We start from the raw sequence: 72,089 nt of genomic DNA, 5'->3' as shown, positions 1-72,089 counted from the left end.
GCAAGTTCCGTTTAGAGCTTGGCCTCTAGGAAAAATCTCGCAGCACCTCAGCATCACCCTATTTTACCTTATTCCACTGCTTAAATCAGTCCACTGAAACTGTAATTGTCCTCTGCCCCTTTGCATTGTTCCTCACAGTCTTTAACTCCAGAGAATTCACTAAGGGAAGGGAAGTTGACCCAGAACTCCGCAAAGTTGGTCTCTCATAAGATAAGTGCCAAGCAGTCAAGCTTTTATTACATTTTGAGTTCAGTCCCGGGTTCCTCTGCTAGTCCTCACAGATAAGTTTGTTTAGCCAGCTGTTGCCCTGATTTTCTTTTCAGCTCAAGCATTCAAAAGTTGCATAATGGCCACTCCATCAGCTCTGAACATCACTCCCATAAATCCACCAAGCAAAGAACTTGAGTCAATGGCCTTGGCTGATACAGACTATCTTATTCAAGACCTAGTTGGAAACAAAAATCATTTGCAGACCTACTGCCAGCTGAGAAACAGTTTCATAAACAAATCTGACATGTATGGCATATGGGAGTCCAATCTGCCACATTATTTCCTCCCTTCTGTCAATATTTTTCCTGAGATTATTCACCTGTGTGCTGCAAATTATGAGCCAAGTCAGAGGGCTGTTAAGTCTCCATCTGGGAGCATACTTTTTCATATCACACCTGACTCCATCAACCAGATGTTGAATTTCAAGCAGACTCAGATACTATTGCCCTTCTCCATGAATAACTTGCTGGAAGAAGCCTCCTGGCTCCCTGGCCCCAAGATTGAAAAAATTGCTAAGACATTTATGAGGGCAGATTGCCAACCTAAGGAGCCACCTCCATTCCTATACGACCATTTCAATGAGGTGGGCAAGTTACTTATAGACATGATATCTTATGTGTTGGGTTTCACAACAAGTGAACATGTGGATGAGACAGTGCTGGTTCTGTTGTCTTCATTTAGCCAGGGACAACCTCCTGTTGTCAAGTATAATTATGCTAAGTTCATAGCAAATAAAATCCATGACCAGCTCATTAAGCTAGATAGGCAGGGAGTTTTCAAATATTCCTCATACATCTATCATTTTGTCATGTATTACCAATCTGAATGCTTCCAATGCCCCATCAAGAAATTGGATTCAAAGGGAGAAAGAAGATCTGTTGTCTTCTGGTCACCAGTATTCCATCAAGTCCAGCATTCTCCTTACTCATACTGTGAGTTCATTGACCAGTTTGTTTATCCAGTCTCCTGCCTCTTAATGAAAGCTCCCCCTCCCAGAATAACTTATGAGATGCAGAAGATATTGCAACTATCTAAGAACTACAAATTAGGTGATTGGTACTTATACCAGGATCACACTGTCATCAGAATCTATGGTTGTGAGCTTTGTCCTTACATGCTCCCAAGATATGTACCAATGAGGCTGTTTGCTTTGGAATACTACAGGCAGCTTATCAATTCAGATTTGACTCATTTTCACAACACCAAAAAGAAAGCTCAACTAAAATTTAGAGACAACATAGGCCCCTTCATCATGAACAAGAAGGAAGGTTGGCAAGATGCTGACCTGATACTCAAGGATCAACTTAAGTTGAAAAGAAGTTTCTGGTGGGTCCCTTATGACCCGCTGGGCTTTATCAATGCCAGAAGAGTCAAATATAGATTGACACCCTATGAACACTGCAAAATCCCACACATTGAAAAATATGCTAATCAAGATGCATGGGCACAAGGCACTTTAGTTGAAGAATTCACTCAGGAGGAAATTTTGGAGCAAACTGCTAAAGATCTTGAAAAGACTCTTGACTTGGATTCTGCTGACCATGTAACTTTCAAACTGCCATACCAAGTTGAAGAGGGCACATCTACAGCTGCAGCTTCACAAGATGCCCAAGGAGCATCTATATTAGCAACAGGTACAGCCAAAGGAAAAGAGCCAATGGAGACAGAAAAACCAATGGTCACTGAACAACCTGTCACTTCAATGGAACAAACTCAAGAGAAAGCCCCCCCTCAACAAATAGAGGCACTACAAGTGCCACATCTGCAAACTCCTATCAATGAAGAAAGAGGCAGAAAATGAGACCGAGAAGACTCCATACCTGCTAGTGGGTCTACATAGCAGCCTGAATCTAAAAGGCAAAGAGTTGACTCCCCAATTGAGGAGGAATTCAGTGAAGAGGTTATGGAAAGCCCGAGAAGGGAAGCAAGCCAGCATACACCTACAAGCTCTTTTCAGCAAGAGCAAGACAGGCAGCACGACATGGAGGTGTCTTCCTCCACACAACGAGGCAAAAGACCAGCTAGCATCAAGGCTAGTTTCAAAGAAATCAAAGCTCAAAATGAGCTACTTAGAGTGCAACTATATGACCAATTTCTTAAGGCAACACCTGCCAAGCAGGAAAGATTGATGGCAGCATTTGACATCAAACAAGAAAAAATGGTTCTCAGCCACTTCAAGCCCAAGGTTCAGCAGCCTCAGTCAGCTGCAGACTTTGTCAAGACAAGGCTAGAGGTCCTAGCCAAGGACATTCACCCCATGGATCAAATAGAGCTACATAAGCAGACAGCGGAAATGCTCTATGCCACCCTTGCAGAGAAGGCCACACTGGCTCATGAGTTGAATGAATCATTGAAGAATCCGAACACTCAACTGGATTTAGAAAGAATGTCCTCCACAACCAAAGACAATAGAATTAAAACATTGGAGGACATTATTGTGGACTTAGGACATAATCCTAGGGATCCTAAGGGTGTGAGGGCCCTTATGATGACATTGCTGCATTGAAAAAGAGATTGAGGTTGCTTCCTACTGAGCACCCACAAACAGGAGAACTACAGAAAGAGAAAGAAGCTGAGGATACATTGGATTTGATGATGAAATTGAACCAGAGAGTAATTGATCTGGAAGGGGAGTTGGAGAGAGCACTGCAAGGAAAGCAGGGAGAGTCGACCCCCCAGCTACCTCAAACAGTTCCAACTGTTGTTGCTACTCCACCTGCACAAACAGCGACCCCTCTAGTTATTCCAGCTACTACAACATCGACAGAAGCTACAAGAGCAACAGATCCTGACTCTAGCATGAGCATGGATGAATTGACAAAAGCTGTCAAAGAGCTAGAGCTTCAAGCGACAGAGATAAAAGAGGCCAAAGAAAAGTTGACCAATCTGGAAGGGAAATATGATAAGTCCAAGATGACAGTGGCTGAGCAGACAAGGGAAATTAAGGCCCTGAAGGACAAAGTTAAAACCTTGGAGAAAGAGCTGGCTTTGGACAAGACCCTGGCTGAAATAAAGAAGATTCTGTGGGCCAAGATTAATCAGTCAATCACCAGCCAATGGAGGTCAATTCAAGCAATGTATGAACAGGTAGAACTAATTGGCCTTGCTCAGTTTGAAATTCAGAGAGCCAAAGCAACATTGGGAAATATGCCTGAGCAGGCCAACAGAATGATCAATTTCTTAAATCATCAGACTAAGGAAGAGCTGGCAGCACTGCATATCATGAACATAACAGATGCTATATTGACAGTAAAGAGGGTGCTCACATTGAGAAGCTTTGTGCAAACTCTGGAAGCAAGATGTCGGGAAATACAAAGGGATGTGGATAATTTTGAAATAAAGCTTGCAACACTACAGACTAAAGGATTGCCCAGCCTACTGACCAGCGCTGGAAAGTTATTGACACGTGACCAATATGCAACCAGGATCAACAATTTTGTCACAAATCAGCTTACTGCTGCATCAAGTTCTACAGCAGACATAGTGCCGCCTTCAGGACAGACTCTTTATGACAGGCTGGAAAGCTTGTTTTACATGGAACATGAAATTAATCACCTGTTTGAGATGCCGCCTAACTATTACAAGTATACAGAGGCCGATGAGACACTTGTCAAAATACAAAAGCATCAGTTACCTCCCGAGGATTGGTGGCAGGCAATGCTGGCCATTTTGCCCAGGTAATTTCAGTTTTCACCCCTTTTTGTCTATTTCAAAATCGCGGTCAGCTATAGGTTAGCAAAAGCAGGCACGCAGGCACCGGACAGGGCAGTTAAGGAGCACGCAGAACGGGTTGGAGCAGTCACAAAGCAAAGAGCTGGGGCGACAAAGATAGGTGCGAAGATTTTTGAAAGCGCAGTCCTGCCGACTTGAATGAACTCAAAGCTCAACATTCGCTGTCAGAAAAGGGCAGTTGTTACATTTGTCTTTATTTCAGCATTTACTTTCTCATCAACCGCTCCCTAGGAGTTGGTAAAGAAGTTATAAGCTATTAACTCGCCATCCAAATATTTTTGTATCTAATTTTTGTATATATGCCACCCTCTGCATTGTTAAAGGGGTTGGTCGGCAAATGTACTCCAAGAGAGACTCGCACTGCATATCTGATATTTTCTATAATCAAAGACTACTTCAAGTTTGAAGAATGGATTGTTTGATGTGTTTCTGAAGAATTGAATGTGGAATTCTAGTACTGCAACATGAATCAATAAGTGTTCCTTGCCTCTGTTATTTCACTTTCATTTATGTTCAAGTCACAGAACGAAGGATTGGTTTAGAATTTGCTTAGCTGCACTCTATGCTCGGTTTCTGTGGATTTTTGATGTTTTCTTCTTGATTTAGGCATAAATATGAATTCTATTATGGCTCATGTTTGACCTATTTCACATATGGATGACTGTTATCTAGGAATTCTTAGTTGCTCCTAGATAGGGCTCATTTATTTTCCTCCTACTAACCTGATAGAGGGATTCTGTTGCCCCTCATCCCTTAGCATTTATTCCATCCATTAAGCTTAAATGTTGCTTCATGAGCAGCTACCTTGCTCCTCATTTTTCTTGTGACCAAGAAAGCACACCAGCAGTCTTGCTCTATGACTCCATGCCCAATGGTTTGAAACTTACCACACTATGCATTGCCTCTCTACTTGGAAGGCATCCTCCTTCCCCCCAAACACAAACAAAACCCCTTGGACCCAATAACTAGCCTAAAATCATCGTCAACAAGCTAAATCACAAAGAGAGAGCCCTCTCTGACTGCATGTAGGCTAGAACCTGCAGTCCAAAGATTGGTTTGTGGTTACCTTGGCTGTATCCTTTCAAGAGCTTAAGGACAACCCGAGTGATAACATATGTTGAAACATCTAAAGTCGATATATAACCTTATAGTTCCATTATTTTTCTTCATTAAGAACACTAGGGCACGAGACACTTGGGAAAATGTACCCCTTCTTCAAGAGTTCTTCTAGCTATATGTGTAACTCTTTAAGCTCTTTTTTGCTCATCCCATAAGGAGAGTAGCTCCAGGCATCAAGTCAATATAGAAATTAATATCTCTTTTTGGTGGAAATCTATTGGAGAAGCATTTTGAGTATAAGCTTTGAAGCACCACATAGGAAGGTCAACTGAGGGTCAACACATAGGAAGGTGGAAAAGAAGGAGAGTTGTTAGGCATAGTTTATAAGGTTTTTCCCATGGTAATATTTACCTACCATAGTAAAATAAGGTTTTTTATTAGTTTGCACCAAAAATGTAAAAATATAAATAGGTTAAGGCTACAAAGGGAAAATATCACTTGAGTGCGTATTTTTTTGATATGTGATCTCACACTGCAATATTGAATTATTAGGATGTTGAGCCATGATAGTAGAGGATGTAATGAAGAATTCAAATGTATTATAAAAGGATCCGGTTTCAGATATGTTTTGTGTTTGTGCATTATGTGACAGAGTGTCTACTTTCTATGTTATGATTTTATTGAATGTTTGTTAAGGATGGGATTACTATGCAGAATAAGTGAATACCTCAATTTACTTTTACACATAATAGAATTAATGATATGTTAGTGATAGTGTAGGACCCATGTATCCTTCATCACTATACAAATTTCTAGGTTCTTGCAATCCCTCATAGATGCCTCAGGTGAGACTTCACCTACTCGCAAGTGTTTCTTAAAGGATCAGTGTTTGAGGGGTTTTTTGGATAATTTATTTTTAACCTGGGTCTACGCTCTATGTTTCAACAAATGGTTCCATTTTCAGGACTGAGATCTGCGACTGAAGGGAATTTGGAGGCCTACTAAGGAAGAAATACATTAGTGGGTATAGACGAAGGAACACAAATTTGTGTTTGAATAGACCCGAAACCAATGAATCAGTCCCAAGCAATGGATACAAAGGTATACATTTACTTATTTTTATGAAATTTTCTTTGTTGATTTCCCAATTGTTTCGACCAAGTGGTTGCAAAGACTATAAGAGGAAATTAGAAATTGGCACCTTGTGGTACCACACAATTGGGCTCCTATATTAATCCAAAGGGTAAATTATGTAAGAAATAGGGTCTCGCACATTTTAGACTTCTAATTGAATAGTGTATTGGAAGATTATGTTGTCGAGTTTGCTATAAAGGGCACTTAGTCATATAGCTCAGTTGAAAGGGAATTTTCTAGAGGACCACGAGGAAAATAATTGAGATCATTGTTTTCTTGGATAAAGATGTTGTTGTGTGATAAAGGTGTTATGTCATTGGAATTTGACACCATGTGACTAAATTTTTTTACATGCAATGCAAAGCCTGGGGATAACCAATGGATGGACGGAGGGAATAAAGGCAAGGGAATATTAAAGTGAACAAATATTGGATGAAATAAGGATGTTGAGACACGAGAGAGATACAAGTGTAGAAGATAAGAGCATGCACATCGACATAGGAGGAGAGCGTGACAAGAGAAGCTCGCTGAGCGCTGCACAAAGGAGTAAGGTTTTATTGTAGAAGTGAGGTAAGGGAGAGATCTTCATCAAAGCTTGTGACATACAGAAGGGAAATAATAAAAATCATAGAAGGAATAAGAAGGAAGCACAATAGTGCATATTGGGAGGTTAGAGATTGAGAAGAAGGAATCCATGCAGATCACCTACTTGATGGAGTATCACACATAGAAAATAATGAAGAATTGTGCAATGAAAGAGAAAAGAATAATGAAGGAAACCATTAACTTATCTTAGGACAGGGAGGACCAGTGTATCAAAGTGACCCTTCTCAACTCGTGCCTTGTGTCAAACCCATGACCTTGTGTGCATGCCCAAGCCAAGAGGTATGATCAATTAACAATTTTTTGTAGATAATTTTAGTTATTGAAGTAGATAGTTGTATAGATAGTCAAGGAAGTGGAAGTAGTAAAAAAAAAGGAGTACATATGCCATGAGGTGTATCACAAGGTAATATTATGCAAAACGCAATTGTGGGCATTGATACTACTTTGTGAATGCATGTCTTTCATGGCACTAGGATAGGGAATCTCGTACAACATCATTTTGATTGTCAAGAAGTATTGAATTCAAACATGTCTAGGATGAACCTATAAAGGTTTCATAGTTGGAGACCACATTCAAATACTACATGCTTATGTGGTATATGAACTATAACGCTATTACACCAGGAGGACAAGCTAGATCATTATGAGAAATTAGGTAGGCATTGTTAAGAGAGTTCCAAAAAAAAAAATCAAAATCCCAATGTATCATAGAGATCAAAGAGATTAAATAGAATGTCAATGAATCAATATGGGACTTTGACCATAGATTTAAGATTTTACTTGATTGACTGAAATTTTAAATTATGGATGTAGAGCATAAGGAATAGTTTATTCCATGATTTTTTCCTCATATACATATTTTGTCAACTCAGTAGAAGTTTTCTTTGCAATTGAGACCTTAGAAATTGCCATGAAATTGGAAACATCTCGCGTAGGAAGAAAAAATAACACAAGGATAATATAAGTTTAGTCGCAACTTCCAACCTTAAAAATACAACTATAGGATCTAGCAAAAGGTAAGGAGAAGCATGAAGGATTTTGGTGCACTATATGTAGGAAATAGGGACATCATAGGAATGAATGCCCAACCTGTTAGGGTTCTATAATATAGTGATCAAATTATGTTTTTCTATCTATTTATCCTGACGGATGTTTTATATTATTTTTTATTTTAGTTGTTTTTATCTTTTTGAAAGAAAAATAAAAAAAATAGAAAATAAGAAATAAGAAAAGAAAGAAAGAAAGAAAATAGGAAAAGAGTAAAAAAAGAGGACAAAAGAAAAATATATGAAAAAATGAAAAAATTAATGTCCCAAATAAAGTGCGCTAATTTAAATGCTACAATAAATCATTTTATCGATTTTAATCCTTTTACTAGTGGAGGATTATTATTTGATTTGTAAATAAATCCACGATTTGATGTTTTGTCCTTTTCGAATAAAGTGTTTTCATGAATGGATGGATAGGATTGTTCCCACTCGGATCAAGGACAGGGTACAAGTTCAGGACCCCCCCGCACTTTCGGAAGTTAACATGGGGGGGTCCGAAAAGTGGCTTTTTGGAAACCATCGAACCCTATGTGGCAGCCCCATGATGAGTTACAACTTACTGCCTATCCCCCCCTCTCCCACTTCAATCACATTCCTCCACTTTTCATTCTCTCCTCCTTTCCCACCATATAACCATTTAAACCATTCATTTTCCCCACCAACAATCATATGACTGTTTAATGATTAATTCTTCCCGCCAACATTCAAATTCACTAATGAGATGTGCCAAAAACGGTTACCTTCCCATTTAACCATTCACCTTCCCATTTTAAAAGCTATGCATCACCCTGTATATATTCCTTTCGCTGTTTCATTTCTTACCAGTGCAGGTTCAATCGTGAATCTTCTTACCTGTAGCTCTAACTCTTTATGGTACATATAGAAAACATGTATAAAGAGTTAGAGCTACAGGTAAGAAGATTCAACAAAAAATTCAATCTATTGTAAGAGAAAGGGCTTCCACCTTTGAGAGCTTCTAATGGAAAATTGATTCCATTAGAAACTTACCAGGACCAGTTATGCAGCATAGCTACAGATAGATCTAAATTTTCCAAAGTAAGAGGGATAATAAGTGGACAAGATTTCATTGAAGGTTTACAATATGACTTGTTTATCCAACATGAAATTCATCACCTATTTCTTAATAAACCAACTTTTGAAACATATACATAGGTGGATGAAATATTTAGAGACATGGTAGACTTTTCTATTTTGAGTGAAGATAGATGGGATAAATCACTGGAGCTCATCGAGTAAATCAAGAAGAATTCTAGTGACTAGTGATAGAAAAAGGGAAACATAATCCTAAATATCAGGAGCAGTAAATAGAAGAGAAAAAATATAGTTGCGGTCATCAACAACAATCCTTGAAGTGTGTGCAGAACATCCAAATTAGTCCATAATTGCTTCTATTTTCGAAATATCTACATCATTTTAGTAGATATTATTTTTGTAATATTTTTTTTTAAGTCCGAATATTTTTGAGACAGACTCTATAAATATTTTTTAAAATAAAGTAGAAAGGGTTTACTGTGGATAAAAGAGAAGATCCTTATTTGATTGTAAGTCGTGGAATTTTATTTGAAGTAATCAATTTAGAAATACAAAGATAATATTGTTTCAGGATTCTTGTGTAAGATAAATGGTGATGTTTCTCTCTTTGTAAAATTGTATTTCCTTGAAGTTTTCACATGAATGCTCTTTCTTGAGTGTTTCCAAGGAAATTATGAGTAGAATTTACTCACAGTACTTTGCTCTTTCTTGTTAATCAATTTAAATGTTTTCTTTCTGAAATTAAATATAAAATGAATCTCTATATTATTTATATTTAATTGATCCTCACTCTTATTCATATCGTCCATACCACAAATATTTTGTAAGATCCAAGAGTTTTCGTACCTCAGACTGTTTCAACTACTCTGTTGATTTGTGATTGATCACTGAACATTTCTCATGACTCCATTCCCAATGAAATTTTCCTTTACCCTGCAACCACAACTTTAAAAAACTTACTGTTGATCTTCGTATCTAGCCTAAAACATAAGATAGTAATTGAGAATTCACACAAAGAGAGCCCTCTCTGAAGCTGGAACAAATAGATCCCAACTTTAAAGTGGTCTGTGGTTACCTCTGCAGTTTCCTTTTATGCCTAGGAAAACTACAGAGTTCTAACATTTTGGTGACCATACTGGGGAACTTATAAAGCTAAATATTCCTTGGTAAATATTGATTTCAAAGGCTTAAATCTATTTCCCGTGGTTGACAGTGAGGTAGAAAACATTAGGCTGATTTTTTCACCCAAAAGTTGCGTTTAAATCTATTGTGACAAGTTTGTTTGGAAATCTGGCTTCTAGAAAGATCCACACAAAATCACATCTAGATCCTAATACTCAAGTTGTAAGTGATCTTGTTTGAAGAAGGGCATGCAAGTAATATTTCTATCCATAGATCTCAAACAATTCTTGAGAGTCTTATAATAGTTGAGGACATTGAATTTGATCTGTATTTTGAACATAGTCCTTTTAGATCTAAATTTGAAAACATTGTTAAAATAGTCCTTGATGAATCTATTAATACCATTCATACCTGCACAAAAAATTGGTAGTTCAATATCTGACAGAGATATTTTACAGCAGTTCCACAAACTTGAGGATTTAGTTCATCATTTTCATAAGGTTGCAGAAGAATCATCCACATTTCAGCAGTCTGCTACTACATCTTGTGTTCCTTCAATTACTATCCCTTTGATACCTTCTCATTTCTCTGCTTCCGTTGCTTTTGTTGCTTATACCCCTCCCTTTACAACAACTTAGAAAATTGTAGTTTCCTCACCTCTGCCACCTTCATCATCAAGAACTACAACAAGTACAACCAACTCTCAGACCATAATCATGGCAACTTAATATGCCCCACTGGTTTTGCAGGTGCCTTTGAATGCCATGCCACAAAACTATGGAAAACACATACCTCAATTTGATGGTACTAAAACAATTACAACACAACAACACACAGATAAAATGAATGATTTTACAAACCTTAAAGAGGTAGATGATGAGGATGTGAAATTAAGGATTTTTTGGTTTGTTATCTAGATGGATTTGATGCTGACATGGACTAAAAATTAAGAGAAAGAAGTCTAGCTACTTTAGAAGACATGCAAAAGATTGCAGTAAATGTAGAAGCAAACTTACTAGCCAAAAAAATAAGTTAAAGTCTGAGAAGAGGGTAACTATCAAGGAGGATACTTCAACATCATCAGATGTTAAGTTAGATACTTTGGTTAAAACCATGGAGAAAATGACTTTGACAAATAGGACTGTTGCAAGAGAGCCTCAAGGAGGTCCTCAAATCAGAAATCCAAACTTTAGAAGACAACAGATCCAAATCAAACAAAGATACCAAATAAATCCAGTAGATCAACAACAAATCAGACCTCCTTTACAACAAAATTATGTAGAAGAAGAACAAGAAGCAACAAAAGAGCAAGAAGAGGATCAAATTAATATTTTTGGGGAGGGAGAAGTAGGCAACATTTTCTTGACAAAGGAGGAACAAGATTTGTTCTTGCAATCACAACAAGAAGTCATGCCTACAGAGTCTGAAGACTATAAGAAGGGTTATCAGAATTCCATTATGGAGGTTCACAAGCAATATAATTTGAGAAATAAGAAAATTGCAACAAATCCTTCCAAGAAGATCTAGACTGATACACCTTATACAAGTCAAACAAAGGTTGATCCTCCCAAGGAAGCTCCTCAAAAGCAAGATACAACTGTTAAGGAGGTAGAAAAATATCAATCATCTTTTAATCTCGAGAATGAAATATCAAAAATTAAAATTTCTGTCCCATTAGTTGAATTGATGAATAATGGTGCTTATAAAGGTTAAATTTTGAAGGCATTCAAGGTTGAGGAAGTATCAAACACAATGAATTTAAATGATGATCATCCAAAGTTACTTTTTGGTTTAGAGTTTGAAGGATAAAGTTCTCAGGAAGTTAATGTGCCACCATTCTATATTATCCTTAATATTCATGTTTGATTTTTCATAATGCCATGTTAGACTCGGGTGCTTCACACAACTTAATGCCTAGGGTGATCATGGACAAGTTGGGGTTGGATATAACTAGACCATACAAAGATTTGTTTTCTTTTGACTCCAGTAAAGTGAAGTGTCTTGGTTTGATAAAGGATTTATGTGTCACCCTTACACAAATTCTAGCTAAGAGTGTGGTCATGGATGTGGCTCTAGCTGACATCCCACCAAAGTATGGTATGTTGTTATCTAGGTCTTGGGGTGTGAAATTGAAGGGTTCACTAGAAATGGACATGTAATATGCCACTATCCCAATATTTGGACAACCAAGGAAGTTGTATAGGGAAAATCTCATGAAGTACATGGTAAGAAGTCAAGATAAACCAAATAATTATCCTGTTTATTCTGTGCATTCAACATGGATTCATTTATACTGTATAATGTTATGTGTTTGGAGGAAGAGGTTCAAAACATGGATAGACAATTAGAAAAAAGAAGAAGGTGTCATGTTGGAGACTAAAAAAGAAAATGATGATGAAGAAGAAGGCTTATGGAATATGTATTTTGATGGGGCAGTTAGCAAGGAAGGAGATTGGGCTGGTGTATGGATCTTAGACTCAAAATTGGGAAGATCAAAAACTTATTCCTATAAACTTTCCTTTGAATGTACCAAAAATGTTGCCAAACATGAGGCTTTTATTTTTGGGCTACAAATTTTAAAAAGGTCAAAAGCTAAAAATATATTAGGGCATGGAGATCTAGAATTAATAATTAAGAATATTAAAGGTGAGTATTCAACCAACGCCCTAGATTGATGGCATATAGAAATGCTATCCTAGTTTTCTTGCAATTTTTTCTGGAATATCATCTGTCTATGTTTCCCAGAGATCAAAATGTGTTCGCTGATGCTTTGGCCACCTCAACCAGTACATGTAAGATACCTTTCATTCGAATAAGAAATATGAAATTGAGGTAAAACATAGGCTTTATATCTTAGACAATGTGAGATATTGGCAAGTTTTTTACAGTGACAAACATCTAGATAATTTTCTGCAATTGAAGGAAGAATTTGTTAATTTGCATATTGATAGGGGTAGTAAGGTTGACTATGATACATATAAAATTGACTTCAATCAAATTAGACAAAACAATGATGAGTATGAATTAGATCTTGAAGTTTTGCAGCTGAAAGACAATGTGATTTCGAGAGGTTTATTTCCATTAGAGGAATTGTTTGATTTTAATGATATATCACATAAGCCTAAGATTCAACCTACTGGGTCTGATGTGGAAGACTGTAATATTGGGACTGAAGATAAGCCAAAAATTGTAAAGATTTCTAAGTCTCTACCTTTGGGAGAGAAGCAGAAATACATTGATCTGTTGAGGGAGTATTCTGATGTTTTTGCATGGGGATACGAGGATTTGAAGGCCTATGAAAAAGGTATTATTCAACATATCATCCCTGTCAAAGAAGATCAGAAACCTTTCAAGTAGAAGCTAAGGAGAGTGAACCTTGTTTTTCTACCCTTAATTGAGAAAGAGGTAAAAAATATTTTTGATGCAAAGATTATTGTACCTTTGAGATTTTCTAAGTGGTTGTCAAATCTAGTACCACTAAGGAAGAATATTGGGAAGATAAGGTTATGTGTAGAATTTCAGAACATCAATAAGGTTTCTCTCAAAGATAGTTACCCCTTGCCAAAGATGGATCATATATTGCAGTGGGTAGTTGGTTCTAGTAGAATTTCATTGCTTGATGGCTTCTCTGGATGCAACCATATTTTAGTGCATCTGAATGATCAAGACAAAACATCTTTCACAACACCATGGGGAACATTCATGTATGTGAAAATTCCTTTCGGAGTTATGAATGCAGGGGAAATTTTTCAGACGGAAATGGATATTACTTTTGCAAATGAAAAATACATGTTTATTGTGATATATCTCGATGAAATTATTGTGTTTTCTAAAACTGATGAAGATCATTTGTATCATTTGAAAATTGTCTTTGAGAAGTGCAAGAAATTTGGTATCTCTTTGAATCCAAAAAAGTCTCTTTTTGGAATGGAAGAAGGTAAGCTGCTAGGTCACATAATTTCAAAGGATGGCATAAGAATTGACCCAAACAGAATTGAGGCAATCATGAAAATTGATCCCCCAAGGAACAAAAAGGAAGTGCAGTCTTTCATTGGTAGGATAAATTTTTTGAGGTGGTTTATTCCAAACCTTGCTGAAATCATAAGAGCCATGACAAACATGTTGAGAAAGGATAGTGAAATTAAGTGGAATGCTGAAGAAAAAAATTCATTTAGTGAGGTAAAGTCAGCCTTAACTCATGCTCCTATTTTGGCCAGTCCTGATTACACAAAGGATTTCATTATCTTTTCCTTTGCCTCAGAGCATACTATTGCAGTAGTGTTGATGCTAAAAAACCAAGAGGGTGAGGAGCAACCTATATCTTTTTTCAGTAGATGATTAAGGGATATTACTTTGAAGTATAATATAATGGAGAAGCAAGCCTTTTACTTAGTGAAAGCCTTGAAAGACTTCAGAATGTACATTTTAGATTCTCACATTATTGCTTTTGTTCCTAGTACTGTGTTCAAGGACATCCTTACTCAAAATGATCCAGAAGGAAAGAGAGATAAGTAGATAGCTATCATTTTGGAATATGACATTGAGATTAGTCCAACTAATCTTATAAAATGTCAAGGGCTAGTTAAGATGATGACTGAGTCAAATTTATATATATTAGACATAAATTTCATTACATCTCAAGACAACGAAGAGGAAATTGTCAAATAGGTATCATAAAGGTTCAATGATTCTCCCTAGTATTAAGATATTATTTATGTTCTGCAACATTTTCAAGATCCACCCGGCATGATGAAGACTAAGGAAAGGTTCCTAAAATTGAAAGTTGTTAGATTATGTATTATAAATTAGTCTTTGTATTGGAAGGATGCAGGAGGCATATTGCTGAATTGTTTATTAGAAGGTGAAGCAAATCAAGTGATGGAAGAATTTCATAAGGGTGACTGTGGAGGCCATCTCTTTTAGAAGACTACAAAAAATAATATCCTGAGAGATGGATTTTATTGGCATTTATTGTTCAGTGATATTCATAAAAGAGTGTCTACTTATCATGAATGCCAAATTTTCGAAGGTAAGAAAAAGATGCTACCTTTACCCCTGAAACCCATTTTGGTGGAGGTGCCATTTCAGAAGTGGGGATTGGATTTTAATTGGGAGATTCATCCAAGTTCATCAACTCAACACAAATGGATTATAACAACAACAAACTATTTTACCATATGGATAAAATCAGTTCCAACTAGGAAAGCCACAGATTCAGTCATTATCCAATTTTTAGAAGGTAACATTATGTCTAGGTTTGGATGTCCTCATAACATCATTATTGATAATGTTGCTACATTTAGATCCAAAAATCTCATTGATTTCTGCAATAAATATCATATAGTGCTTGGAAATTCTACTACCTATTATCCATAAGGAAATGGCTTGGCAGAGTATTCTAACAAGAGTTTAGTCAATATCATTAAAAATTTATTGCAAGAGAATAAAAAGTCTTGGCATAAGAAGTTGATAAATGCACTATGGGCTGATAAGGTAAGTACCAAGAAGTCAATTGGAATGTCTCCATTTTAGTTGGTTTATGGAGTTGATGTTGTTTTTCCTACTTCCTTAGGGCTTCCAGTGTTGAAATTGTTACAAGAAGCAAAGGTTGAAAAAAATGATATGCATAGGAGAATCAATCAAATGGTACAATTCCAGCAGACTAGAAAAGAGGTTTATAATAATAATCAACTAATCCAAGACAAGATCAAGAAGATTCATGATAGGAGGGTAAAAGAGGAATATTTTCAGATTGATGGTCTTATGTTTAAATGTGATGAAGAGAATGAAGAAAATGGGAAACATGGAAAATTTGATGGTCTATGGAAGGGGCCTTACAAAATTGCAACCTTTCATGGAAACAATGCCTTTTTGTTTAAGGACTTGACAGGGGAATTGCTTGCTAGAGGGCCTATTAATGGTAGGCTAATCAAACATTACTTCAATTAGATCTAGTTGGTATTAGAAATAGTCATTGTAAATATCATTTTCTATTTTTAGAATTGCAAGTGTGGGTGGCTACCATTAGAGATTGAAGCCCGAAGTGAAGGCCCTGAGTCTCTTATGAGTTGTTGCTATTTTTAATAAATTTTTAGTCAATCAAAGTTAGTCTCAATTCATTAAGAGTCAAATAAGCTCCCAATGGATAAGGCTACTAGTCTATGATGTTCTTGGCACCTCACAGGGAGGATGCCATCCCCATTGGAGCCACTGTTAGGGTCTTATAATATAGTGATCAAAGTATGTTTGTATAGCTATTTATCCCGAGGGATGTTGTAACTTATTTTGTACTTTAGTTATTTTTATCTTTTTGAAAGAAGAATAAAAAAAATAGAAAAGAAAGAAAGAAAGAAAATACGAAAAGAATAAAAAAAAGAGAACAAAAGAAAAATATATGAAAAAATTTAAAATAGATGTCCCAAATAAAGCACGCTATTTTAAATGCCACACTAAACCATTTTATCGATTTTAACCCTTTTATTAGTTAAGGATTATTGTTTGATTTGTAAATAAATCCATGATTTGATGTTTTATCCTATTCGAATAAAGTGTTTTCATGAATGGATGGAAAGGGTTGTCCCCGCTTGGAATAACGATGGGGAACAAGTTCGGGACCCCTCCCTGCACTTTCAGAAGTTAACCAGGGGGGGGTATGAAAATTGAATTTTTGAAACCACCGAAACATACATGGTAGCTCCACAATGAGTTCGGGTTCCCCATCCCTGAAACAAATTACCACCTACTGTCCCCTTCGAAAATAACTCCCATTCTTGCTTCCACTCCAATCACATTCCTCCAATTGTCATTCTCTCTTTTTCTCCCGCCATATAACCGTTTAAACAATTTAATTTCCCCACCAATAGTCATATGATCGTTTAATGTTTAATGCTTCCCGCCAAGGTCTAAATTCCCTAATGAGATGTGCCAAAAATAGTTATCGTCCTGTTTAACCATTGACCTTCCCATTTTAAAATCTACGCATCATCCTGCATACATTCCTTTCATTGTTTCATTTCTTACCAGTGCAGGTTCACTCCAAATTTTTTCAAGAATGCCATCATCCTCCTACACTAGTGATTGGTTGCAAATCTAGGAATCTGATTCCCTAGCTTCTAATTTGCAGTCAGAAATGTCGTCCCATAAAGGCAAATCAAAGTTGGTTGTAGAAAGCCCTACATTGCCCCCTATTGTAAACCTTGATGAACTTCCCCTGGTTGACACACAATATAAGATATCAGAGACCCAGTGTGAGTTCGATCTGTATGAACTCCACAACTGGGAAAACCAAAAGTTCTTAGATGTCAGCGATGAATTGAGCATTTAGGAACCATTTTTACCTCAATTCATTTTCCCCCAAACTCATTTTTTTTCGAGAATTTGTTACATGGTGTCATCTCAGATATCTCAATAGCCAGAGGGTTGTAATTGCCCAAATATATGAAACTCTTTTTGCAATTACACCTGAAGCTATCTTTCAAGCACTCCAGATTGATCCTCAAAATCCCTTGTATCATTTTTCCACTGAATCACTCATGGAGATATATCAGAAACTCATTTTCCCTCAACGAGCCTGTATTTTTTAGTTCTTTTTGCCTAAGAATTCTGAGTTACCTAGAAGTAACGCCCCACATTCGGCTTATATCTTTCCTGAAATTTCAAGGCAAGTTATTTCTATGGTCACTTTCTTATTAGGTTATCCTATAGATCAATGGATAGATGAAGTAACTTGCCTTGACATTTCAGATTTTTGTCAGTGTTCTCTATTTGTCAAAAGCCCTTAATCATTTTCAATTACAGTCAGTTTCTGTCAGATGTTATTCATGATTAATTTTTGAAGTTTTCAACTAAAGTTGCATTCAAACACTAGTTGGTTCTTGTATATTTGTTGTTATTTCATCAAGTAGACGATTCAAGTTTCAATTAAAAAAGTGGGATGCACAGGGAATACCACTATCAATCATTCACTGGACTTCCTTGGTGAGGAAGAATGCAACAGAACACTCCTTCAGTATTTTTGTAGATCAGTTCTTGCATGTGTCCTTATGTCTTCTTAGCAGTGATCTTATACCAAGGATTTCAATAAAAATCAAGAGAGTTTTACATCTTACCGAGAAAGCCAAGGTTGGAGACTGGTATCTTTACCAAAACTATACAGAAATTATGATATATGGATGTGAAATCCCTCCTTATAGGTTTCCAGTTTTTGTGCCAATAACAATATTTTCCTTCGAATAAATGAGGCAAATCATGATTATGGATGACTTACATTTTGTATCAAGAAAGCAGAATTAACAATTTAAGGTGAAGGCAAATATTGGCCCTTTCATCGTCAATACCATAGCAACAGCTAAGGAGGCAGATGTTTTACTAAAGAAAATGAAATTCAAATTGAGTTTGACATGTTATTATTATCATTTAGGGATAATTTCAAAATTAAGAGTGGAGCAGAGGACCACACCTTATGTACATACACCTAGAACAGAAATAGAGCAATATGAAAATCAGGAGGAGTGGAAAGAGAATACACTACAGGAAGATGAAGAATATATTATGTGTCAGACATCCCTACAAAATCCTATATCAAAAGAAAAATAAACTAAAAGGTCAAGGGAAATTATGTCTCTTACAGACTCAGAATCTAAAGCTGCAGATATTCTAGTTTTCAAGAGAAGAAAGAAAACAAAAACTCGGGAGGAATCCTTAGAACAAAAAGGCTCACAAGAGAAAACTATAGTTGTTCTAACAGGTTTTCCCACTACTTATTTTGCACATATTGAATAAACAACGTAGTCTCTTGAGGCTTTTTCTTCTCAGATTGCAACACAACAAAATATTTTTGCCAGGTACAAAGAGATTAAGAGGAAAAATGAAGCATTGAAGGTCACAACTTATTTAGACTTTTGGAAGTAGACTTCTACTACCCAGAAAAGAAATTTGTCTGCACTATACACAGGGAAGGGCCAGTTCCAATTATTTCTTGGAACGTACAGTTCCAATCCCTAAAAGCACAGAAGATTACAAAACATATGTATTTTCTTTTGAAAATAAGAATATTAATGCAATTGATCAGATTGACTTGCATAAACAGGTTGGTGAGATGATATATTCAACATTAACAAGTTCAGCCATGGAAGCCTCTAAACTGCAAGCCTCTCTGAACAATATTCATTCACAGCTGAAGATGGAAAGAATGTCATCCTTGGCCAAAGACACTAGAATTAAAGCTCTTGAAGATTTGGTGATTAAGCTAGGATATGATCCTAGTGACATTAAAGCAGTTGAGGAAATGATAAAAAAAATGCTGATATTCAAGCCTTGAGAAAGTAGCTCAAGCTTCCAACTACAGAGCACCCACATGCCAAATAAATTACTTAGCTGGAAGTAGAGAAAGAAAATTTGTTCAAGTTGATAGTTGAGCAAAATGTTCAAATTCAGAAGATGGAGATAGATATGGAGATACTTTTGAAAGAAAAGGAACAGTTAGAAGCCATAGGTACATCAACACAACAAACATCAGAAACAACCTCAATAGAAAGAATGGAGTCAACCACTACAGATATCTCTTAAAAATAACTGAAATCTCTCTGAGATTTATCATTTACCAACCAAGAAAATGAAAGATTTATTTAGCAACATTGAAACTAATGGAAGGGAATAAAATTAAAGATGACAATGCATATTTAGCAGAAGTGCATAAAAAATTCAAGATTACTCAACAACTTGAAAATTATTAAGATCAATCATTATTAGTACAAATATTGGCAGAAGCTAAGCAAAACATATGGTATAGTATTAATGCCAATATCATAGAGCTATGGTCATCCTTTCAAATTATATTTGAGAAAGAAGAGTTGGTACAGAATGTCAAGGCAACAATTGAACAAACAAAAGTTGAGATCAAACACAAGCCAACAGAAGCACATAGAATAATCAAGGTGTTGAACTCAAAAACCAAGGATGACCTCAAAGAATTACAAATTCAGGATAGAACATACATAGTCATGGAGGTGAAAAGAGTTATAACAAACAAAAATATTATGGTACAACTAGAAAACAAGTGTAAAGAGTTAGAGCGACATGTAAGAAGATTCAACAAAAAATTCAATCTATTGTAGGAGAAAGGGATTCCACCTTTGAGAGCTTCTAATGGAAAATTGATTCCATTAGAAACTTACTAGGACCAGTTATACAACATAGCTACAGATAGATCTAAATTTTCCAACATAAGAGGGATAATAAGTGGACAGGATTTGATTGAAGGTTTACAATATGACTTTCTTATCCAAAATTAAATTCATCACCTATTTCTTAATAAACCAGCTTTTGAAACATATACAAAGGTGGATGAAAGATTTAGAAACATGGTAAACTTTCCTATTCCGAGTGAAGACAGATGGGATAAACTACTAGATCTCATCAAGAAAATCAAGCAGAATTCTAGTGACCAGTGATAGGAAAAGGGAAACAAAATCCTAAATATTAGGAGCAGTCAACATAACAGAAAAATTATAGCTACGGTCATCAAAAACAATTCTCTAAGTGTGTGCAGAACATCTAAATCAATCCAGAATTTCTACTATTTAGTTATATTTTTGAAATATCTACATCATTTTACTAGATATTATTTTTGTAATATTTTTTTTAAGTTCGAATATTTTTTAGACACTCTATAAATGTTTTGTAAAAGGAAGAAGAAAGGGTTGATTGTGGAGAAAAGAGAAGATCCTTATTTGATTGTAAACTGCGGAATTTTATTTGAGGTAATCAATTCAGAAATATAGAGGTAGTATTGTTTCAGGATTCTTGTGTCAGATAAATGGTGATGTTTCTCTCTTTTTAAAATTGTCTTTCCTTCACGTTTTCACATGAGTTCTCTTTCTTGATTGTTTACAAGGAGATTATGAGTAGAATTTACTCACAGTACTATACTATGTCTTTTTTCCCCAAGGAAAAATCATAATCTTTCATTATGAGGAAAAATTACATGTAGTAGATGCTTGTTGGCATATGCAGTATCTGAAGATCATATAGACCTTTGTACAATAATAGTTGTAACAAAATTATGGCCTTGCCATTTCCAGTATCAGAATGAAGAACTTTGTCTCTTTAACAACAAAAATAAATATATACATATTGTTTGAGGCTATGCATTTACTCAAAAAATAAACTAAAATACTTAGGGCCTTTCCACCCTATAGTATTCCTGGTCTATATATGGCCTGTGATGATACTGATAGATCTCTGAATCCTATTGTTCAACGATTATCCACAAGCCTCGGGGAAGTAGCGAGCCCTCCTTGGAAAGCTTGTCAGCATCTTCATTGTGTTCCCTGTATATATGTTGACAAGAGACCATATTAAAACCTGTTTTGAGATTGTATACTTTGTCCAAAATATTTTGAAGAGATATAGCATGACAATGATTTTTTGTATTGAACCAATTGATGATGATTTGTGAGTCTCCAAAAATCTGTATGGAAGTGCAATTATGTGCAAGTGCAAAGTGAAGCAAATGTCTGAGAGTGATAAGCTCAGCATAGTTATTTGTTCCTTCCCCAAGTCCTAATTGGACTTTGTAGAAATGCTGATCCGAGAGGTATAAACAGAAACCCCCTCTGCTGCCATGGGGTTGTGCAGCCCCGTCAAAGAAGGCCCACAGCCGTGATTTGTCAATGCGACCAGGTCCCGAAATTTTGCGAGTGTGTGTCAGATCCTCTTCAGGGATATCATGGAAGACTGCCACTGCCTTGGCAATGAGCAGAGGCCAGCAGACGACCTCATTCTTAAAGATAAGGCGATTCTGAGCGAGCCATAAGGTCCAACATATAATTAGGGGTAAACATTGTGCTTTTTGTCTCTGTAATCCATTTATTCCAAGCTTGAAGAATTGAAGAACCCTGCCATGCATTGATCATTGAGAGTTGATGTGTAACAGCTTGCCAGAATTGAGTGGCAGATGGATAGAGCAAGAACAGGTGCTCATTTGTTTCAGTTGATTATTTGCATAGAATACACCAGCTCGGCCCGTATATGGATCTGTGCATAAGAGCTTCTCCTGTGGGAGTTTTGTTACTTAAAACACTCCACATAAAGAGACGGGCCCGTGGAGGAGCTTTCAATCTCCATAGTTGCTGCCACCATTTGATAGTATGCATAGGCTTACGGGTCTGAAGAAGATGGATATAACCCAGTTTGGGAATGTATTTCCTGTGGTCAGCTGGTGTCCAAACTAATACATCAGGGTCCTGATTGAGGGTTATATGTGCTTTGGACAGAGCCCCAAGATATAATTCCCATGTGTGCTGCCAATGTACAGGAATGTTTAGCTCTTGAGCTGATCGCCAACACTGACTAAATATGGAGTTGTGCTCATGATCGGCAATCTGAGCGATTGTCAAGATGTTCTTGTGTTTAAGATGTTGTAATAGGTCCGGGGGCAGGAGATATCTGTTACCCCCCCATCCAAGGATCGATACCCAAGTGCACAGATGAACCATTGTTGATGCACCATGCCAATCCAGCTCTAATGAAAGGCATTGTTTGTAATATTGCTTTCCATACAATGGAAATTCCCCCATGAGGCCAGTCTTGTGAATGGACCCAGTCCAGAGTCTGCTGCGGCCAAATGTATTTATGGTATGTCACAGTCGTCCAAAGGTTTTTTGTAGTGAGAAGAGACCAGCTCATCTTGGCTGCAAGAGCTTGGGAAAAATAAGGCAGATCTTTTAACCCCCACCCCCCCATTTCTTTGGCAGGGCAATGTGCTTCCAACTTACCCAAGCAAATGTTTTACCTTCCTTATGGCCATTCCATAGATATCAGTAGCATATCTGTTGTATACGACTGAGAATTCCCCAAGGGATCCAGGCAAGAGACATCCAATATACCAGGGTGGCTTCCAGAACAGATTTAATCAGGACAAGTCTCCCTGCTCTTGAAAGTAATCTATGGTTCCAAATTTTCAACCTCTTCTCAAGTTTTATCACTAACCAGATCTAGTCAGCAATCTGATAGCTGTGGGGTTTTATCCGGAAACCCAAGTATTTGAGCCCATCCAAGAGGTTGTGTGGTTGGTAATGAAAGTACAGTTAGGTTGCTCTGACCTCCTGTGGGGTAGTATGGGTTAGAGTAATCGTAGATTTTGTCTAATTAGTAGCCATACCTGTAGATTTTTCAAATAGGGTTAGAATCTCATGGAAGGAGGCTGAGTCCCTGATGCTACCATCCAGGAATATCAAGACATCATCAACAAAGAGTAGGTGTGTGAGGTGGCAGAGCTCGTTCATTCTTAGGCCTTTGAGTCTGCCCTCCCTTTTTGCAGAGGCAATGAGCCTACTGAGACCTTCCATCACTAAAAGGAACAGAAGAGGAGACAAAGGACACCCCTGCCTCAGCCCTCGTTCAGCATGAAAGAATTGGGATGCTGAGCCATTAATCAGAATGCTGAAGGAGGCTATGTTTATGCAGCAGATAATCTAGTTTGTGAATGCCAAAGGGAATCCTAAGTGGATTAGGATCATCTTGATGAAGAGCCAGCTTACTCGGTCAAAAGCCTTGGCGAGATCAATCTTGAGAATTATGCTTTTCAGATTCTTAGATTTTATAGAATGAATGGCTTCCTGGGCTGTGCCTATGGCTTCATGGATCTGCCTGTTATGGAGGAAAGCAAATTGCTCAGGGGAGATATGGTGGGATAGTATGGGACGAAGCCGGTTTGCTATGATCTTAGCGATGATTTTGTATAAGGTATTGCAGAGTGAGATGGGATAGAAATCATTGAAGGATGCAGGCGAGTCCGATTTTAGGATGAGAGCAATGAAGGTGGTGTTGATGGCCTCATACATTCTTCCAAATGTCCTGCACTCTTCAACAACATTGAGAAGGTCATTCCCGATGAGGTCAAAAAATGCTAAGTAAAATTCAATAGGCCATCCTTCTGGCCCAAGGTTTTTATCCTTCTGAAACCATTTTAGTGCCCCTTCAAGTTCGTCTTTGGTGATTGGTGAAGTGATCTCATCAGCTGTATCTTGATTAAAAAATATGGGGAAATGCCCTACTACTTGGATGATCTCAACAAGGTTTGAGACATGAGGTTCCTTAAAAAGCTGCTGGAAGTGTGATATGCCCAGTTGTGAGAGCTGGTGGAAGGTTTTTGCTATACCTCCATCAGGGATGGGCAGTTGCCAAATAGTATTGGAGGCTTTCCTTCCCTTGGAAAAATTATGGAAGTACCTAGTGTTCTCATCCCTAGCTTTGAGCTAGATAGCACGGCTCTTGAGTCTCCAAGTTTCCTCACGTTCCTTCAAGATTTTTGCTCTTTTATTTTCCAGATCAATCAGGTTTGATTTGGCTTCAGCACATATGAAACCCCTGTTGTTGTCATCATTAAGGTCTGCCAAGGCTGATTCCACAGAGGAGAGGATATGGATATCCTTCTGTTGTTTTTCCTTTGCCCACTTGATAGTGAGCTTCTTGAGCTAAAGAAGATTTTGACAAAATCCCTCAGCCCATGTATGATACTGTGAGGGTGGGTTTTGTGTCCAGTGGTTGGTGACCAGCTCGATGAAGGAGGGATCCTGAAGCCAGATAGAGTTGAACTTGAATGGGGCCTTTGGTTTGCTTGGCGGACCAGATACTTCCAGGTAGATAGGTGAGTGGTCAGATATGCCTCCTGACCCAACCCACTGCCTATAATGAGATAAACGTTGCATCAATTGATTCTTAATGACAAAGCGATCCAGTCTTCTGGTGAGGGCGGCCTCCCCAACCCTTCTATTCCTCCATGTAGGTAGTGGCCTATTCATAGGAACATCTGTAAGATGGGCCTGTTCAAGGAGATTTTCCATGGTATCAGAGAGTGGATCAATCTGAGCCGATGATCCCCAGGACTCATTGTATCCAATAGAAAAGTTGAGGTCCCCTCCCAAGATGAAGTTGTCAGCAGTGGACAGGGAGAGATTGAGGAGGTGGTTCCAGAAGGCCTCCCACCCTTGGCACGGCCCATAAACATTCATGACACGGAATTCCATTCCCAATTCCACAGAGAAAAAATCAATACCGATGTACCCCTTCCCTCCCTAGGTCGATTTGGGGTTTACAGAATGGGGATTGTATCCCAAGGCCAGACCACCAGATCAACCCATAGCATCCAGGGCAATGAACTCCCACCCTGGGCAAATATTCTGCAGAACCTCTGTAGTATGTTGTGCTTCCCCTAGGGTTTCTTGTAGAAGGATTAAATCGATCGGTTCAGTAGTAAATAGTCTGCGGAGGGCTAGTTTTTTGGGAGAACTGGCCAAACCCCTGTAGTTAAAGGAGAGGCATTTCATGGGGGAACCATATCAAGGGTTTTCTTTGCTCTAAGAACCCGGTCTAAAGAGGATTGTCTTCCCGAGATCACCTCAGCCCCTGCGCGAAGAATAGCATGCGAGAGGTATGATTTGCGCCCTCGAAGGGGTTTAATGGAAGATGTAGGGAGAGTCAGGCCAAGGCCTGTGTTCAATAGATGTGAGTCCCCAATGGGAGTTTGCAATCGAAGATTATATGGATGAGGGGGTGCCGAGGGAGAAGGAGGTAGAGAGGGGGGTTTATTCGGGAGGGTAATGGGGGAGGTGGTGGAATCAACTAATTGGTTGGGGAGAAGTGAGCAAGTGATGGAGGCAGGGGAGATGGAACAATACGAATTCGATACCATATGCATATGCTGTGCAGAAGATGTAAATACAGAAGATAGAATAGGGGAAGAGGGAAGAGGAATACCCTCTGAACGAGCCACTTCAGCAACTGCCCTGGCTCAAGTCAGAGGAGGGGATGGAGGACCCGAAGGTGTTCCTGAGTCGTGCTGAACTGGCCTGGATGGGGTCGCCTTCTAGGGTGGATCTGGAGTGGCCACAGGGTGCTTCTTGATGATGACAGGGGTTCCTTTTTTGATGCCAGCTTCTTATCCTACTATTGCTTCTTGTGATTTCGCGACCAGAGGGAATTCCTTGTACAAATGCCCAACCATGTGACACCTTCGGCATCTAAATGGCACACCCTCATAGTCCAAGATCTGAACCCTAGTGAAATTTCACCATTGTAGAGTTATCCTTTCTTCCAATCCCTCCCGAGTGTCCAGATGCACTAGAATGTGGGCTAGTGTTCGGTTTTTGGATTGGACGATGGATTTGTCATAGTCCAGAAAAGTGCCTAGGGTATTCCCTATCTTGACGAACACCTCTTCTGACCAGTACTGTAGAGGTAATCCTGGCAACCTCACCTAGAGAGGCCCTGCTCCAATCTGCTCTCTTTCTGGATAAAAAAGAGGGCTCCATCTTTTGAGCAAAACCGGCGCCATCTCTATGTGCCAAAATCGGGCCAGAGCCAGGTTTGTGTATTCTTCGAGGGCAAAGTGTAGCGCGAACCACCCACGAGGTAGTGTTTGAACCTCCGGAAGCTGAAGAAAGATCTGTCCCCAAATCTCTTTCACCCATTTCCCTAATCGATCCACTGTGTAGGTTCTGCCGCGAACCCTACCCACCAATACTTTGCTTGCTCTATTGACGACATCCCCCATGGTGAGACCTTCGCCAAACTTAATGGTGAAATCCTTTCTGGATGCCTTGATGCACTTAGATTTCTTCTTCCCAGTCCGCAGCACAGTGGGATGGTCCTGTAAAGGGTCCGAGGGATTTTTTGATGCTGAGGGAGGCTTCACCGACCTAACTCGTATAACTGGGGTATCAAAACAGCCTGATGGGTGAGCGGGGTCCTATGCTTTTCCGCCAGATCTGGGGTGTTGAGATGTTAGATGAGGTTTTGCAGCCACTTCCGATGCAGGGCCTGGGCGTGAGAGTGGGTTTTGGGAGAAGCATAGGTCTGCGGGAGGTATGGGATCAAAAAGTGGAGATGCACAGATAGTTAGCAGGTTGAGGGTGCTAGGAGACAAGGGTGGACAGTCGAGAGCTGGCGAGTCGATGGAGAGGGAATCGATGCAGAGGGTGGAGTCCTTATGCCCAGGAAGGGAGACAACCGACACCGGTATTGAGCTGGATGGAGAAGATGTTACAAGAGCCGTTTTAGGGTTAGGGTTGGAGAAAATGACCTGTTTCGAGAAGGGATCCGGTGAGTAGTCCACAACATCAAGCTCCATGCCCTCCATGCTAACCGTTGTTATCAACAGATGGGTAGGTTGTGCAGGCGAGGAACAGCGAGCTATAGGCTGAAGGGAGAGAACTATTATGGGAGATGTCTGTAGTTAACCATGGTCGGTAATGTGGCTAGGGTAAATGCAGGCTGGGCAGCATCGCTCCATCCTCATCTTTTGTACTATACTATGTCTTGTTAAGCAATCTAAATGTTTTCTTTCTAAACTTAAATATAAAATTCATCTCTATATGCTTTATATTTAATTGATCCTCACACTTATTCATCTCATCCATACCACAAATATTTTGTAAGATCCAAGACTTTTCCTACCTCGCCCTATTTCAATTATTATGTTTATTTGTGATTGATTCTCATGACTCCATGCCTAATGGAATTTTTCTTCACCCTACAACCACAACTTTAAAAAACCTATCTTTGATCTTCATAACTAGCCTAAAATGTAAGACAATAATTGAGAATTCACACAGAGAGAGCCCTCTCTGAAGTTGGAAGGGCTAGATCCCAGCTTTAAACTGGTTTGTGGTTACCTCTGCAGTTTTCTTTTTAGCCTAGGAAAAATACAGAGTGCTAACACAACCATTACATAATACATGGCTACAAGTGCTACAAATCCATTGGATTAAGGCCAAGGGATATGGTGTGAAGTGTGTATAGTATGGGGACATATACCAACAACTTGTTCTATTATGAAAAAGTAGCAAAATGTAGTTAAAACTCTATTCTATGACTTTTGCAAGTCAGTAGGACATGACATACATACACGTCATGCACTGGATTTGATTATAGAGCATGCCACTAATGCATATACGGTATAATAAGTTGAGGGAATTGAAGCCAGAATGCTGATCTATAACTTTCCTAGATCATATAATCAAGGTAGAGGACTGTTATGAAACCAGCTCAAGAAAAGATAGAAAAGATAGATCAATGCCTTAGAATTTAGCCTCTTCGAGGGGGCAACCTCCTTTACATTACATAAATGAACAATTCTTGGATGATTCAAATGACAAAACCTCCTTTCTATATATAGGAGTCTAAGGAGTCACAATATAACCTAGCCGATCTAACAATAATAATATAAAGCCACAAAAATAACACTAAAGGGATTCTATGGGGCACAGTAATAACAATATGGGGATAATAGGGGCACAACAATATTAATAAGGGATGCAACTACAATATTAATGGGGTAATCACTAGTATTATAGGGACCCAACATGCCCCTCTCCTTCAAAAAAGTGTTGTCCTCAACGCTTGAGTAGTTCTGGATGCTTCTGTATAAAATTCTCATCCTCCCATGTGGAATCTTCAACAGATAAGTTCTTCCACTTGATAAGATACTCCGAAATTGATCGATTTTGTAGCTGTCGAGTTCTTGTTTTTGTGACTACTTCCGATTCCAATATAATTTTTCCTTCCTCGTCAAGTTCTGGCAATATTTTTTGAACTGGGAGCTTGTCACCTATAACCTTCTTTAAACATGAAACATGGAAAACTGGGTGCAATCGAGAAGTTGCAGGAAGCTCTAATTTGTATGCCATAGTACTAATCTTTTGCAACACCTTGTACGGACCATAATACTTTGGTGATAATTTATTATCCTTCTTAGCTTGCTTGAGGGACATTTGCTTATATGGTTGTAGCCGTAGGAATACCCAATCACCTACATCAAAACTTCTTTCGCTGCGATGTTGATCTGCCTATTGTTTCATTCTATTCTGTGCCAACACGAGGTTATCCTTTAAGAGTTGGAGGACTTGTTGTTGATGTTCAATGTGATGTTCCACTGCTTGAACCTTAGAATTTTCTCTTAAATATGATGTGATGGATGGTGGCTGATATCCATAAAGTGCCATAAATGGGGTCATTTTTGTTGCTGTATGGAAGGAAGTGTTATACCACCATTCAGCCAGAGGCAACCATTTGACCCATTATGTCTATTTATCAGATACAAAACAACGAAGATATCCTTCCAAACATTTGTTTACTATCTCAGTTTGCCCCTCAGATTGAGGATGATAAGATGAGCTATGAGCTAACTGAGTACCAAGACAAGAAAATAATTCTGTCCAAAAATTTCCAGTGAAAATGGGATTTCTGTCACTTACAATAATCTTTGGGTTTCCATGTAGCTTTTGAATTGTTTTCATAAATGCAATAGATATTGTAGTGGCTTTAAATGGATGTGATAATGCACAACAGTGTGCATACTTGGTAAGTCTGTCAACTACCACCATGATGACACTCTTTCCCTCAGACTTGGGTAAACCTGTGATAAAATCCATTGAAACCTCCTCCCAACGTTGGCTTGGAATGGATAAAGGTTGTAATAGACCCGGGGTCTTAATTGTTTCAACTTTATTTTGTTGGCCAACCAAACATTTTGCCACAAACTTTTGAATATCCGATTTAAGGCCATCCCAAAAAAATTCCTTCTTAACCCTGTGGTAAGTTTTTAAAAATCCTGAGTGCCCTCCTAAGGGAGAAGTACGCAATTCCATAAGAATCTTTTGTTTTAGTTGGGAATTCTTACAGAGGTATAAGCGATCTTTGTACCATAAAGAATCATTTTGCCACCTAAATGTATCAAACGTACTGGAATATTGTTGTAACTTTCGAATAAGTGCCGACACTTCTTCGTCATTCTTCCATTCCTCCCTTGCTTCGTTTATCCAATCTGGTTGGATAATAGAAATGGCGCACAACAATGCTTCCACGTCCTCATCCTTTCTTGAGAGTGCATCTGCCACCACATTTTTCTTCCCTTTTTTGTAGATGATTTCAAAGTCATAACCCAACATCTTTGTGACCCACTTTTGTTGCTCTTCAAAGGATAATCTTTGTTCTAAAAAGTATTTAAGGCTATCATGATCTATTTTTACCTTGAAGTGTCTTCCCATTAGGTAGGGTCACAATTTCTTAAGTGCATGGAGTATTGCCAACATTTCCTTCTCATAAATAGCTTTGTGTAAAAACTTTCCCTTGATTGGACGACTTTCAAAAGCAATGGGTCTTTCATCTTGCATTAAAACAACACCAATTCCATTTCCTGAACCATCACATTCCACAATAAAGGTTTTTGTGAAGTCTGGTGTAGCTAAGACCAGTGCTTGGCACATTGCCTCTTTAATATGTTCGAAGGCCTTTGTTGCTTCTGGAGTCCATGAAAATGCATCTTTCTTCGATAATGTTGTTAGAGGTGCTACTATTCTCCCATAATTCTTAACAAACTTGCGATAATACCCTGTCAACCCGAGAAATCCTCGCAGATGCTTTATGGATGTGGGGATTTTCCATTCCTTAATGGCTTTAATTTTGCTAGGGTCTACCTTAACTCCTTCATGAGATACAATATGACCCAGATATTCCACCTCTTGTACTCCAAAGAAACATTTGGATATTTTTGCATATAATTGTTTCTCCTCCAATAGTTGTAGCACCCTGTCAACATGTTCAACATGATCCTTCCAAGACTTGTTGTAGATTAGTATATCATCAAGAAATACTAACACAAATTTTCTAAGGAATGGTTTGAAAATGGAATTCATCAAACCTTGAAATGTTGAAGGTGCATTGGTAAGGCCAAAAGGCATGACCAAAAATTCATAATAACCCTCATGAGTTCTAAATGATGTTTTTGAAATGTCTTCAGTCTTCATTCTGATTTGATGATATCCTGAACGAAGATCCAACTTGGTGAAGTAAATTGATCCATGCAATTCATCCAGTAATTTATCAATGACAGGAATCAGAAACTTATCTTTAATAGTGAGCTTGTTGATCTCCCTATAATCAGGACACATGCATTATGATCCATCCTTCTTGTGCACTAATACTACTGGAGCATAGAAAGAACTTTGACTCGGTTGAATTATACCAGCCTCTAGCATTTCTGCAGCGATACGTTCAATTTCACTCTTTTGGGCATAGGGATATCTGTACGGCCTGATGTTTGGAGGAACACTTCGTGGAATCAGATGAATAGCATGATCATGATCACGAATAGGTGGGAGACCTTTGGGAGTCTCAAATACCTTGGAATGATTGTTCAAGAATTTTTGGAGATCTAGAGAAATAGATGATTCCAATGTGGAAACATCTAGCGAACATAATTGTGCAATTACACCCCTTTGTTCCTTTCTTAGAAGCTTTGTCATATTGTTAGAGCTGATTACCTTTCTTGGTTTCCCTGCAATACCCCTTAATTCAATTTCCTTTCCTTCCACATAAAATTTCATGAAAAGTTTTTAAAAATTAAAAGTTATTGCACCCAAGGATTGTAGCCATTGGACTCCTAGTACAACATCAACACCTCCCATTGGAATGGAAAGCATTGGGCTAGTCAATACATATTCTCCCATCGATAGCTTGATATTATGGCACTTTCTAGAGCAATTTATTATTCCTCCATTTGCAACCATCACTTGACACTCTGGTGTTGGATATAAGAAGCAATTCCATTCTTTTTCTATCTTACAATCAATAAAATTGTGGGTACTTCCTGAATCAATCAACATTATTACCTTTTTCTTCTTGATTTGTCCTTCTATCTTGATGGTTTGAGGAGTGGTAATTCCAGCCAATGCATTAAAAGATATGGTCAGATTCATTTCTTATTTATCTAGGCTTTTTTCTTGGAGTATATCCTCTTCTTTTGACCTTTCTTGTTCCTTTTCTTCTTCCTCTTCACAATTTATGTAGAATAATTTTGTTCTCAGCACACTTATGACCTTTAGTGTATTTGCTATCACAACTGTAACAAAGCCCTTTTGCTCTTTTTTCTTCCAATTGTTGTGGTGTCAACCTTATAGGTTGTGGAAGACTAGGAGCAACAACACTTCCATCTTTATAGTTGTGAGTAGTATGCTTCCTGGTTGCCATAATTTTGCTTTCTATTTTTCTTGCTAACCTGAATGCCTTCTCTAATGAATCAGGTTCCCAAAGGAAAACATCATGTTGGATATTATCCTTTAAAGACCCTATGAACACATCAATCCTATGCTCCTCTGGAATATCTTTTACCCTTATGTTCAATTTTTGGAACTCCTCAATGTGCTCCATTATTGAACACTTTTGTTTGAGACTTATCAATTGGCTAAAAAAAGTGTTGCTTTTTGTATCCTCATAATGTGCTGTCAATTCGTCTGTAAAAATTGCCCAAGTGATAATTTGTTTACGAGAGTAAAGCCATTGATACCATACAAACTGATTTGGTTCCAAATATAAAGTTGCAATACGTACCTTTTGTGTGTTTTTCACATTATTGAGATCGAAAAGTTGCTCCGTCTGTAATATCCATGTTGCGGGATCCTTGTCATCAAACTTCCTCATATCGATTTTTGGAATATGGTGGGTCTTTGATCCCACATTCGAGTCTATGAAATCATGATTAACATTTCTTTTTTTCGCATCATGAGTTTCCTTTACAACCTTTTCACCATTAGTAAGTATTTCTTGTAGAAGATTTGTCAAATCTGTCTTCAAATCTGCCATATTTGTCTTCAAATATTTCATGTCTGTCTTAAAATCTATCTTCAAATTGTCCATTTTAGCTTCCATGCCCTTTATCTTAGATTCCACGCCATTTATCTTAGCTTCTGTTAGCTTTTGTGAGCGTGACATTTGTTGCACTTGTTCTTGTAATTTTGATATATCATGTAGCATTTATTCCTCTTCTTCATGAGTCATGCTAGGGATTTCAGGTTTCTTACTAGGTGTTTGCATTTTCTTTCCTCGGGGCATCCGTTACCGATAATAATGCTCTACTATGCCCTTTGAATTCCTTCAAAATAAATTTTCAAACCAATCTTAAGCAAAAATTTAAAAGAATCTACACACCTTTTTTCACTTTGTAGGAGCTTGATATTGCCTCTGATGTATCTCTGTACTTTCAGATCATCCAGTTCTAAAATTGCAACCTGTATTAGCCCTCTGTGTCCTCTTTCCAATGCCACCAATCTGATCCAAATTGGATTCTCCAAGGAAGAGTTATGCAAAATCTCCCACAGTGACCTGATTATAGACTAGTTCAGTAGAGCGAACTTGTATGACGTGCCACGAGTCACTGTTTCGACCTTTGGCTTTGAAAAATATATACAAGAAACTATAGTCCGTCCTCTTTCTGTACCTTCTTACAAAATTTCAATCAGATGCTCAGAGAGAAAGTTATGACGATTTTCCCCAGGTCACCTGTTTGGAATGAAATTCAGGAGTCTGCAAGAAGACCAACTTCCTCAGATCATATCTCCGCAAATATAGCGCAAACAGCTCTGAAATTTGGACCCGGGATTCAATGCGATTTATTCTCAAATGGGTTTTTTTTTTTAGCTTCTGAAATGTCGCAGAAAAAAAGTTATAGCGAAAATTCCACGATGACCTGTTTGGGGCAGTGAAATCCTAGAATCGAAAGCTCTGATACCAAATGTTATGAAACTAGCTCAAGAAAAGATAGAAAAGATAGATCAATGCCTTAGAATTCAGCCTCTTCGAGGGGGCAACCTCCTTTATATTACATAAATGAAAAATTCTTGGATGATTCAAATGACAAAACCTCCTTTCTATATCTAGGAGTTTAAGGAGTCACAATATAACCCAGCCGACCTAACAATAATAATATAAAGCCACAAAAATAACAATAAAGGGATTCTATGGGGCACAGTAATAACAATATGGGGATAATAGGGGCACAACAATATTAATAAGGGATGCAACTACAATATTAATGGGGTAATCACTAGTATTATAGGGACCCAACAAGGACAAGGGATGTAGGGAAGAGGACAAGGATTTCAAAGTTGAGGTAGATGGGGTTTGGAAGAGGTAGGGGCACAATGTGAACATACTATAAACAATTGGATCATTTTGTAGAATATTTCCCTCAACTTATTGTGAAATTGCAAGAAAATAGAGGTGAAAATATTTAGGTGATAGTTGTTGAAAGCGCACAAATTGTCTACATGTGGGAGTAGTTATGCATGGAGGAACGAGGATGGGAGTAAATGCAACCCAATAAGGGAGCTAATCACACTAATGGGTATGAAAATGTGCCGAACTAATGCCAATATTTGATCCAATAAAAGAAAAGGATACCTATAAGGAAGCCATAAGGGAAATGGTTGCAGTAGAATGGGGTCCATCAAGTTGAACATCAAAAAAAGGACTCTGCACCTAGACAAGCTACTGAATAGGTAAGTTCAATTAGAAATTTATTCAAGGCTTGTCTAAAATTAATAAATGATGAAGTAACCCTCAATGAGCTACGTATACTGATTTACTAATGAGGGCAAGACTGGGAATTTACCACCATGTAGACCCCCTGACACATAGTTAAGCTGGTTATACGAAAGAAAAGGAAAAATAGAGAATTCAATCTTAACTTGCAGACTGGAGACTATGATATGGACAACATTATTTTGGATCTTGGGTATTAAGTAAATATTCTTCCTAAACAGACCTGGGAAATGATGGGGAGGCCGAAGTTGACCTGGTCAACTATCTAGCTAAGATTGACAAACTAATACATGATTTTCCCTATTGATAGACTAACAAGGGTAGAGGTCAACATTGATGGAGTAAGAAGTATTTTTGATTTCAAATTCATAGAGGTTGTGGATGATACCAACCCATACCCTGTGTTGCTAGGAATTAACATGGCTTTTGACAGTGAGGTCATAATCAACTTGAAGGAGAGACACATGATTTTTGAGTCAGGGGATTTGAAGGTTACTACACTATTAGATCTAAAAGAGGGAGATCAACATGTGGAACATGTAAGGGAAGGATTCAACACATAAGATATTGAAAACCTCTATAATATAACTGTGCATCAAGATGACTATGTTAATCCAACTGTTGATGGTGTATTAATGTTGTGAAGTATTTATTCCTGCTAATCAAATTCAAATGAAGCACTTGAAAATTGGTAATAGAGGTTACATGAGGTATCATACAAGAATATGCTCTCACATTACCCAAGCAGTATGTTGGATTGGAGTATAGGTATGTGATCCCCCAAAATTTTATGAAATGATAGATGTGTGCTCCTTTGTGAAAGAATTTAAGTAAAGCTACTTGAATAGATTAGATTGCAAGCCATATATGTAGCCTTGAAAGTGAATCCTACATGATGGTGGGCTATTCATAAGGACAAAATGGAGAAATGGTAGAAATGTAGTCATTTTTTGTAGATCATATTTGGACCGAACGTTGGAAATGTTGAGCCAAAGTATATAAGATTGCATACAATGGGTATAATGGTTCATACATACATTGCATACCATCCCTAGAAACTGGTGTATAGAGCTAGAAGTGTGTATAGGAACAATATATTGGGGAATAGATGACTCAAAACTTCAATGTGGATTTTAGCTTTGAATTGGAAGATCCTTTAGTGAATATAACTTTTCAAAGTATGAAATAAAATATTTTTACACCAGAAGGCCAAACTGTGGAAAAGACAATGCCCTTGTGTTTTGCACACAAACACTCTTAGACTATTAAATAATTCATGGAATGCCACAAAATAATGTGAAGAAGAGGTTGACCCAAGTAATTTACAAATATTGGAGATAGAAGGAGAGTGCACAGTAGAAGGTCCAAAACTAGAATCTGCAGATTATGTCATACCTGTTAAAACACACAAAGTGAACATTGGGATTGAAGTGAATCCTATGTTTTCCACTATCAAAGATTATTGGGATGAAGAAACAATAGGGAAATTTGTTGATTTACCAAATGAATATTAGGACCTATTCCCAACCACTTTTTCAAATATTAAAGGTATAATTGGGGAGTTAGGAGAAATGAATATCCCTTTGAAACCATATACAAAGCCAATTAAACAAAGAACTTATAGGTTGAATCTAGTCTATAAGTAGAAAGTGAAGAAATAATTAGATATAATATTGCAAGCTAGGATTATCGAACCAATAGAAGAATCTGAATGGATAAGTCCAATAAGTGTGCAGGATAAGAAGACAAGGGAAATCATGATCTATGTGGACTTAAGGAATACGAACGATGCATGTGTAGATGACCCATTCCCTACCCCATTTATAGATGAAGTGTTGGAGAATGGAGGAGGACAAGAGGCCTACTCAATTACAAATGGACTTCCAGGATATCATCAGATCAATATCACACCAAAGGATGGACACAAGGCTACCTTTACGATAGAACATGGATTGTTTTAGTATATTGTCATGCCTTTTTGTCTAAAAAATGCACCTGAAATGTTTTTCTAAGTGGTGGTAGCAACATTCAAAGAATTCATTCATAAATTTCTAGAGGTATACTTGGATGATTGGACAATATTTAGCCTCCTAAAAAACATATTGGGGTTCTAAAATTAACATTGGACATATATAGCTAGTTGATAATATCATTAAAATTGAATAAGTTCATTTTTTTTTTCCATTTGGTATTTCTTTGTGCCATTTAGTATGTAAGCAATGTATGTTGGTCGACCCTACAAATATTGTTTTTATAACAAACTTACCTCCACCAACATCACTGCAACATTGGCGCACAACTTTGGCTCATATAAGTTAATATAGTAAGTTCATAAGGGTATGTGAGAAGACTACAACCCCATTGGAAAATATGTTGAAGAAAGAATTTACATTCTAGTGGAATAAATAATGTCAGCAAGATTTGGATACTTTGAAGGAAAAGTTGGTTATTTTAGTTTTTCTAGATTGGGGAAAGGAGTTCCATTTTCATGTGGATACATCATCCATAAATTTGGGATTAGTTTTAGCTCAGTTAGAAGAAGGGGATATAGATCACCCTATTGCATTTTATAGCAAGAAACTTTCAATAGCTAAAAATCATTACACTACTACAAACTGAGAAGGATTGGCGATGGTTTATGCATTGCATAAGTTCAAAAACTACCTACTTGGGTCACACTTCAAAATGTACACATACCATTCTACATTGAGATACTTAGTCAACAAGCGAGTGTTAGGGGGAAGGATATGCATGTGGTTTTTTCCTTTTCAAGAATATGACTTTGAGTTTGTGGTGAAACTAGGAAGGCTTAATGTAGGACCAGACTACTTGTCGTGCATACTGACAGGGAAAGATGTTGAAAACGTTGATGACAATTTTTGAGATGTACACTTGTCTGCAGTGGAAATGGTTAGTGATTTCTTTGTAGAAATTATCCAATTTCTTAGTACAGGAGTAGCCCCAACAAATTATATAGTTGTGGAAAGAAACATACTATCAACTCATTGTAAGATGTCTATACAAGCTAGGCACTAATGATATACTTCAAAGTTGTGTGTTAGAACATGAAATTCCATTGATATTGTTAAAAGTACATGAGGGAATTGTGGGAAGCTACTATACAGGGATGGATATTGCACAAAATAGACTATGCATAGGACTCTGGTGGCCCACTCTCCATAAGGATGGCAATGAATTTTTTCAAAAAATGCAACATATGCCAAAGGTTTTGGAAACCATCCAGGATGGAGGAGATGCCACTATTTACGCAAGTAACAATATAAGCATTTGATAAGTGGGAAATAGATTTCATTGGACCAAAAGATACACTAGTAAGAAAATCAAGAGCTAGATATATCATTTATGTGATGAATTATCTTACTAGATAGGATGAGACAAAACTTGTCAGAGATTGCATCACAGAGACAACTGCACAATTTCTATTTGAAAATGTAGTCACAAGGTTTGGATGCCCTAAAATACTGATGAGTGATCAAGGTAATCACTTTCTGAACAATACAATTGTTGCCTTGACAAAAGAATTTCTATCATCAGAATAGTACCCCCTATCAACCTTAGGATAATGGTATTATCGAAGCCTTCAATAATATTTTGGAGAACACTCTAAAAAAAATATGTAATGTGAATCACGATGATTGGGATTTAAGGATTCCAAACATTATATGGTTGTATAGGACCACTTATAAGAAATAGACATGATAGGGTAGGATAGACACCCTTTAGATTGGTATATGGGCAAGAAGTAGTTCTTCCTATGAAGTTCGTGCTACCAAGTCTATGCATTTCTTCCATGGCAAACTTAAATAATTCGAGCGTAGTAGAGCAGATGATGTCGGAGCTGCTAAAGTTAGAGGAACATTGTGAAGTGGCAGGATTCCATCAGAATGTGCAAAAAGTGCATGAAAAATCTTAACATCATAGATGTATAAAATAGAGAAAGTTTCATCTAGGAGATTTGGTTTTGTTGTATGATAGTAAGTTTTCGAAGCATATGGGAAATTTTCAAATGCATTGGCTAGGCCCATATATAATATTGTGTGTGATAGAGGCAAGACTTGTCTAGTTAGAAAATATTAGTGGGGAACCTGTAGAAGGCTTTGTTAATGAAATCTAGGTGAAGCTCTACAAGAGTAGTCGACATTCCAATCAGTCTTTTGAAAATAAGAAGAAGAAAAAACAAAAATGACAAAAAAGAGCTAAAAAAAGAAGTTTTACATATTTTCAAAAGAAGGGATCATGCACAGAAGACAAAACATCGTAGAACTACATATATTCTCCAAAGTGGTAGACAATTGTCACGCACTAACATGATGGAAAAAGTGGGAAGGGGAAAAAGGAAGAAGTATCATATTAGCCATGTAGATGCACAACATGGCCGAATAAAATTTGAAGAGCCACTTTATTAATAACATAATTAGTGCACTATAATGGCAAGGATCCATTCAAATCGATAGATCCAATATGAATGGTTTCAGATAGGATCTACACTCACTCGAGTATGTGCACTAAGCGAATATATAACAAGAGAATTAAATACAATGAGATATGAGATCAAGTTTGACAGGTTTGAAATTATGATGTAGCATGGTAGCAGAATGTAAATTTTGGACACTTAGTCGAACAAGCTCATGGTGTCTAAGGAAAATGGAAAGCAGAGAGCAATGTAATAATGCTAATGTAGTAGAAAATAAGAGTTGCAGAGTTAGAAACTAGTTAGAATCTCAAGTGACAGACACCATGGGAGAAGCATCATAAAAGAAGACTAGAACTAAGATGCCAAGGGTATCCTCAAACCCCATGCAATCCACAACTAGTCCAAGAATGATATCAGGATTGATTGATGAATTGCAGGGTTAATTTCCCATAGTATATGTACCACTGAGAAATCCAAACACAATAATAACCATAAGAGTTCATTTGGGGATTGCACTTTTATAACCTCTTGATTTTTTTCAACCCCATGGCTTGCAAATGATTATCTTTACCTGTAAGAAACTTGAAGATGGTTGAAATTTAGATTATTATAACATTAAAAAATAATCGATATTGGAACTTGCATTCAACTTTAAAGTGGTATGCCAATTTTTGTTAAGAATTTAGACACATTTGTTTGGGGCGAAGATGTCTCTAAAAAAAAGGAATTGAATATGGTTTGAAACTTGGGTGTAAAACCTCGTTTGGGAAGGGAATACCTTGTACTTGCAACTTTGATGGTGAGTACCGAGAAGAATATTAGTTGAAGACTACTGTCACAATAATAGTAGTGCATCAAATTTTGGTTAAGGTAGATGAATTTAAGGTAAATATCAAGACTGTTGGATAGGATTTTGAAAGGTTTATTGCGATGACGATAGAAATAGTGCCCTCAATAGCCTAACAAAAAACCTGAGTGGCTTGAGGATGAACCACATGTGAGTGTTGGGGGCTTGTTGGAGCATCATTTTGAGTAAAATTTTTGGAGCACTACACAAGAAGTTTGGTCGAGGGTTAGCGCACGACAAGGAGGAAAATAAGGAAATCCATTAGGCTTATTTTGTACCGGGTTTTGTGCATGGTAAAATTAACACCCATAGAAAAATAGGGTTTTTGGTTGGATTGTGCCTAAAATTTTAAACTATAAATAGGTTACGGTCACGAAGGGAAAGTAGAACTTGAGTGTGTACTTTTTTTTATATGTGATCTTGCATTGTAATATTGAATTATTAGGGGCCAGGATAGTTCTAAAAAAAGGTAATTGAATATGGTTTGAAACTTGGGTGTAAAACCTCATTTGGGAAGGGAATACCCTATACTTGCAGCTTTGATGGTGAGTAACGAGAAGAATATTAGTTGAAGACTACTGTCACAATAAGAGTAGTGCATTAAATTTTGGTTAAGTTAGATGAATTTAAGGTTAATTTCAAGATTATGGGTTAGGATTTTGAAAGGTTTATTGTGATGATGACAAAAATAGTGCCCTCAATAGCCTAACAAAAAACCAGAGTGGCTTGAGGATGAACCACGTGTGAGTGTTGGGGGCCTGTTGGAGCAGCATTTTGAGTATAATTTTTGGATCACTACACAAGAATGTCGGTCAAGGGTTAGTGCATGACAAGGAGGAAAATAAGGAAATCCATTAGCCTTATTTTGTACTGGGTTTTGTGCATGGTAATATTTACACCCATAGAAAAATATGGTTTTTGGTCAGCTTGTGCCTAAAATTTTAAACTATAAATAGGTTAAGGCCACGAAGGGAAAGTAGAACTTGAGTGTGTATTTTTTTTTATATGTGATCTTGCATTGTGATATTGAATTATTAGGCTAGTGAGTCGCGAAAGTTGAGGATGTAATGAAGACTTTATAGTTATAATAAAAGGATATGGTTTGGGCTATGTTATGTGTTTGTGCATTATGTGATGAAGTGTGAGCTTTCTATGCTATGATTCTGTTGAATGGTTGTTAAAGATGGGTTTACTGCACATAACAACGGTTACCTAAATAATAATAAAAGAAACAATGTGTTAGTGATAGCATAGGACCCATGTCTCCTTCATCACCATAGAATAATATAGGTTCTTGTAGTCCCTCATAGATGCCTCGGGTGATATTTCAACTACTCGCAAGTGTTGCTGAATGGGCTAGTGTTTGAGGGGTTTTGTTGACTAATTCATTCTGAACTTGTTTCTACCCTTTTTGCACAACTAAAATCCTTGTATTTCATAAAGCAAATCTTCATATTCCTTGAAAATTGGATAATATTCAAGATTTGGAACTTTATCCTTAGTTGACTCTTCCATATGTGATACATACATTTGGCACCCTTTTATGAAGCTTCTTTTTAGTTGCAAGGCTAGAATCGCTTTGATGGATATAAGCCATGGGATACATTTGACTATTCTCAAGTTCCCTTCCTCATCAAGTTATGTGAAAGCCTTGTTATAACAATCAATGAAAACATGATGCTTTGTCTAACCAATCCATACCAATCAAACAATAAAATGAACCAAGTGGAGTGATGTTAAAATATTACTTAGTTTGATTACATTAATGTCCACTAGGAAATACTTGACAATATTCTTCTCTTGGTTCCAATGGTTATCTAAAACAACCAAGAATTTTCATCCTTTAAATATTTCAACTATATTAGGATATATATAGCTATGACTAGCTTCACCATCAATCAAAATTTCCATAGGATGAATATTAATCTTAACTTCCACTTCAATCATATGAGATGATAGTCCACCTGTCTATTGTCTAAGGGTTCATAAATCATTGGCATGTTTTTTTTTTCCATATACTCCATTATATAAACTTCCTATATGTTATGTATAGTCCTTTTCCTATCTCCCTTGTGAGGACAATCTTTAAACATATGATCTCCCTCACATCCCCAACAATTTATGGGTTGATGTCTTGGCCCCAAGAAATATATCATCTTAGGATCATTTTTTGTTGAATTTCCTTATTGATACTATTGTGATATGTTTCTTAAGAAAGGTAGCTTTAAACATTTCTTACTCTAATCCATATTACTCTTCTTCTTATCATCTTGATATTTTCATAATTTCAAAATTATGAAAATTCTGTAAATTTACATCTTTGATACCATATATTAATCATGCCCAACATATGATACAAATATGTATACTTAGTAACATACAAAAATATTCACAATGACATAAAAATATAGAAATATAATGCACAACATATTCATTAATCTAATAGCAAAAATTTACACATAATCAACAACATTAAATCATATATATCATAAATAGCACTTATCTTCAATGAATGCACTAACTAGCTACAAAACTTAAAGGTTCCACCTATCCATATACCTTGTTGCTCCAACTCTATGAGAAATAGGTCACCCTTGAGTTGGGGCAATGACTCCACCAGGTTAAACACCACCTAAGATAACTAGGTCTAATAGTTAATATAAAGGTGTTTAGAACAAGGTACCAAACTCCTACAAAAATTCCAGCCAATAAGCTCTTGTTCTCCTTAACACACACAACTTGAGGAAGTGTAACCATTTCTACTTCGTGGTCTCTTAGACTATCCCGCGTCCATTCTATAGCTTTACCAAAAGCCAACAAAAAATTCTTAAAGTTGTGGCTCCAAGAAATTCAGTTGCACTAGATTCTCTACGTAAACCTCCAAGCCTCACTGTTGGAAAAACATTATACATGATAAAGACACTAGGTTCAAGCATAAGGGCCAACAAAAGACTTGTTGTAGTTTTTGTGAAATGCTAGCATTTTCACCTTATCCAATAGGAGTAAGGCATCTCACCCGAGGCATGTCGCGACCTTACTAAGATGGGGATTAGGACTAGACGTCAAAGAGAGCAACACAATGATTATCATTCCCATCTACTCTACAAATCACATCTATCATATATCATCACAAAATGTAACAAGCAAAACACCCAAGAGATAGAAGAAGTATACATTCATTCACAAGAAATTTTTTAAAGAGGCGCATGCGACCAAAACATTCATAAAGCGATCCCACAACTCTTCCCATTAACTTAAAACATCATTACATTTTGGATCTATGGCCATTCATATATGAACATGAAAATCATCATACAAAATAACTCAGAATCAGGTGAGCACATAAAAAGCTAATTTTGACAGACTCAACAAAAACATCTCGACATATGAACACTCTCTCCTTTTGGTTTCCTTTTCCTTTAGCTTTTATATGCTTCGCTCACCTGAACTACCAGTCTCTTCCTCAGATCCCATGCCCTTTAATTTTTGGCTGCTTCTGTGGCTCAACTATGACTACTCCACCTCTCGATGAGGACCGTTGTGGCTTGACTACACTTGCATATCCCATATTTCTTGGCAATTTTTCTCTCTTTCATTGGCTACTTCCTCCACAAATGACCTTTGGTTAGACTTGGTCAAAATATATCAAAATATCTATGCCCCCAAAATTAAGGACCCAATAAGCCCCGACCATAATCAATTGACTCCTCCCTGAGTCAATCATCTGCTGATGGTGCTTTTTCTTCTTGTTTCTGTGGGGATCCTACTTATTCTACTTCTTCCTAACCCATTCCTTCATGTGCTGCAAGTTCTACTTCAAACATAGGAACCAAATTTGGTACATTGGATGGTTGTAGTCTTGAATTGTGTATATTCAACAAGGGTCAACTGCCATGGATCCGTAAGAGTGCTAGCTTACTCAATAAATTGCATGGTAAGTTCAACTGTGGGTTGGACGGGTCTTGCATTCATTAGATCATTCCACTGAGTATCTGCTTTTGTGATAAGTTGTTGTAGTTTCTGGAAATGGACCTTTTCCATTGGTTTGAGGTCATGAAGCAAAGCCTTGGTTGCACGTGAGTCATTGCCAATCTGTTGGATCTGCTTCTCGAGACTTTTGGTCTGTGTAAGAAGATCCTATTTCTAGTTGAGGTTGGGTGTAGTCAAGGCTTGATTGAACAAATGATGAGCCTTTTGTTGCAGAGTGTATACTGGTCGATTTTTCTTAGTAAGGAGCCCTGACTAGTCATGAACATATGTGAAGATTTCTTCGCCTCTCCCATAGCCTAATGAATGGATGCCTTCAGAGAAGCCATATCATTTATCTTTTGTTCGATGTCACTGGAATATTGGCTGGTTGGATCAGGGAGCATGATTTGGCTTGCTGCAATAGTCAGTTGAAGCTTCCTATTTGTTGAAACAATTTCAATGCATGTAGTGTAGATGTGATCACAAGAATCTGATAGAGGGCAGGATGAGAAATCTTCTGGTGTGTTTTATATTATGTCAGTGACAGTAGGACAAAGAGGCTAGAATTTGATGCTAATATTATCAATTTTTTTTATAGTTCTTTATTTTCTTAGAGAAGTTGATCTTGTTCAACTGCAATACAGAAAAGTTGCTATTGCTACTGCTCATGTTCGACTATCAAGGAATTGTGTAGCGCGTATACTTGGTGGGCAACCAGTTGAATACAAGTAAAAAGTTGAGAGGATGACCAAATCTGAAGGTCATCGATTGTCATGTTAGCAAGTGGATGGTATCGAGCTTGCAACGGTCGTCCACTGGAAATCAATTTCTAAGATTTTCCTTGGGGTGAAGTCTCCCACTGTAGGGTTTTTGCAGTGTGGGCGCTGACATGGACAAGAACAAAATGTGGTGGCGAAATGTGAATGTGGCTGCAAGTATGAGGTGGGATGGTTAGAAATTCTTGGCCCTACGAACTAGAGTGAATATGTTCACTGTTTGTTGGTTATGGGCCTGATGCGAGTAAGAAAGATAACCAAAGGTATGTTAACCGACTCCACGGTCATAGTTTGAATAACGAGTGCATTTTGGTTAGTGTTAGTGATGGATTGAATTACAAAATCAACTTCCATCTTGGTCTTGGTACTGAGAAGGTTGCCAATCAGAGGAGGGTTTGAAATGGTTGCGGAGGGGGAGGTCATGTGGGGTGATGGGTTGTGAGACGTTGGGGACACAGCGGAGGTGGATCAACATATTTCCTTAGTGATTTGGGTGTTGGCGAGAGAATGTGATTCTCCGTAGGTAATATCGACACTACAAGGAAAAGGCCTTATAGTAGAGGATTTTGCAGAATCCCCTATAAAATAGCCCAAAAATTCGTCTGTAGTGGAGGTCACTAGCAAAGGTGGGTGGGAAGATGTTTTAACATATGTTTTTTTGATGGTGTGTCTACAATCTAAAAACGCACTGATGCTTTACTATCCATACAAGCATCAGTGCCGCATATAACATGGTGCACCGTGGAAAAATAATTTTTATAAAATAAAAAAACACGGTGCGCTAAATAACACAATGCACCGGTGCTTTAATAATTGATAGCACCGACATCCTTCATGTAGTAAAATAGTATGGTGCATACCACGAAGGAGCACCGCTATAGTTTTCAAATTTAAGGAAAAATGCAGTGTTATTTTCCAATGACACACTAGTGCGGTAAATGTATTAAAATGCCCCAGGGTATCTTCTCAAGAGCACCACCAGGAGGTTTTTAATTTTTTAAATAGAGCGGTGCTATAGCCACAAAAATCACCAGTACAGTACCTGTATTAGAATGCACTAGGGTGTCTTAAGAAAAGAACCACGATAGTTTTCTTAATTAAAAAAAAATGTGATGCTGTTGGATCTATTACGCACCAGTGCGGTTAGAGTAATGCATCAGAGGAGGGTTAAATAAAAAAGAACCTCCCAACCATAAATTTAATTTTTACCATCTATAGTGCTCGAGAGCTCTGAAGCACTAGTGCCACTCTTGAATCATGCAAGCACCCTGACATCAATGCTTCTCTTGCTCACCATCCTTCTATACCATGCTCACTTCCTCACTTTCCATTTTTTTCAAATCGTGTTAATTTCTTTTTCTCCATTACGTGTCAACAGTTCCTCCTCGATGACCAAATGTCTAGGTAATGTCTATGTTTCTCTCTAATTTATTTTTTAAGAAGATTAGAGTTTCAAATTAGATTAAATTTTCCATTTTTTTGAAATTTTTTTCCCTGCGTGGTGGGCTTGATATGTTTGGCTTGCACTGATAGCAGTGCACCTTGTAAATTTACAGGGTGCACCACATTTCTGTTGGTGAACATAGCACACCGCGATTGTTGTGGCGTGTTTCTTAAATGAAAACACATTGGGAAAGAAATAAATTATATGTCGATGAATTACTCCATTTATATTTACCGAAGTAGCAAAAAAATAATATTTAAAAATATGGCTATAGCTCTTTGTGTTCGATAATCTGAACATTCCTTATCGGTGCGAAACAATTATACGTACACACTGGTGCATAAGCATGATGCGCTGCAATGAAAATTTAAATTTGTGAACCAACAATGGTGCATCATACTTATGTGCACACCAAGAATGATGCGATTATGTTTTATAGCACACCAAAGACATTGCATGAATGTGTTTTGAGCATACTAATGTTTTTTTTTGTTTTTACTTGAATGATATATTTCCATATTTATAAATGCATGTTTCTCATGATAAAAAAAATATATATATTTTATGCATGAGGTTGATGTATTTTATATGTAAATCATGTAGCAGAGATGTCAGCAGAGGGAGCAACATGAGTAGCAGGTGGACCCATACAATATGGTCCAAACATGGGAGGCCAGAGAGAGGAAGGCAAAATTTTAGGGGCTAATATTCACAGGTGGGATAAATTCATATACTTTTTCCAAGCAAATTATTCGCCAATTTCCATTTTTTCTAAAAATAATTCGCCCCATGTTTTATAATATAAATTGTCTTACCTTAAAAATCACCAAGATATCATATAGAATAATGTAATATAATCATAAATCTAGATATTTTTACAAGGATATAATCAAACATTTTACAATTTTTCTATTAAATACTACTAAGATTTGCCAAGGTTTCTAAACTTTAAGATAACCTTCCATTGTTAAAATTTTCCGTGGAGAGAGGGAGAGGGATTTATACCCTCACCCTATTACTGCAACGACCTGAGTGCTCTTAAGGAATGTAGGCCTCCTCAAGTACTATGAGGAGGCTACATCCCTAAAGGCACACTCTATCTTATTGGCTCATTTGATCTTTCAATGGAGTACTGAGGAGTAGGATTTCCATGTCTGTCCTGGGGTGTGGTATAGGCCCTCTAAGGAGGACATATACTATATCACTGTAAATATCTAGGAGATGGGAGGATTTTCCCCAGTTCCCTGATGTCCCCCATGGGGTTGCAACTGAGACTCAACTTTCCTACACTCAGAGATATGTAGGGCCTCATGCAGTACATCCAACATATTTTCAGGTGTGTGATGGAGAACTACATATTTCTTCCTTTGTTGTAGAGGAGGTTAGGTGCCTCTCATTATCAGCCACCACCATTGAATACTATAGTAGTGATGGGAAACACATTAGTCTCCCTATTTTGTATTATGTCAATTATTTGATTAAGGTGCCACATTGTATCAAATGGTCTGCCATTTTCATGAGGGAGTTTTTTATAGCTTTAGATAGATGTCATGCATTGAGACATGGGAGGGCGACCTTTCCTTTCGCTTCATATATTTTTTTTTTATTTTTTGAGAGGATTCCAGATATGAGGTCAACATTTGAACATCACCCAGCTAGGCCGATCACTGAGGTCTAAATGTGCATGTCGGTAGATGATTCCCAAGAGGGGCTTACTAGAGTATCTGACCAGGATTTTCTCCAAGGTACTAGTGCTACTAGCTAGTGAGGATGACCATGCATTTTTCATGTTGGAATTTCCGTATGTGGGGATGGATTGCAGATAGTGTCCCAACATCCTCTTCACAATAGCTGGGCCTCTAGATTATAAAGGTAATATCAACGTTTTCTTCAAAATAATCTAATTTCATTTTATTATTTTAATTAATTAGAATAAAATTTATTCTAGCACGTTCTTTAATTTATTATATTAATTTTTTAATTAAATTATCTAATTATTGCTATGTACTATATATTTTGTAGATATTGACACATTAGAGGGGGACATGCCTCCTCCCCCGCTAAATGGAGGAGATGAGGAGATATGCGAGGTCCAAGAGGGTGAGGGGCATCTTCAGGGGGGCGTTGGCATTTGGGGTCCTAGGGTTGGTCTGTAATTTCAGATGGACTACTTCGACAAATTGGCCATAGTTTTGGCTGATGAGGGAGTCCACATTGTGAGCACTCGAGATATGCACACAGATCCTCAGTTCATGGATCTATATAGGGACTATTCGCATGAGATGATGTCTCTTATGTGTCATATCATCGAAGCTAGTAGGATACTGGAAATAATGAGGGATGAAGAGAATTCAGTGATAGATACATCATATGAGGGTGGTGATGATGATGAGGGTAGTGACCATGATCATAATGATGGGATTGGCGATCATGATTCTTTTGGTAGTACCATCCAATCATATCATGGCTATCAAGGTGTCGGTGATCCTTCTGGTAGTACACCTCCTCGTTAGCTGCTTGATGATGAGATACTAGAGCTACAAGACGTGCCTTATGTTTCCATATTAATAAATACATTTTTCATTTAATAATTTTTTTTTGTATTTTATGTATGAGGTTGATGTATTTTATATGTCAATCATGTAGTAGAAATGTAAGCAGAGGGAGCAGCAACAGGAGGAGAAAATGGAAAACCCATACAATATGGTCTGACCATGGGAGGCCAAAGAGAGGGATAGCACCTAATTGTTGTCCTACAATACACACTCCAAGTGTCTTACCTGGATACCAGAGGTCCCTACTACAAATTTACATAGTGCCATGGATTTCAAAAATGGAAATGTGAAAAGTTTATACTTTGTTAAACGTTGCCGGTTCAAATGGTAAAATAAGAGTGAAATGAGAATATAGTGGTGCAGAGAAAATATATCATATTAGGGTTTCATGGTTCTTATTAGTCACACACCAAACATCGTGAAAACTTGTAAGTGTGCCTTCATACCATTGTCATATCGTATAGTTGATGTCCTTCAAATTAGCGACGTGATGGATATGGCTTAAGCTTGTGACTTTCAATGACATGATGCATATGGCTCGGGTTCATGACCTTCGATGATCATTCTCAGAAGGATAGGTTTTAATAATATATCACACACAACACCTTATTATGTAGCCTTATCACTTATATTAGTAAACTTATAAAGACATGTCTATTTTAAATAATTTAAGTATAAATATATAAAAATATATATTTATTTTACATAATCTAAATAGGAAATAAAAATGAACCACCAAGTCTATTTGAAAGTCAAACAAATGCTTCTTAATCACCATCACATTATTTATCATTTAATTCTTGGCCATAAAATATTTATTAATTCAACTTTTATTTATAATTACCATTGAAAAGAAAAGTCAAAACTGTTCCATTATCCATGAAGAAAAAATTAAAACCTCTCATGAATTCATGGAAGCCCATTTTTTTCTATTATGGTCCTTAAAACAATCTAATCAAAATTTTTTACACGCATAAGAACTCATTTTAGTGAACTGTTTAATAAACAAATACATATCTAAATCGAGACTAAATCTTCAATGTTATTTCTAAATTCACTGTTTTGTTCTCATTTTCCTATTTGAGACGGGTTGTGACCTTGAATCCTTATTATCATGGATATTGTACACAATTTGAAATACTTAGTTTTAAGTGTAAACATGTTTCCACTACAAAAAAGTGTAAAAACGTTTGTGAATCTTAGCAATTATATTATAAAATACCAAAAATATGAATAAAAAATAATATAATTACCGAAATAAAGAAAACAAAAACACACAACAATATTATAAATGATGAAATAACACAAGTACATATCACTCTCCATTGTGACCACCCTGATTATCTTCCTTGCTTGGCATTATAACATGTTTTATCTCAAAAACATTTTTTGATTGAGGGCCATGTCTTAATATGAACCACCAATTCCTATCCAACACATCTGGGTTAAAAAAGACTTGGTTGTAGTGTTTCGGGAAAACACAAGGCTACCTAGCTTCATTCCACATCTTTCTAGACTTGATAGATATCAGCGCACTATCGCGATCTTCCTTTACATTATTCCCATCAAAGGTGTCCCACCACTTGCACCTAAAACTAACACATTGGAACGAAGAGAAGTTCAATTGAATGATATCTTATATCTTTCCAACGTAACCTAATGTCCCTTGCATTAGGTTTTTATCGCGGTGGCTAGCATGCCTAGATTGGTTGAACTTGACTTCCACTCCATAGTATTTGTTGGGTCATTAATATGCCATTACTATTGTCACTTGTGAACGTTTATTCCACCCATTTCTACCATTCTTCATCATGTCATTTATTATAATTTATTATATAAATCCATTTTATGATGATTTATGCTCTTATATTATTTATTCTCCTTTATTTCTAATAAATTGATGATTATGCATTATTTTACCAATGATAGTTCTAATAAGTTGGTTATAACATTATTCACCATTTTTTGCCTCCAAAGTAACTTCCAGATTGAAGATTTGATTTTTAAATCTGCCAACTCAGAAATTCGCTGGTTTAAGGAGTGACAGTTTTGCGGTTGAGATTCTAAGCAAATGAAGACGAATTTAGAAAATCCGGAACATGGGTTTTGTCCAGAACGGGCCCAATTAACTTTATAAAAGAACGGTTTGCCCAAATTCGGCTTGTACAGGGAGAAACACAGGGTTCTTTGAGCACGATTTTCTCAGATTTGCAGTTGCGGCCGTCCTCCAAATCTCAGCTGCAAACCCAAATTCGTCTTGCTTTTGTTGAAGAGATGAAGTTAGAATCAACCTAAATTTGTAAAAGAAATCATGTTGTAATTATCTATGCTCTCATCCTTCTCTATTTAAATGAAACCAAAGATCAGAGGAGGGGGGATTGTTTTTGTAATTTTACAGTTTCAGAATAAACTTTGATCATTGAGTCTCATGGAGACCTGACTTTGTTATACTTTTGTTGATGCAAATAATATAAAAGACTTGGTGTTCATTCCGTCTCTGCATCTGGAGTAATCTAAGGCGGTGTACCATCGGCAGCTAAGGGCCCGGCTCCGAAGGACACTTGCCTTTGTATCATTATACGGTGATCTGCGTGTGGAGTGTTTATCTTTATTACGTAGTAATCTGATACATCTTTTATGTGATATGCTATGCTTCGTTATAACTGATATCTGAATGAGTTCTTTATCTCATGTCTCTGCATTGCATAAGTGGATCTATTCGAATTTCATCTTTCAGCTATTTCTGTAGCGGAATGTTGGTATGAATGTTATTGTTATCAGATCCATGTGAAATAGCATTTGTAAGACTTGAAAGCAATATTACTTCGTTCAGAAACATAGTCATATCATCCATTACTCTCAGATTGCTGTAGTAGTAGAGAACATGTACATACGGTTGAGGATTGTTGTTCTATTAGTGTGTTTTGTATATATGATAACTGTTGTTCCAAAATTCATTTGTAAATATCTTCTCGTAAAGTAAAGATCATTGGAATTGCCTTTGCCGATTGTTATTTGATTGCGGAATGAGAGTTCAGTTCTAACTCACGAGATTTAGTTCTTTTAATTGCTGTTTCATTTACTGCTATCCATTTCGTTTCATTCTGCTTTTTGCCATTCCTTTTACTTGCATTTACTGCTTTGGTGTGAGAGAAGGTCTAAAGCTGTAGTGAGTCAGCAAGTCGCTGCTTAGCCCCCAGATCTTTGGTCCATGCTCTATTTTCCTTTCCATCAATTTCTAGAGGAATGAGTTATTGCTACTATATCCTCGATTGATGGTTGTTTGAATGAATGATTTAGTTTAGAACATTTCAGTTTCTTGCTGTTCCAATTAGATTTTGTTTCAATCATTTATTTACTTTTGGGTTTTAAGTACTATACTGCAAAACATTACTCTTAAGTAAATAGCCGCCTCAGACAGAGTACACTCTTGAAATAAAAAGTCGTCCCTGGGTTGATAATTAATGTGAGGTAATTAGGAGTTTCCAAGACACCTTTTTATCGCTCCACATTTTGGCGCCGTTGCCGGGGAGAGTGTAGCCATTTCTAAAGAATAGTGTGAATCTGATGAGTGCCTGTTAGGGAAGAGTTGGATCTTAAAAACGGAAGGTAAGAACCTACGTACGGAGTATGTAAAAGCCCTGCTCCACTGTCCGCTTTCCTAACAGATTCGCTGTTGCTTTGTTGGGTAGAAATAGATGTTTGAATTTTTTGTGTGAATAATTAGGAAAAAGATAGAAATTAAAAAAAAAAAAAATGAATCACATGATTTCACTTAAGTGGTGATGTAAGCACCACCCATTTCACTAACCGATTGACAGGAACATTTGAAGAAGGAGCCTCGAAGAAACACATGAAGAACATCTTAAACTATGGTAAGAAATGGCTCACGTTTCTACTTTTGAATTTCCTATCAAAGATCTAGGAGGAGTGACACAAATGCACATAATTCCCCCATCTTTACCAAATTTTCATGGTTTAGCAAATGAAGATCCACATACATTTATGTTTGAGTTTGAAATACTTTGTAGAGGATATGATTATTGTACTAATGATCAAAGATTGAAAGTGTTTCCTCTTACTCTAAAAGGAGCAGCTCTCCGATGGTTCATGAGCCTAGGTGGGAATTGCATCCAATCATGGGAGGACATGGAGAACATATTCTTGAAGAAGTATCAAGACTATTGCAAATCCAATGAAGATATTTTCGGTATGATACAAGGGGGAGATGAAAGTTTGGAGGACTATGTAGATCGATTTCATTATAACCTTCAAAAATCAAAGCATAAGCATTCGGAAAAAGAGATCTTAAAAACACTCATTCTTAGAGGAATCAAAGATGAATTTTTAGAACTTTTAAATCTGATAGGAAAATGTGATGTTTTTCAGTTATCATATGATGATGTTTGTGAGTTGTGCATAAGGTATTCAAGAGGAATCTCCAAGGCTGGTAAGAATCCTAGAGATGTTTTTTCTTTGTTTTCCAAATCTGCTACAAGAACAGGAGACATGAGAGCTGAAATCAATGATTTACTTGAACATTTTAAAATTGATTTTATTAGCTCTCTAAATGAAAAATTGGATGTTTTGCAGGTTCATAAAAATCAAGAATTGGATGAAGTGTTTTACCCTCAGGACCGAAAGGAGCATCTCATAGATACTCACTCTTCCTTATCTAGGATGGAAGTAGCATATCAAAGAGATGGGAAAGCTGCAACAAGGCCTATAGGTATGGATCAAAACACTTTTTCTCCATTGTCATACTTGCATAATCCATTATGGAATGCTAATGTGTTAGGGCAGCCATGTCAATTTCAATATAACCACCTATCTTGTTTACAAGTTGGGCATGGTTCATCTTATGATGGCATGACTACTCTCCCTCATCTTGTAGCACAAGCACATTCTCCATATTCTCCACCAGCTCTTTCACAACACCTTGCTTGCCCATCAAAACCATTCACACAACCCAATCAACCACATCATCAAAATGCTCCATTCCATACACATTTTCCTGCTCAACTAATTCCACACCCTCACCATAATAAACCAGTACAACATGCTTACAATGTTGAACTGGCAAATTTACCAACCCTTCCCACCCATTCTATCTCACATGTGTTATTAGAGAAAACCTACAATGAGATTCAGAATGTTTCAAATGCAAAAATTGTAGAAGCTATGGAAGAAAATGAGGTTTCTTTTACTATGCATCAACAAGCTATTTTAAGAGCTCAAGAACTTCATGATATGATGGCTATGCGAAATCAAGAAAATAAAGGATACATTGAAGATTGGTTTCACTCCATCATTTGTTTGCAACATCACTCCATGCTTCAACAATTTTTGATACCATTTTTTGAAGGGAAGTTGGCTTCTCATACCCTAATTTTTATCAACATGCATTTTTCGAATTTGGGTATGTGCATACATGAGGCCTTATTTCTAACATGGTTCCACTAGAAATACTCTTATACATAAACATAATCAATTCTCAAAGAAGATTAGGATAGTGGAGAAAATAAAATAAATAAAGAAATAAAACAAACACATTTTTTTATTTTTTGTAAAAACTAGTTGTTTCTTTTGTTGCAACACGCTATCGAAATCAACATCGGTGATAAATATTTCAATCTATTTGTGTATGTAGATTAATCATAATAGAAATAATAAGTTCTACAAACACTCATTTTCATTTTTATCACCAATTCGAAAAAATGCTTGAATTTCATTTTTTTGGCTTGCGGGCTTGATGAACTTTCTGGAAAAATAGTTGGGACAGTCACGTTTTGAGAGACCAAAAGTGAATATTTTTAAAACCTGTTTCTACCCCAAGTAGCCCTTGATATCTACTTTCTAACCCAATTTGAATCACTCAATTTGGATTTGAAACGAAAAAGTTAGAGCCAAAACATTGACCGGATGTCTAGCGGGCAGTTCAGGAACAGAGTTGGGACAGTCAGTTTTTGGAGACCTAAATGACCATATTTTTAAAACCTGTTTCTATCCTAAGTAGCCCTTGATGTCTACTTTTCAATCCAATTTGAATCACTCAATTTGGATTTGAAACGAAAAAGTTAGAGCCAAAACATTGACCGAATGTCTAGTGGGCAGCTCAGGAACAGAGTTGGGACAGTCAATTTTTGGAGGCCTAAATGAATGAATTTTTAAAACCTGTTTCTATGGTAGATTCCCCTATGAATCTAGTTTACAATGCAATTGGAATCACTCATTTTCAATATCGTATGGGGAAGTTATGATCAAAATACTGACTGTCTATCGTAAATCAGCACTCTTAAAACTATGTCTTTCTGGCTGTTCCTTACAGTATTTGACCTATCAATTCTTCTTGTATTCAAAACCTGTTTCTATTGGAGATCAATAAATGAATATATTTTCATTTCCAATTTGAATCATTTGAATCCGACATCAAACGAAAAAGTTATGCTTGAAATATCAACTGTTGGTCTAAGCCGGGTAATCGAAAATGACTCTATTATGCAGGTTGTTCTAAACAAATTTGACATATCATATCATTGAGTTTTTAAAACATGTTTCTATTGGAGATACACCTTTGAATTAGCTCTCATTTGGCTTTGGAATCACTCAATTTGGACGAAAAACAAAGAAGTTGTGATTAAAACACTACTGGTTAGTATGGTCGACCACTGCTCTCCCGCAGGTAACAAATAAACTTTACTTTGTTATTTTCTCCAAGGATTTGTTCTATAGAGTAACTACTTGTTAGTTTTTTACATAATTCTTGGATTAGGGGAGCCCGCGCACCTCTCTTTCTCCATGATTTAATGTTTTATTGCAGGTAGATACTTGTTTTTTGCAGGTCTTGGGAAAATAAGGAAGGTCAATTTATGAACGAGTGATTTTTCAAAGAAATTTTTATAAAACAAAGGAATTTTTTCCAAATCATTACCCAACGGATTCATAATAGAACAAATGAAGAATTGATTTCAATTTCAAGATTCATGTCTTGTTACTGCTGCCAAAACATTTTTCAAAAAGATCATTTTTTTACATAATATCATAGCTGTTGTAACTTAATTTACATATTGTTTTTTAAATAAAATGTTGTTTCTTTTCTAATTTCTTTTATATTTTGTGTTTCAGGTGTTGCTTCATTCAAAAGCATCAATGCAGTGAACAACTAATTCATTCTTTGCGTGTTTGCATTTTATGGTTGTGTATTTTGCTGTTCCTTTTCGAAATGGAACAGCTGCTGTTCCTTTTCGAAATGGAACAGCACTTCTGCACTTTCACGTTGGGTGTGTTTTTGCTGTTCCTTTTCCAAAAAGAACAACATTTGGTGTGTTTTTGCTGTTCCTTTTTTTTCAAAAGGAACAACAATTTGAGTTTTTGTTGTTCCTTTTTTTCAAAAGGAACAGCAGTGTGTGTTTTTGCTGTTCCTTTTTTTCAAAAGGAACATCAGTTTGAGTTTTTGCTGTTCCTTTTTTTCGAAAGGAACAGCAGTGCGTGTTTTTGCTGTTCTTTTTTCAAAAGGAACATCAGTTTGAGTTTTTGTTGTTCCTTTTTTCAAAAGGAACAGCAGTGCGTGTTTTTGCTGTTCCTTTTTCAAAAGGAACAACAGTTTGAGTTTTTGCTGTTCCTTTTTTTCAAAAGGAACAGCAGTGCGTGTTTTTGCTGTTCCTTTTTCAAAAGGAACAGCAGTTTGAGTTTTTGATGTTCATTTTTTCAAAAGGAACAGCAGTGCGTGTTTTTGCTGTTCCTTTTGAAAAAGGAACAGCAGTTTGAGTTTTTGCTGTTCCTTTTGAAAAAAAGGAACAGCAGTGCGTGTTTTCGCTGTTCCTTTTTCAAAAGGAACAACACTTTGAGTTTTTGCTGTTCCTTTTTTCAAAAGGAACAGCAGTGCGTGTTTTTGCTGTTCCTTTTTCAAAAGGAACAGCAGTTTGAGTTTTTGCTGTTTCTTTTTCAAAAGGAACAACAGTGCGTGTTTTTGCTGTTCCTTTTTCAAAAGGAACAACAGTTTGAGTTTTTGTTGTTCCTTTCTTTCAAAAGGAACAGCAGTGCGTGTTTTTGCTATTCCTTTTTCAAAAGGAACAACAGTTTGAGTTTTTGCTGTTCCTTTTTCAAAAGGAATAGCAGTGCGTGTTTTTGCTGTTCCTTTTTCAAAAGGAACAGCAGTTTCGCGTTTTTGTGTGTATTTTTGCTTTTTTTTTTTTGGTATGCATTTTCTTTGTTGTTCCCTGCACAGAACACCACTTTCTTTTTGAGTGTTTTTGCTGTTCCTTAAAAAAAAAGCAACACTTTGAGAGTATTTTTGAGGGCAACCCTTTCCTTTCTCTTGTGGGATTATTCATAGTTCAGCTCAACCACATTCTCCTGATTCTCTTTCATGGCATGAAGTACACTATTTTTATGAGGACAGGAATTATGGATTCTTTTGAAGCGAGTTATTATCATTTACGTTATGATCTTTAACATGACAGCTCCTTGATGTTAGATTATTTTCAAAAAGGGACACAATTATTTATATATTACTTTACTGCATTGTTTTCTGTTGAACATGATATTGATTGATCATCTTAATACCATGCTGGTTCCATCATTCCTGGTTATAATCTTCTCTGTCTGTAATAAATGAGATTATGGGTATATTTTTTTTTATATATTGACATGTTCAACTTCTTCCGCCATCCCTGCTCTTAAGGAGTACTGAGCCTCCCTCTTTTTATCATAAAAATGTGTAATAACAACAACATTTTGTTCGCAGATGGAGGATAGGGGGTCTCATTACGAGCCAGCCTACCATGTTCATAAGGCTGTAACAAAGTGACATTCCCATTATGGCCACCACACCAGGGTTATGATCCATTGGATAGCCAAATTATCCTTGGAACAGGAGGTCTCATCACGAGCCGGCCTAATCACTTTTGCTACCTCTTAGTGAATGGCAGTGTGGTTATCTGGTTACCACGCCAGCACACTGATCTCTTCTGTAGAACAGCACTAAAACTCTCCATTTATAAATTGAGGATCCTGGCTCATATGGGTTAAAAAGCAATCCTGCCGAGGCTATGGACGCCTGCTGGCAGCAGCGGCTCTGCTTATGGTATTGAAGTTATATCTTTTCGTCAATTATTATTATAATACCCTTTTCTTATTTTCTTTTTATCAGAGAAGTTATTTCCTTAACTTTTTCCCTGTTTGAACCTTTATGCATGAGAAATTGTTTTATGATCAATCACATCATTTTCAGCTAGAATACCGTCAGCAAAGCATCTTTTTAGCACATTGTTGTCCTTTTTCGTTTTGCATAAACTATCATCACTCCAAAGCGTCCTATCTCTTATTCATAACTATCTTTACACACTTTGCTCTCAAAATAACCATAACTTTCACCGTCCTATCATTGATAAGTGTACTCTGCCTCCCTTACTGATATATTGTTCATTCCATTGCCTTGCCGTCAGCACCACCCCTTTCATATGCTTCATGGTTATGGAACCCATTTTCCAATTGGAGGGGGGAATGTATGCATTATGGGATTGCATGCGATATGATTACTGCACTTTGCCATACCTTGTTGATTTGAAAACATATTAGTATTGCATGTATACATAAGTTTTTCTCATTGAAATTTTGCATGCATTTTATCTGTTGCTATTCAAAGCTAACACTATGGATTCAAGAACATTGTATGCAAAATAGTGCTTTGTTTACAGGAGAACAACAAGTATGGGCAGAATTCTATTCGTAGCATGACCACACTATTGCACTTCACAGTAGAGGCTCGTGAACGTGAACAATTCTTCAAACATGATGTGCTTCCCTGGATTCCACCTTTTGCATCACTTTCAGCACCAACTCTGCCTACATCAGCTTCAACAACTGCCAGTCCGTATATGTCATTCCACATTTTTTGGAGGTAAAACTTGAGGTAAAATTGCATAGTTTTCTAATTTATTATAAATTTAGGAGAATCTAATGAAAATCCATTTTGAGCATTATTTGTCATCCTTCATTCCACATCTTTACCACTTCCCCTTTTTCAGCAGCATGTCATTTTCGAGTGTGGGGGAGTGTTCTTTTCATTCATTTCTTTCTTATGACCACGCCATTCATATTCTTTATCATCCATTGCTATTCTTATTCATTCTCAACACCTCCCTTATGCCACGTTGTTTTACACCAAGCATAGAATTCAACAGATAATAGCTACCACCTCTATTTGTTTTCTAGCATCGCATGAGGGCATGCTAATTTTTCAAAGAGGGGGAGGAATTGCTACGCATGATGGATGTTTTCTATTTTCTCTCCTTTAAGGCATACAATTTCAGTGTAGAAATTGATTTCCCTAATATTTTTAAAACTATGAACTCAATTCTTGTGATCTCTAGGAAACACAGACATACTATTGAAATACACATACCTAGATAAATTCAAGAAATATTGGTTCATAAAATTTCGGAAATCATGCACTCTCACCTACAGCCATTTTGTTTATATCTCATGATCCATGCATCAAAACGATCTGATTTTTGGATCATAGAAGCCTTCATATATTACAAATCTACTTGCAACATTTCAACAAAATCTGGTTTGTAGTTTTTGGGAAAATGGTTAATGAAGTTTGTTATTATCTATGTCATATTTTGCTGCAACTTCATACATATAGTTGAATGTCAATATAAAAATTGTTATGCCTTCATCAAGATTGCTAAAATTGAATATTCATTAATTAAGGAAGCATTCATTTATTCTCAAATTTTTATTGCTTGGTTAACACATGGTTTTTGTCTTTGGGTTGCATGAGGACATGCAATATATTTAGTTTTCGTTGCATGAGGACATGCAACATATTGAGTGTGGGGGTGTGTTGGGTCGTTAATATGCCATTACTATTGTCACTTGTGAACGTTTATTCCACCCATTTCTACCATTCTTCATTATGTCATTTATTATAATTTATTATATAAATCCATTTTATGATGATTTATGCTCTTATATTATTTATTCTCCTTTATTTCTAATAAATTGATGATTATGCATTATTTTACCAATGATAGTTCTAATAAGTTGGTTATAACATTATTCACCATTTTTAGCCTCCAAAGTAACTTCCAGATTGAAGATTTGATTTTTAAATCTGCCAACTCAGAAATTCGCTGGTTTAAGGAGTGACAGTTTTGCGGTTGAGATTCTGAGCAAATGAAGACGAATTTGGAAAATCCGGAACATGGGTTTTGTCCGGAACGGGCCCAATTAACTTGGCTAAAGAACAGTTTGCCCAAATTCGGCGTGTACAGGGAGAAACACAGGGTTCTTTGAGCACGATTTTCTCAGATTTGCAGTTGCGGCCGTCCTCCAAATCTCAGCTGCAAACCCAAATTCGTCTTGCTTTTGTTGAAGAGATGAAGTTAGAATCAACCTAAATTTGTAAAAGAAATCATGTTGTAATTATCTATGCTCTCATCCTTCTCTATTTAAATGAAACCAAAGATCAGAGGAGGGGAGATTGTTTTTGTAATTTTACAGTTCAGAATAAACTTTGATCATTGAGTCTCATGGAGACCTGACTTTGTTATACTTTTGTTGATGCAAATAATATAAAAGACTTGCTGTTCATTCCGTCTCTGCGTCTGGAGTAATCTAAGGCGGTGTACCATCGACAGCTAAGGGCCCGGCTCCGAAGGACACTTGCCTTTGTATCATTATATGGTGATCTGCGTGTGGAGTGTTTATCTTTATTACGTAGTAAACTGATACATCTTTTATGTGATATGCTATGCTTCGTTATAACTGATATCTGAATGAGTTCTTTATCTCATGTCTCTGCATTGCATAAGTGGATCTATTCGAATTGCATCTTTCAGCTATTTTTGTAGCGGAATGTTGGTATGAATGTTATTGTTATCAGATCCATGTGAAATAGCATTTGTAAGACTTGAAAGCAATATTACTTCGTTCAGAAACATAGTCATATCATCCATTACTCTCAGATTGTTGTAGTAGTAGAGAACATGTACATACGGTTGAGGATTGCTGTTCTATTAGTGTGTTTTGTATATATGATAACTGCTGTTCCAAAATTCATTTGTAAATATCTTCTCATAAAGTAAAGATCATTGGAATTGCCTTTGCCGATTGTTATTTGATTGCGGAATGAGAGTTCAGTTCTAGCTCGCGAGATTTAGTTCTTTTAATTGCTGTTTCATTTACTGCTGTCCATTTCGTTTCATTCTGCTTTTTGCCATTCCTTTTACTTGCATTTACTGCTTTGGTGTGAGAGAAGGTCTAAAGCTGTAGTGAGTCAGCAAGTCGCTGCTTAGCCCCCAGATCTTTGGTCCATGCTCTATTTTCCTTTCCATCAATTTCTAGAGGAATGAGTTATTGCTACTATATCCTCGATTGATGGTTGTTTGAATGAATGATTTAGTTTAAAACATTTCAGTTTCTTGCTGTTCCAATTAGATTTTGTTTCAATCATTTATTTACTTTTGGGTTTTAAGTACTATACTGCAAAACATTACTCTTAAGTAAATAGCCGCCTCAAACAGAGTACACTCTTGAAATAAAAAGTCGTCCCTGGGTTGATAATTAATGTGAAGGTAATTAGGAGTTCGAAAGGCACCTTTTTATCGCTCCACAGTATTGTGTCATGCATCCATCATTGACATCATCCGTGCGATTATGATGTCCATATGCCCACATAGATTGAAACAAATTCACCTATAAAAAAGTGATAAAACCATAGTGTCATGTGTCTACTAACCCGAACACACACACGCACACACATATATGTTACAATTCAAAGGTGCACTATAAAGTTAAAACTGTACAAAAAGAGATTATAATTACCGAGTTGTTGCACCCAATCCTTATGTTTAGTGCATCCTCTTGAGCATGTGAGTAATGACTAGATGCACCGTATTTCTCTCTGACATGATCAACAACCCAACTTTTAGGGCATGTCATTGGCATATTTTCTTTTAAATTATTAGGATAAGGCACACTTCTACCATTCAACCGTTTGAATTGTTTCTTGTCAATGTCCCATTTCCTCCTCTTTTGTTCATACAATGCGACCCAGAGTTGTGTCGCTTCCATATTGTACATAATGAATTTGTTGATGGCCTCAATTTCTAAATTCACCAATGAAATCAAAACAATATATATATATATATATATATATATATATATATATATATATATATATATAGTAAGTATGAGATAAAAGTATGCATTAATATGAAGTTCAGTGCGAATAATTACTCATGTATAGTAATTTGAAAAATGATAAGCCTAAACTTACTCTTTATCATGCACCTCTTTCCATTAATTTTGAGGAGCTCCCATTCTCTTTTATCTTCATCCCTTTCGTTGTCCCAAATCATTGCACCTGGTGTGTTGTCTATATGCTTGATGTATTCATTGGCATAATAGAAAGACTCATACAATCTATACCCCTCTGCCATAGACCCCTCAGGTTTTTCCTTTTGTCGAGCAAAGCTTTCAATTTCTTCATGTACATCTCTAAGAAGAACATCCAATGACAATAAACCACCCCAACTAATTCAACCTCATCTACTCAGTGAATTAGAAGATGAGCCTACAAGTCCATGAAAATCGTTGGTATTTCCTTCTCAAACATATAAGCAACTCAGTTATCTCTTGATGCCACCATGGAATGATAGCCATATGAATCTCCTTTGATGTGATCCAACGTACAAATGCAGATAATTTAGATATGGCATGTCGTAGGTCTTGGGGGAATTCATGGTTCACACACCCATGCATGAGCAAGTAATAATGACAATGCACGATAAATAGTACATTATACAAAAACTAATTATAAATATCCCATTACATAAAAATAGAAAAAACAATATAATCATATTTTTGACATAAGTACTCTTAAAAGGTTCAAATGGTCATGCGATTTCAACCCCAACAACTGGTCTTCCATGGTGAAGCAGTGTTGTAGTGAATACCCATATAATGTAGGAACCTTCACACTTATTATAACTTCCTTAGTCAAAGAAATATAATCTTTCTTTAAAATCCATGGGACATCACCTTCTTTGAAAGACCAAGAGGGACCAACCTCTCCTCTAGTTTCTTGTCTTGGCCAATGTTTCTTTTTAGTTTTTGAATAAATAAGATCTCTCCTAACAACCAATGTGTCACTTTCTTTTGATGATATGTGCCTCCACAAAGAAGGTGAATTTTTTATAAATATATGCATGGTATCTAGTAAATGGGAAACCTTAAGATGTTCCCAATATGGGAGATCATAAAATACATATTTCCTTTTCATCCCAGTGGAAAATTTCTCAACATAGGTATCAAATAATTTTGGATCATCGAACATAGGCTCCCCATTTGAATCGAACATTTTTGCAAACTCCTTCTCCTTCTCTCTCTCATATGCTCTAAGCCATTCAACTGGTATCATTATTGCAGGCCTTTGGGTTCTCTCTGGTTTACCATTGAAAGTGGATGTTGCTCTTCTGTAAGGGTTTTTTTTTAGAGGAATACCCTGGAGTAGTCATACAATATATTTCGTCAATGTTCAGACCACCTAGCCTTCAGAGAAGGTCCACAACATTTACATCCATGATACGCTTTTGTTATAAGACTTGTGAAACTATTGTATACGAGACGACACGTTAGCGACCATGAAGATATGAAAAATTTCAACGAATTAAATTAGTATGTGAAATAACATTGTTACATATATAAACAAATCAATAAAAATTTAATTTACTAGAGAAAAATCATAAGCCTTGACAATAATGTATCGTGTAAACACATATGCCATACAAGGTAAAAATCCTCTCTGTTGCGATGGGTCTTGATACATCATACACATGTATCCCTTCCTATAATTCCTTCAATTCATCTACCATTGGTTGCAAATAGACATCCATATTCTTCACTTGTATTTTACCAAGGACTATGAGAGCCAACATAAGATGTTCATTCTTCACGGACAACGATGGGGGGATATTTTTATTAATCACTACTACAGGAAAAATAGAATAGTTGATGTTTTGGAGGGAATATGGGTTGACACCATCCATGGATATGATGAGTCATAGACTTCGTACTTCATCCTTGAATTTTTCAGGCTATGTATCCTCTATATACTTCATGGCTATTAAATCTGTTTAGATTCACATAACTCCTGACTCACTTCTATGTGAGGCATGCCATCCTTACAACATAGCTAATTATTTGCAACGAAAGAGTCTATGAATCCTTGGGATTATAGGTATGTGCCTCAATATATTATGAGGAGGACAATGTGTTTTACCCTTTTTTTTGAATTATGAAACCTATCATGCCCACATTTCAGACATATCTCTTTTTCTGCATATTCTCTCTTATATAGAATACAATCAATGAAACACGCATGATATGACATGTACTCAACACCCAACATTTTCAACAATTGCTTTGCCTCTTCGTAGCTAGCTGAAAATACAATATCACTCGAAAGAACATTATCTTTGAATATCTTGTAGTTGGTGGGGAATATAATTGTACAATGGTAATATTTAACATTCATAAAGTTGACCATTTTTAATTTTGATTGTGTGACAAAATATAAGGAACTTGATCAACCATGCAAGTCAATTACCTCAATATTGACGAGAAGTGTGCATTCGACATGCCAAACTTTGCTTTCATGTTGTACAACAACATCGTTGTCTCCAACTGAGTAGACTTTGACTTGTCACTAGGTCCAAAGAGAAGGGTATTGGAAGCAGATTTCAGGCTTTCAAATAAGGTATCAGTGATATGAGAATCATCCCCTAGATCATCATTCTGGAATGCATCTAACAACATTGTGTCCATGGTAGTCGTATCTTGTAAGTAATCATCCATACCAACTGCTATTTGATTGTCTCCATTTCCAACAGGCGATGAAGAACTACTATTGCTATAGTCATTCCTAATTGGTGAATCTGGATGTAGTGGGAATTGAATAGGTGGTTGATTCAACCATTCTTTATATACTTCCTCTCTGAGTCTTGCTCTTATGCAACCTTCTCTGGAGTTGAAATTGTAGTGGGGTGCAACGGAATATGGTAGGTGGGTCGATCATCATCACTAGAATCCCAATTTAAAAAATTATTGAACGTCATTAGTAAAATATCAATGATATTAGTAAGCATGCCAATGATATTGGTTTGTTGAAGTTACATTATACGAAACAATTATTACCATTATTGATCTAGGATTACGGTTGGAATATTCCATGTTCCAATTGGCAGGGTAGAGGTTGTCCATTTTCGTCTACCAACTACTTGCGATATGCTGCTCTTGATAAGATCTTCCAATGTTTTTGAAATGAAGGAATATTTTCTACACCTGAACCTGATTCTGAATCATGATCGTGCAAATTTGGATGCGTTTTTATTCAAATTGACATGGATTAAAAAAAATAAAAAAATTCAATTAGATAATCGAAATATAAATAAAATTTGAACTTACTGGAGATGGAAAGGGATAAATTTGTGAAGGAATTTGATCAACAATATGGAATAAGCTAGAATTTGAAGAATTGGCCATTTGATATTATTGAGATTTTGTCTGTGCATTTGAGAAAAATTAGAAATACAATTTTGTGTGCATATTTAAAATTAATCTTGAGAACCGTATAACCATAATCTAAATTTAAATATAAATTTGAAGCCATTTTCAAGACAATGTCAATGCGCTTTTCCTATAAACGCACAAGCACACTTGACTGTCGAATGCACTGGTTTTCTGAGGAATTGAAATAACAGAGTGCATTTTTTTCTTTTTTTCTTTTTCTTTCATTTTTCTAAATTAAAAAATGAGCGGGCAATTGATTTTTCGAAATCTATTTTCATAAAGTACTTTAAATAGTAAAAATTTATTCATTATTTCATTTACCCAAAATCTCAAGGGAGTGATTTGTAAGAGAGATGTATTAGGAGCACTGTGTAGCAGCAGAATTATTTGGAGAAGCAGAACTATTCAAAAGATCAGAAGTTGAAAGGTATGACGATTCACTCAAAACCCCACATAGTAAAAATTTTAAATTTTATTGTTTATTTTACTAATACAAGTTTTACAATTTCTGTTAGGGTTTTATTAAAAGAGAGATCATGTTGGAAAAAATGATAATACTAGGAGGGGGGTGAATCAGTATTAAGGCTAATTTGAAACTTTTATGCCTATTTACTTTTCTTATTCAAGCTTGGAACCCATCCATATAATCAACAACAATATGTAATATGGCAGCAACATGAAATAAACATACAAGCATACACACCATGAATATCATACACATGAGACACAAGGTTTTTACATGGAAACCATTTCGGTAAAAAACCACCAAATCTTGTTGTTGTTATTGATGTAAATAAGAGCACCTGCTCTATTACATAAATTTGTTTTGTGAACACCCACTCACAGGAAGTACCAACTCCCTTTGATTTTTTTATAACACTGACTAGGAAGAAGCACCAACTCCCTCTTTTTATAGACACCTATCCAGCTTACTAGAAGCACCAACCTCATGGATTTTTTGCAAGCACCAACTTGCAACTCTTTGGATTTTTGCAAGCCAACTTGCAGGAGGCATCAATCCCCAAGCCTTCTCAAGCACCTACTATAGATGGAACCACCATATTCCTATATGCAAGCACCAACCCACACTCAAATAAGAACGAGATGTTCTCTGTAATTTGGCAGCCACACTGCCTAATAAAAACTTTGTTCTCTGCTCACACTACTCACTCTGCAACAACCCACTAATCTACTCAACAACAATCACTCATCACCTTCCATGCAACTCTCGGTTCTATTCTATTCATTGGCATGCACTCAAATCTTGGCCTCATTCTCTCCACAACATAGGCTCAGCTCTTGGCCTTCTTTCTCTGCATAGGCACCTTCATCCTTTCTCACAACACAAGCACTTTCGGCCTTTCCTACACAACATAGGCGACTTCAGCCTTGCTCACACAACACAAAAACCTATGGCCCTTCTCACAGTAGTGTACATGCCACTTTTGGCCTTTCTCACACGACATAGGTGACTACGACCTTGCTCACTCAGCAGAGGTGATTTTAGCCTTTCTCACATCGCACATGCAACTACTACCTTTAACATAAAATGCATAGGAAACTTCCACCTTTCACACAACAATGCAACTCTCGGGGTCTCTTACCATTGCATAGGCACTCTCAACCTTTCTCTGTAGAATATGATCTCTCTCAAACTTACACAAAAACGCACACACTCAGATATTTTCCGCTTATCTCTCTGTAAACTATGTTGCTTCCCCCACATTGCTCATCTGAGCTCCTGGGTTTCGTTCCTCCACTGCACCCTAATCTACATTACCACTTTGTCCTATATTCACATAGTGCGAGTGTACCTCAACATGGCTCTTCAATTCTATTGTTGCATCTGACTTGGTCTTTGCCATTGCACTACCCATGAGAATGGGCACTTGGCAGTTCCTCCATACTAAGAATGAATTCTCAGCCCACCTGCACACTCTAACCATGCACAATCCTCTCTATGAACAAAATTCTTGTCACTGAGGCCCTCCATGTTTATTCACAATTTCACACAGCTTGGCTGTCCTTCAACATGGCTTCTCAACTGTAGTCAGGAATGGCCTTCCTTTCCATTGTTGTGTCTCCTGTCTGTTTCTTGTCACAGTGTGTTATACTCCTATAGTAATAGGTGTCATATTTCATGATTGAATGGTTGAGCTCTGTAATATGTTCATCCTTTCCTTGTTGAAAATGTTTCCATATTATGGAAAAATAAAAAAATGTAAAGAGGGTATACCCTAAAAGAAAAATCAAAGGGTAGAAAAAATAAATGGTCAAAAGAAAAAATGAAAAGAAATGAACCCCAAATAAAAAATACCAAGAAAGTGTGCAAGTCCAAATGCCACTACTATTTCATTTTCTGTAAATAAAGCATCATGTACAGCTTGTTGAACTTTTTGCACAATTGATGAATGGCCAAACAGCTTAATCTTGGCCAATTCATGTTTAAATTTCTTATTTTAGAGATAGAGAATAAATCTGTCCAAACTGTTTAAACTTGGCAGATAAGTGGATAGGTAGAGAAGCAAAGGAGCTCAACTGTTTAATTTGAGCCCTTGGAAGAAATAAGTGCAGACTTAGGTAGGCTTACAATGAAAAGAAAAGAAAAATTGATGAGGGTTTGCCAGTCCAAGTGCACCCAAAGCAAGGAAGAAAAAATGTTAGGCAAAGTAGGTTGGGTAGGCAGAATGGTGTTGCAGAATGTGACTTGTGATGTATTGTAAATATGTTAACTTTCAGTCCCATCACAAGTGCAAAGCAGATACTCTTGGAGCAGCTCAAGCGAGGCATGACTAATCTCCCCTTCATACTGTTTCCCCAATCACTTACTAATTTCCCACAAAGGTATTAAGATCTGCTTAATATCCTTAAAATCACTCGTTCCATTTTTTATCAAAAGCCTAAGTAAAACCCCATTTTTTACTTAGGGAAGTGGCCACATTTCTTGTATAAACCCTTGTTTTTCCCCTTTTGCCTAAAGTTTTGTAACATTATAACTTGGCGCTTTTCTATTTTCGAATTCATATTAACCATTAACTTTATTATATTAGCTCCCGGATAAAATCATTTACCAATCCCTGTATTGTATAAATATAATACAAAACCCCAAAACTTTACTATTCCCGCCCCCGGCTAAACTATAGCCATATATTGTTGTTTTAAATGGAATTAAAGGTTTATTTGAAACCTTTTAATAAACATTCCCCATGCCTTCCAAATATTAATTAACCTCACGTTAATTAATAAACTAAATCAACCCCGCTAAATCAATAGAATCCGCCCCAACACCATTATAAAACACTGATTGAACACATCCCCCTCGTGTTAACCTCCCACCGTCTCCGCAAAGCGCCATCCATCAGATCAGCGCCCTCACATATGATGGTATACGATTATTTCATGACCCCTTCCACTACTGAAAGTTAAGTCCCCGGGATTGGCGGTTTTGGTCCCGTACCTTTGCCACGCGTCAAGCTCCCGCGATGCTCGCTTGGCCTCCACCCAAAACCGCCCTAGCCCAAAAGCGGTGCGGGCAAAACAGCTTACCGCCCTCCCGCTGACCCCTTGCTGACGTCACCCACCATGTCACCATCTGTACTGCCATGTCACTTGCCACGTCGTCCGTACTGTACCCTCGCTGACATCATGCTTACGTCACCCGTCCGAAAAATAAATTTTTCCCGCCAAAAATCATTTTGTCAATAAAGGGTAAAAAAGGTCATTTATGTTATATTTTCTGCATATAGCGCTTGCGCGCTCCAAGCTTAAAACCAACTCAGCTCCAGTTTTGACCGCCTCCGACCAGCATAGCTACAAAAGCAAGCTCCACAGCACTACCATTCAACCCGCCATTTTGCAGTAACACAGTTGAACCAGCAAACACAGGGACTTCCAAGCCCGCAGAAGAGAAAATCAGAGATTTATAGGATGTTTTGCTACCCTAGCTAGCCGAAACCTGCAGAAACATGATTCACTAGAGAAAAGTGGTGATAAGACACCTTAGCAGACATCGGTGGATAGAAACCAAGTCAGAATCGAAGAATATCAGATTAGAGTCAAAGAGTATCAGAGGAGCGTTAAAGTGTATCAAGGTAGAATTAAAAGCATATCAAATCAGAATTAAAGAGTATCAAAGCCGACTAAGAGAATCAGATTAGAAGTTTAAAGAGTAGTTAATACAAACAGTCGGCACAGAGCTACAAAGGACACGTACAAGCCGAACCCTAAAGAGCCAGCCTCTAGCACAACATAAGTTAGCTGTTTCTACTTTGCTTGTAAATGACTTTAAGTTGAACTTAGATATTATCTTAGAGCTTTTATGAGATACCTGTTGTACATATTTTTGTTGTATAAATTCCCCCTTCATCAAAGTTTTGAAGAGGTTGGGTATGTGTAGATTTCTTAGACTTTGCTGTAATACTGAACTTCTGGAATAAAAGCTGTTGGGATCAAACTGTTGTCTGGCCTACTGGATGAAGAATTGATGCAGAAGACTTGTCACCGAATTCTTGAATCAATCTATGGATCAATAAGTACCCTTATATCTTGTGTTTTACAGTTCTCTTGTCTATTATGTCATCTATGTTTCATGATCTGAATGATAAAGAGAAATATTAATTCAGAATTTGCTTAATTGCACTCTGTTTTTAGTCTTTATTATTCTCTGTGTTTTCTTCAAAATTAGTATAAACAGTGAATTCTTAATTTCTCATGTTTCCCCTGATTCTTTCACGTTGAGTATTTGCTAAGGAATTCTTAATTGCTCCTTAACAGTAATCATCCATTTTCCCTCTTTCAATATGATGAAGGATTCTTAACTGCCCTTCACCTATTTGAGTCCATTCCATCTGATTCCAGCCTTTAAATTGTTCCATGTTTGACTACCTTGATTTGTGATGCCATCCTTTGTTAGAAACCTAATCCAGGAAGCCTATTTCTTTCGACTCCATCATGCCCAATGGACTGAACTCTTCAGTTTTGCCTCACTGCTCTATTGAATCTCACCACCCAAACTCAAAACAAAACCCTTGCACTTCATAACTAGCATAATACCTTTAAAAAACAAAGCTAAATCATAAAGAGAGAGCCCTCTCTGGGTACAGATTGGCTAGAATCTGTATCTAAAAGATTGGTCTGTGGTTACCTCAGTCGTATTTCCTTTCTTACAACTTTTGGGAACAACCTGAGTGATAACATCATTGGCGACTCCACTGGGTATCTGAATAATTGTTTGTCACTATTGTTTATTTCATAAGCTACAGATGGAGCCTGAAGTTAGCCAGTTAGCCTTTGAAACTGCTTTTGCTTTACAAATGCAGAAGTAAATAAAAGATGCTTCAGTCTATCTCCAGTCTAGTTTATGTTTTGAACAGTTAGTTCCAAATACTTGATCAGTTCCTCTTCTAAAATAAATCTTCATGAAAGTTGAAAATTCCCTCATCCAAACTTCCTAGATGATATTGTTTAAAGTTGTACTGTTAAAATTATTCCAAGAAAAAAACCAAAACATATCTAGAAACTGTCTCTAAAAAAGATTCATTACACCAGATCAAATCCTGATCCTAATCCTTCACCTGTGTTTGAAAATCCTAATCTGATTTCTAGGATCCTTAGAAGCCAAGAGAGCCAAGAAAATTCTGCTAGTTCACACCTTAACAAACATTTGCAGAACTCCATCCAATCTGAGCTTACCTTTGAAAAAACACCAAACCTTTTTGTTATTGCTACAGCTTCTCCAAGTTCCCCATCAGCACCGCAAGCCACCTTTTCCACTCCTCCATCTGCAACTCCTATTCCCACTGTATCCCTGCTCTTCCGGCGGTTACACTTATCTCTGCAATCATGGCAAATCGATAAACTCCCCTAAACTTACCTGCCAATCCAGGGGCTATGCCTCAAGACTATCAAAGAAAAATCACCTATTTTGACGGTACTGGTACTTACACAGCTCAACAACATACCAAGAAAATGACCGACTATTTTGAAAACTATGAGATTGATGATGATGATGTCAGAATGAAAGTGTTTGTTCAAAGTTTAACTGGAGATGTTAGAACCTAGTTTAGAGCCCTCCTTGAAAACAGTATCAATGATCCACAAGCTCTTTATCAGACCTTCTTGAACAGATGGGAAAAGAAGAAAGATCCTCTGCACATTCTATCAAAGTATGAGAACCTAAGAAGAGGCACACAAGAAACTGTCCAAGATTACTGTACCAGATTCAATAATATTTACAATGCTATTCCTCAGAATCTCAGACCTCCTCCAGATTTGGCCTTGATCAAATTCCCTGATGCATTTGACTCTGATATGGCTTACCAACTTAGGGAAAGAGCTCCTCGAAACTTAGAAGAAATGCAGAGTATAGCTGTCAGTGTTGAAGCCAATCTGATATCTAAACGATCTAGAGCCAGAGCTGAAAGGAGGATACCTTTCAAAGAAGAACCTTCTGTAATTGAACAAAAACTAGATGCAATTATTAATGGAATGCACAGACTTGGAGACAGAGTGGAAACAATTGAGAGAAAATCCCCTTGAGATGTCAACCTAGCAATGCTGGCAAAAATCCAAAGTTCAGGAAGAATCAAATTCCTAACACTAGAAAGATCGGGCCTGACCAAAATATCAGGCCCCCATTTGAAGAAAATTATGCTGAAGCCTAAACATCCGATGAACCAACATAAGACACTCAAATTAATTTGATGGGACTCAACAATGAACAACAAGTTTTCTTGACCCACAAAGATCAAGAAGCTCACATTGTGAAACAATTCCAAACTCAGTCAGGTGAATCATTTGACTTTAGGGAGGGATATGATACAGCCATTTATGAAGTCCACAAACAATACAATCTGAGGAGCAGAAGAATAGATGTCCCTGAAATCAGCAAACAGAAAGAAACCAAGCAGCCCAACAAAGGTAAGACCAACAACCCCCCTGTACATATTCTGTCCAAAACTGATCCTAGCCCTGATAATCCAACTGTTGAAGATGTATCAGACAATCAGCCACCTGACAGACAACCTTCCACTGCTATTCCTGCTGAAGGAAAAGAAGAAAAACCTCTAGAACATGATTTG

The sequence above is a fragment of the Pinus tabuliformis genome, chromosome X, assembly GCF_031772625.1.
Source record: "Pinus tabuliformis cultivar Carrire ecotype Pingquan chromosome X, CPIR1, whole genome shotgun sequence".
Taxonomy (NCBI): Eukaryota; Viridiplantae; Streptophyta; class Pinopsida; order Pinales; family Pinaceae; genus Pinus; species Pinus tabuliformis.
This window is presented reverse-complemented; position numbering follows the sequence as displayed.